This window comes from Heptranchias perlo, chromosome 1 (assembly GCF_035084215.1).
Source record: "Heptranchias perlo isolate sHepPer1 chromosome 1, sHepPer1.hap1, whole genome shotgun sequence".
Classification (NCBI taxonomy): Eukaryota; Metazoa; Chordata; class Chondrichthyes; order Hexanchiformes; family Hexanchidae; genus Heptranchias; species Heptranchias perlo.
The window spans coordinates 20,708,940-20,781,028 of NC_090325.1; the positions used below are offsets into that span (position 1 = coordinate 20,708,940).

At 44.8% G+C, this 72,089-nt stretch overlaps 1 protein-coding gene across 2 annotated transcripts; it reads right to left on the minus strand.

Annotated features, from left to right (window-relative positions):
- Nucleotides 1-16,751: 16,751 nt before the first annotated feature.
- Nucleotides 16,752-53,166, minus strand: smox (spermine oxidase). Of its 2 annotated transcripts, none has more exons than XM_067981968.1 (7): nucleotides 53,007-53,164; nucleotides 49,385-49,619; nucleotides 42,993-43,219; nucleotides 36,184-36,357; nucleotides 29,782-30,490; nucleotides 20,574-20,734; nucleotides 16,752-18,666 (listed from the first exon to the last, which is right to left on the minus strand). In XM_067981968.1, exons 2-7 carry the CDS (start codon nucleotides 49,590-49,592, stop codon nucleotides 18,499-18,501), a joined length of 1,647 nt encoding a protein of 548 aa, XP_067838069.1. In that variant the 5' UTR covers nucleotides 49,593-49,619; nucleotides 53,007-53,164; the 3' UTR covers nucleotides 16,752-18,498. The 2 variants fall into 2 exon arrangements, 1 of the variants encoding a protein (XP_067838069.1); XR_010962414.1 differs by lacking the exon at nucleotides 16,752-18,666 and adding an exon at nucleotides 25,823-26,061 and having other exon boundaries at nucleotides 20,677-20,734; nucleotides 53,007-53,166.
- Nucleotides 53,167-72,089: the final 18,923 nt, after the last annotated feature.

Here is a 72,089-nt window from a genome sequence, read left to right on the forward strand (position 1 = left end):
CCAGAGAGGTTAGCAATGAATAATTGAGATAACTCAAGGATGCAAATAAGATCAAGCCTGAGGATGAACTAAAAATAGTTAACATACTAAATGGTTCATTCCTAAATCACTGGAAAATGGTATCAATCTAGGAGGCGCTAGAACTAAGTTTAATGAGTTCGATATCATTTGTGTAGCGACAATAACAGGCAGAAAGGGCTCAAAACTAGTAACTCCCCAGAAATAGATCCAAAGGTGAGACTAGGGACAAAATTTACCATCACCGCAAGGAAGTCAATGAATACAGGGAAATGGAACCAAGCCAACATGGTGCTTATTTTCATTAAAGGCAACAAAACAAACCAAAGTAACCGCAGTCCAATTAGGCTCAGGTCAGTATCTGACAAAATAATGGAGTTAATCAATAGGAAGTAACTTAAGAATTACTAAATGAAAATAGCCTAGTAAGTAGCAGCCAAGACAGTATCAGAAGGGGCAAACCCTACCTCACTAATCTGATTGAGGTAGTGACAATACCGAATGGAGGTTAAAAAATACTACAATGTGGCTTACTTAAACTTCCAGAAAGCCTTTCATAAAGAATCACACGATAGAGGCTGTTATATAGGCTAGGAAAAGGTTTGAGAGGGTTAAGAGGTTGGCTGAAAGAGTACTGAGTACTAATTAAGGGAGTGATGTTGGGCTGGGGAGATATACTGAGTGGAGCGCTCCAAGGATTAGTGCTGGGACCCTTACTACTTCCGATCTACTCGACAACCTGGAATCAAAAACACAATATAAATTGGTCAGATTCGCAAATGATTTCACATACCCTTTCATGGTTCTCCAATTATGAAGATATTGATGCCTCCATGGATTCTCCATATCTGTCTCACCTCCACCTTTAATGACCTCCTCCCCAATCGATCTCAGATGGTTTCTCACCTTCTTTGTTCTCCTTGATTGAATACCCACCTCTGTGACCTCAAATCTGCAGACTGAAAGCTTGAGCATACCAAACGCAAGAATGGTTGGCAGCTTATTGCCAGATCTGGCTTGAACACCTGAAGATTCACTGTTGCTCTCTGTCTCTCTGACTATGGGCTAGAATTACCTGTTTATTGCCTGGCAGAATGGATCAGGCACCCTTTATAAAACTCACCAGATTTTCATCCAATTAGAATCCTTCTTGCTATTATCCTCTGAAACCATCCCTACTTCCTTCAAATCGGTCCCTCCTCAAAAAACCTGGCAAAAAAAGTGGTGACATGAGGAAACATTTTTTACTCAGTGAGTTGTTATGATCTGGAATGCACTGCCTGAAAGGGTGGTGGAAGCAGATTCAGCAGTAACTTTCAAAAGGGAATCATAGAATCATAAAAAGGTTACAGCACGGAAGGAGTCCATTCGGCCCATCAAGTCCGCGCCAGCTCAATGCAAGAGCAATCCAGCTAGTCCCACTCCTACGCCATATCCCTGTAGCCCTGCAATTTTTTTACTTTCAAGTACTTATCCAGTTCCTTTCTGAAGGCTATGATTGAATCTGCCTCCACCACCCCCTTAGGCAGTGCATTCCAGATCCTAACCACTTGCTGATAAAAAAAGTTTCTCCTCATGTCACCTTTGGTTCTTTTGCCAATCAACTTAAATCCATGCCCTCTGGTTCATCACCATTCCGCCAAAGGGAACAGTTTCTCTCTATCCACTCTGTCTAGACCCTTCCTGATTTTGAATACCTCTATCAAATCTCCTCTCAACCTTCTCTGTTCCAAGGAGAACAACCCCAGCTTCTCCAGTCTATCCACATAACTAAAGTTCCTCATCCCTGGAATCATTCTATTAAATCTCTCCTGCACCCTTTCTAAGGCCTTCACAGCCTTCCTAAAGTGCAGTGCCCAGAACTGGACACAATACTCCAGTTGCTTTAGTTGCCCTACCTCTCTCCCTTGTGGGAATGTATCTTAACTGTACCTCTTTAAAGGCCGTCCACTGTTCAATTACAGTTTTGCCTGCCAATCTTTGATTCCAATTTACCCGGGCCAGGTCTGTTCTCATCCCACTGAAATTGGCCCTCCTTCAATTAAGTTTTTTACTTTAGAGTAGTCCACGTCCTTTTCCATAGCTATTCGAAACCTTATGATACTATGATAGCTGGATAACTCTTTCAAAGAGCCGGCATAGGCACGATGGGCCGAATGGCTTCCTTCTGTCCTGTATCATCCTATGATCGAATTGGATAAATGTTTGAAAAGGAAAATTTTTCAGGGCCATGGGGAAAGAGGGGGGGGGGGGGGGCGGAGTGGGACTAATTGGTAGCTCTTTGAAAGAGCCGCAGAGGCACGATGGGCCGAATGGCCTTCTGTGCTGTACGATTCTATGATTCAATGAGACAATTCGCAAAACACAGTAACATAGCCACAGGCAGATAAAGCAGGTGGCAGCTGCTCTCGCTGCCTGCAGTGTTATGCACTAAGTCTGTGATTATAGAATTAGTTCACTCTATGTATACCACATTTAATCACATAAAATAACCTGGATAGACTGGATTGCATCTAGAATTTTTTTTTATTAACAGATAAACGAAAGGCAAGGCTGTTTACTCAAAATTATAAAAAGCAAAGTCCCTCTTAAAGGAGAATCATAGGGAAAAACATATTCGAAAAGCATTCGGCAGAGCTTTTCTTTTAATTGAGTAAATGAGGTGAAGGGCCATGCCTCACAGTACTGGACACCACCAAGCTTGAAAAGAATAAGAACATGACAAAATAAGACAAGACAAAGTAGGGTTTAGATTGCACCAAGCTTGAGTTTAAAAACTTGCAGGTTGTACGGATAGTTGGATAGCTCTTTCAAAGAGCCGGCACAGGCGCAATGGGCCAAATGGCCTCCTTCTGTGCTGTATGATTCTATGATTCAATGGGACAATTCGCAAAACAGTAACAGCAAAACTATCCAGTTGAGATGAGAACAATGAAGGAAGTAATAGTGTATTACAGTTTGGAGGTCCTGTATAAGAATGAGTTAGTGCATGACATGGTGCGGTGAGTGTGGAATGCACTGCCTGAAAAAGTGGTGGAAGCAGATTCGGTAGGAACTTTCAAAAGGGAACTGGATAAATACTTGCAGAGGAGAAATTTGTAGGGCTATGGGGAAAGAGCATGCTAATTGTACTAGCTCTTTCAAAGAGCCGGCATAGGCACAACGGGTCGAATGTCCTCCTTCTGTGCTGTATCATCCTATGATTCTGTGGGGGTGAAATTGCACATGGACAGGGACGGAAAGAGGCAGAATCACATTTGGCCGTCCGTTATAGGACACGCCCGATATCCAGATCCATTGATGTCAATGGGTACTGAATCTCGGGCAGGGCCTATAACAGGTGACAGACGCAGTACTGCCCATGACCAATTTCACCCGTATGAGTCTTGATTTCATCACAAGGAGAACGGCTGAAAAAGCTTGCAGGATAATGGATTTGAAGTAAAAGAGGACAAAGTGAGGAATGTTTAGAACAGCAATGACAATAATACTTTCAGTAAATTAGAGATAGACGGTAAAGGTTGAGAGAGAAAGAGATTGGGGGCTAGAGGTGAGAGAAAAATCACATGTTGGAAGACAAGTTTTTTCTAGTTACAGGATTAGAAGAGCTTGCACAAAAGATACAATTTGCATTTATGTAACACCTCTCACATCTCTGAACGTCCCAAAGTGATGCACATAAATTAATTATTTTGAAATGCAGTCACTTATGTTACATAGGTGGATGCAACAGTCTTGTTATTCCACAAACAAATGACCATTTACATTGTTATTTGGTAGTGTTGGTTGACAGGTGAATGTTGATCAGGACATCAGCAGAAATCTATGTTCTTCTTCCAATAATGCCATTGGATCTTTAATGTCCAGCCACACTACTGCAACAGGCAGTCAGGTATTTGGGGAGATTGCAAACATCTGATCCCAGGTTATCCTCAGGATGGAGTTCCAGCAGGCCGGCTGGGGTTGGTTATCGATGCACGGTGGGCTCCTGGCAGGGTTCCCACCATCAAGAGGGAGCCCATCACCAGCCCCGAGGGAAATACCAGTGGTGCTACAGCGGGAGCGCAGCTGCAGCATCCGAGGAGGATGGGAACGGATTTAAAGAGGCAGAAGGGACCGAGACCTACACAGGTAAGTTATCGAAGGAGGGGGGGTAGGCAGGAAGGCAAGAGAGGCGACAGTTGCTAGGCCCTCTCCCTCCATGGGGTTGGTTACCTCAGGGCCGTGACCGCTACTTCGCCACTTTTCCCGTAGCAATCTTGGGACGCAGCAGTAACACGGGCGGACAGGAGGGAACTCCACCGGGGACCTAGGCCCCGTGCTCCGCCACCACTTTGCGTATGGCAGGTGGAGAAGGAGGGGCCATTGGCGGTCCCGGGCGGGTTGGGTTGGAGGGGGGGAGAGGGGGGGGAGTGGTGGTGGGTGTTAGGAAATGCCGATCGGGGCAGTGAGGCGAAGGCAGGCCTCACCATTCGAATTTCCTGCCATTCTCCATCGCAATCCCGCACCATTTCAGGTAGGATTGCGAGGGGCAAGTCCCAGCCTCGATGCGACGAAGTAAATCTTGTCCAGCAACATTGTCATATCCCTTTGCGCACGACATCATCCTCAATAAAATGCCACTCGTCTCTTCTGCCTCCTCTGCCCCCCCACTCAAACAACTAAAAGTTCCGAAAAATGTTGGCATGAAGATGATGCACCTTTAAGGAGTGCCGAAGTCTGACCAGAATTCATGTGTTTCCATTGGGTTTAAAAAGCAGGAATCAGCTGCTAATGGACTGAAACAAATTGCAACTTACACTTTCCTGATATCGTTCGAGACCTCAAGTTAAACATCTGTCCAGTTATATGATATAATTTTCATACGTTCCATTCTCTTGCTGCCCTCCTTTTCCATAATGTTTTATTCTGCAGCTGAGAGCTTGAGCCTGCCCACAACCCCACTCTTGCACTGGATGGCAGGAGGTGAATATTCGGGCTGACATTAATTGCTTCTTTTCTCCTCTGGCCTTCCGTACCCTTTGGTCTTTCTGCCCGACCCCTTGGCCAAGATCGAACACTTTGCATGTGTGGGGAAATTTTGACTGTCCATTTTGTAAATTTTAAAAGGAGTAAAGGAGCAGAGCGAGATTCAGGTACTCAAAGTGAGCCCGGATAGCTGATTAAGCTGTTTAAAAAAAAACACAGTAAATAGGGGCATCTAGTACAAAAAGCAAAGAGGTAATACTAAACCTTTACAAATCATTGGTTGGGTCTCAATTAGAATATCATGTCCAGTTTTCAGCATCATATATTAGGAAGTTATGTCAGGTCCATAGGTTGGACGATAACAGGAATAAGAGGCTTTAGCAATGAGGGAAACTGGGACTCATTTCATTAGAACAGAGTAGATTAAGAAAAGGCTGATAAAGATATTCACAATTATGAAGGATTTTGATGATCCGGAATAATTAGTTCTACTGATCACTAACTCTGTAACTAAAGGACATAAATCTAAAGGTCCCTGAAAATCTGCAGCCGTTCTGGCAAAATGCACCGTGAGTTCAGCTGGAGTCTGATGAAACGGCCACCAACTTGACCAGGACTCAGAAAACTGTCCACTGGCTTGTTCACATTTTCTGGGATGTCCTTGCAGATCCTCCTCCGCCTGCCCCAATAGGTAGAGATTGGAAGAATTCTTTTACACAGAGGGTTATTAGGACATGGAAACATTGGTTAGTTCTTTCAGAGAGCCAGCACAGGCACGATGGGCCAATTAGCCTCCTTCTGTGCTGTAAGATTCTAAAGGCTCGATTTTAGCCCTGTCTGCCCAGTGGGAGTGAGGCGGGTAAAATGGCAGTCGGGTGCTTCCCGCTGCATTCCCAAAGCGTTCGCGCCCGCCGCCATTTTAATTCGGGAGAGGCGCCCGCCGCAGAGGGGCCTCATTAAAGCATAAAAGTCGGGAGTCCGATGATGTCATCCCGTTCTCGAGGCCATTTTAACTGAAAATCGCAGCAGCCCCACCAACCCCGAACCTGACAGTAAAACCAAGTGTGATTGGTGCGTGAGAGTTCCTCAAGCTCCGTGTATAGGAGCTCTCAGCTGCAGTTCAGTAGATTGCAGGATCTTTTGACTGTCCGATTGCCAGGACAGTTTCCAGCTTCTTTTGGCCCTGTCACCATCAGTTAACTTTAGCTACTTACTGTTAATTGTATCCGTACGATTTATATCAATTAGTGTTAATTGTATTCAGATGGTGTGTATCAACTGGGGACTCATAGAACAGAATCATAGAATGGTTACAGCACGGAAGGAGGCCATTCAGCCCATTGAGTCAAAACAATAGAACAAAAGTCATGTGAACATAGGAACATAGGAACAGGAGTAGGCCATTCAGCCCATGGAGCCTGTTCCACCATTCAATTAGATCATGGCTGATCTGTGTCTTAACTCCATCCACCTTAGTTCCGTATTCCTTAATACCATCACCTTGCAAAAATCTATCAATCTCAGTTTTGAAATTTTGAATTGACCCCCAGCCTCAACAGCTTTTTGAGGGAGTTCCAGATTTCCACTCCCCTTTGTGTGAAGAAGTGCTTCCTGATGTCACCCCTGAACGGCCTAGCTCTAATTTTAAGATTGTGTCCCCCTTGTTCTGGACTCCCCCCACCAGAGGAAATAGTTTCTCTCTATTTACCCTATCAAATCCTTTAATCATCCTAAACACCTCAATTAGATCACCCTATAATCTTCCATATTCAAGGAAATGCAAGCCTAGTCTATGCCTCGTAATTTAACCCTTTTAGCCCCAGTATCATTCAGGTGAATCTGCGCTGCACCCCCTCCAAGGTCAATATATCATTCCTGAGGTGCGGTTCCCAGAACTGAATTCAGTACTACAGATGGGGTCTAACCAGAGCTCTGTACAGCTGTAACATAACATCCACCCCTTTGTATTCCAGCCCTCTTGAGATAAAGGCCAACATTCCATTCGCCTTTTTAATTATTTTTTGTAAGTGTCTCGTGATTCTGTACTTGGACCCTTAAATCTCTTTGCTCATCAGAGTTCCTAGCTTATCGCCATTTAGAAAATACTCTGATCTATCTTCCTTAGGTCCACAATGGATGAGCTCACATTTCTTCGCATTGAACTCCATCTGCCACAGTTTTGTCAAATCACTTAATCCATCAATGTCCCTTTGCAACTTTTTGCTCCCATCTACACTATTTACTCTGCCACCTAACTTAACAGGCCGGAACTTGCTCCGGCCAGCGTGGCGGGGCTCTCCGCACATCCTGCGGATAAAAAGTACGAACGTACTCACTGCATAGGCCACGACGTTCACTTGCTGAATTTTGAAATCTTCTCCAGTGGTGCACTCCGAGATCAGTGCATGTAAAGACTGTGAGAATGGAAGCCCCGCCCACAAGCAGGCAAGTAATACTCACTCATTTAAAGTGACAGTCCCTATGTTAGTCTAAATAAAAATTTAACATAACATACCTTATAAAAAGGCAAGGAAATGATTGATAATGTACTGAAACATACAGAAATTAAAAGCAAAAAGAAAAGAAACATTTATTTTTTAATACATTTTTTAATGATCAAAAAATATTAAAATAAGAATAATTAGACATTCCACATTTTTTAAATTTAATTTTTTGTTGCTTTGCAGTCATTATAAGTCTCCACGCTTTTAAAAAGTAGTGTAGTGCTGGTATTTTCAAGCGTACCGTCTCGTGGCGTTAAGTATCTTCGTTCCAGCTGGGCAGATGGGGGAGTTTATGGATGTTTGCTGATTGTATTGATTGTAGCGTAGGTGGCCCTTTAATTCTTAACTGTCAAAATATCGGTGAACCAATCGGAGCAAGTTCGCGATTTCGGGGTTTTAATGCACATGTGCGCATTCGCGAACTTGCTCCGATGGATTTGACAGCGGTTGGACAGGATGCCATTGAGGAACAGAGTAGGAGCTGAGTAAGTTCTGCCCCATTGTCATCAGCGAACTCAGATATACAACTCTCTACTCCTTCATCCAAGTCATTTATAAATATAGTGAAAAGCTGCAGCCCCAGTACAGATCCCTGGAGGAGACCACTAGTCACATTCTGCCTATTTAAGTACATACCCATTATCCCTACTCTCTGTCTCCTACCTCCTAACCAATTCCCTATCCAAGCCAATAGGTTGCCTCCAATTCCATGCGCTCTCACTTTTGTTAGCAGTCTCTTATGTGGAACCTTGTCAAATGCCTTCTGGAAGTCGATATAAATAACATCCATAGACACTCCCTTATCTACCACGTTAGGTACCTCCTCAAAAAATTCAACTTGGTTTGTTAGACATGACTTACCATTCACAAATCCATGCTGGATCTCTCTGATCAGTTCATATTTGTCCACTCAGTCACTCTGTCCCTAATAGCAGATTCTAGTAACTTTCCCACAACTGAAGTTAGACTAATAGATCTATAACTTCCTAGTTTATCTCTCTTGCCCTTCTTAAGTAGTGGAGTGACATTGGCAGTTTTCCAATCCAAGGGGACAATTCCTGAATCGAGAGAGTTTTGGAATATCATGACTATCGCATCAACAATTTCCTCATCTACTTCTTTTAATACCCTGGGGTAAACCCATCGGGTCCTGGGGATTTGACTATCTTTAATCTCATTAGTTTCTCCATCACCATGTTTTTACTTATATTGAATCTAGTTAGTTCCTCCCTTGATTTATTTTTAATTTTCTTTGTATCTCTGGTATTTTATCCTCAGCCTCTACTGTGAAGACTGATACAAAGAGGCTATTTAGTAAATCTGCCATTTTCTGATTTCCAATTACAATATCATGTGCGTCTGTCACTAAGGGCCCACATTACTCTTAGCCACCCTCTTTCTCTTAATATATTCGTAAAAACCTTAAAACCCTCGTAAGCTTTTTCTCGTATTACCTTTTTGCGGTTCTTACCACTTTCTTTGTATCCCAGTCAGAGGAAGTCGTGCTCATAGAGTACAATGCTCGAGTCAGACCACAGCTTACGTAATGTATCCAGTTCTGGTCACTGAAACATAAGAGAGACCAATGTCTGGAGCTGAGGCAGAGAAAAGCCATGTGACTGATCCTTGGTGTCAGAGGCTGAGTCATTCGGAAAGACAGGAGATTGTTGGACTTTGCAGCCTAAGAGGAAATGACTCAGGTGTGAGCGAATAAAGGAATGTGAAGTAACAACATAGGAACAGGGATAGGTCAATCAGCCCCTCAAGCCTATTCTGTCATTCTGTTAAATCATGGCTGATCTGTAGCTCCATTTCCCTGCCTTTTCTCCTTGACACCCTTATCTAACAAAAAACTATCACCCTCAGTCTTGAAAATTTCAATTAACCTCACATCTATAGCCTTTTGGGGGAAAGCGTTCCAGATTTCCACGACCCTTTGATTTCACTCCTAAAAAGCCTACCTCTGATTTTAAGATTACCTCCCCTTGTTCTGGATTCCCCCACCAGAGGAAATAGTTTCACTGCATCTACCCTGTCGAATTCCTTTATCATTTTAAACATCTCGATTACATCACTCGTCACCCATCTAAATGCAAGCAAGTACAAACAAAGTTTATGCAACCAGCCCTCACAATTTAACTCTTTAAGGCCCTGATATCATTCTGATGAATCTGCTCTGTACCCCTTCCAAGGCTAATATGTCCTTCCTGAAATGTGGTGCCCAAAATTGAACGCTGTGCTCCAGATGGGGTCTGACCGAGGCTCTGTACAACTGAAACATCACTTCCTAATCTTTTCATTCCAGACCCCTTGAGAAACAGGCCAAATTTAAATTAGCCTTTTTGATTGCTCTTTGTATCTTAGATTGTCAGCCGTGGCTCAGTGATAGCACTCTTGCCTCTGGGTTAGAAAGTTAGCCACTCCAGGGACTTGAGCACATAATTTAGGCTGACGCTCCAGTGTAGTACTGAGGGAGTGCTGCACTGTCGGATGTGCTGTTTTATGGACGAGACATTAAACCAAGGCCCCGTCTGCACTCTCAGGTGCATGTAAAATATCCCATGGCACTATTTCGAAGAAGAGCAGGGGAATTCTCCTGGTGTCTTGGCCAATATTTATCGCTGAACCAATATCACTAAATCAGATGATCGGGTCATTATCACATTTGCTGTTTGTGGGACCTTGCTGTGAGAAAATTGGCTGCTGGGTTTCCTACATTACAACAGTGACTACACTTCAAAAGTACTTCATTGGCTGTAAAGCGCTTTGGGACATCCTGAGATTATGAAAGCTGCTGTATGAATGCAAGTTCTTTCTACCTGTGCACTAGCTTTCAGTGATCTATGTACATGAACAACTAAATCTCTTTGCTCCTCCACAGTTCCTAGTCTCTCACCGTTAAGAAAATATTCTGATTTGTCTTTCTCAGATCCAAAGCGGATGAGCTCGCACGTCCCCACATGGAAGTCTACCTGCCATAGTTTTGCCCATCATTCATCCTCCCTGAAATGGGTTCATACTGAAACTTACTTCGAAAAAGAATGTGGATGAATTACCTGCTGGCACTTCTAGGTTACGATGACACCATGGGGCTCGATTTTCGCACCCACGATCGGGTGCGTTCGTGGCGGGGGGGGCTGCGAAAATCGGGGATTCCCGGGGCGGGTCGGGAGCCCGGCTCCAACCCCACATCCCCGCATGTGGGACTCCCGCCGATAATTAAAGCCGGCGGGGTGCCACTTAAAGTAATTAAACAGGTACTTCAGGTTGTTTACAGACCTGATTGACCTGTTATTTTAGCAGGGATGGGATTTTGCAACTGACAGAAATGGACCTGTTGCAGCCATCAGCCTGTGGCAGCTGCAAAGGTCCATTTGACAGGTGACGGTGGGGGGAGACCCTCACTCATTGCAGGAGGCCACTCTGTCACTTTGGACAAAGTTTGGCCTCCACCACCCTCCTCCTAACAACAAAATTCACCAACTTGCACACTTACCCCAGTGTCCAGACACATTTACCTACCTTGCGGACCCCCTCAGATGTACATCTTCCGGATGGGGGCCGCCGTAGCTGCAGTCATGACCTCCTCGGAGGGCGAACAGCATCACCAGCCTCGCCGGCCAAGCCGTCCACCTCTGACACGTGGAGCTCCACAACACAGCACCTGTGACACATCCACCTGCACAGCAGGAGGGAGGGCAACAGCAGAGAGAGATGCATCGCAGAGGGCACTACCCTCGCCACAGGGTCTACAGACCGAGGCTCAGCTTCCTGGACCTCTCTGAGCAGCAGTGCACATGGAGGCTCAGAGTCACTTGACATGTAGTCGTGGACATCTGCAGCCTCCTTCATGCCGAGCTGCTCCCAGCTGGCCCGAGCACCATCTTCTTACCTGTCGCTGTCAAAGTCACCACTGCCCTCAACAACTTCTCCTCCGCATCCTTCCAGGGTGCCACCGGGGACATCGCCGACGTCTCTCAGTCGTCTGCACAAAAGAGCCCTGAAAATACACCTACACCCACTTTGCAGTGACACAATGAGTGGTATCAGTTGTGGGTCTTCACAGTGATCCTCAGGAAAGGGCATTATTGCACAAACCAGACAAGATTCGCAAAGAGATGGTAGTAGTGGTGCCAATATAATATGTAATGTGAGTTGATCAGAAATGAAATATAAGTAAAAACCATGACAAACCCTCAAACACCCTTGTGCATCCCCTTCATGCTCACGACACGTTTGCCTTACGCTGCCTACTGCACATATGTGATGCATGCCCTGTGGCTGCAGGTTGGGTGAGGCTGACCATGAAAGAGATGCATCAGAGGGTGAGTATTAGATAGAGCCATGAGATTGTATGAGGATTGGGTTGAGTGGTAGTGGGGGGATGAGTACTGGCGAGGTGAGTAAGTACAGGTAAGATGAGGATGAGGTTTGAATGGGTGTGAGGAGTGATGTGACAGAGTAGTGTTGGCAGTGCAGAAGGAGATGTGGGGTGGGGGGGCGGTGATGTTACAGACGGAGTGTAGGGGAATGAGTAAGTGTACTCACTTCGGCTGACCTACTGAGGTCATTGCAGCGCCTCCTGCACTGTATGCAGGTGGGCGATATGTTGGTGGTGCAGGTGACCTCCTCTGCCACCTCGAGCCAGGCCTTCCTGGTGGCAGAGGCAGGCCGCTTCCTCCCGCCCGCCAGGGAGAAGATCTCTGTCCTCCCCCTCCTCCTCACCCCATCCAATAAGAGCTGGAGTGAGGCATCATTAAACCTGGGAGCAGCCTTCCCCCTGGGCTGCTCCATGCTGTAATTTCCTATTTGTTGCAGCATCAGTCAGTGGAGGACTGCCCCTTTAAATAGAGCTCCTCCAGCTGACAGAGCTTACTGCGCATGCGCAGTCCGCCCGCCGTGCAGCTTAGCAGCGTTAATCATGCACCCAATTGACCCCCCGCCGCAAACCCGCCGCCATGGTAATATCGGGCCCCATGTGTAAATTCCTGGCCAATGATTTGTTAAATCTCACAATATGTTAATTCACAAATCTGAGTATTAGGGAAAATCCCAGCATTCATCCACTCTGAAATTCATCTAAAGAAAATGTATCATAGAATCATTGAATGGTTGCAGCACAGAGAAGGCCATTCGGCCCATCGGGTCCACACCAGCTCTATGTAACAGCAATCCAGCTAGTCCCTCTCCCCCACCCTTTCCCCGTAGCCCTGCAATTTTTTTTCTTCAAGTACTTATCCAGTTCCTTTTTGAAAGCCATGATTGAATCTGCCTCCACCACCCTTTCAGGCAGTGCATTCCAGATCATAACCACTTGCTGTGTAAAAAGTTTTTCCTCATGTCACCTTTGGTTCTTTTGCCAATCACCTTAAATCTGTGTTCTCTGGTTCTCGACCCTTCTGCCAATGGAAACAGTTTTTCTCTATCTGCCCTGTCTAGACCCCTCATGATTTTGTACACCTCTATCAAATCTCCTCTCAACCTTCTCTGCTCTAAGGAGAACAACCCCAGCTTCTCCAGCCTATCCACGTAACTGAAGTCCCTCATCCCTGGAACCATTCCAGTAAATTTTTTCTGCACCCTCTCTAAGGCCTTCACATCCATCCTAAAGTGCGCTGCCCAGAATTGGACACAATACTCCAGTTGTGGCCGAACCAGTGTTTTATAAAGGTCCATCATAACCACCTTGCTTTTGTACTCTATGCCTCTATTTATAAAGCCCAGGATCCCGAATGCTTTTTTAACCGCTTTCTCAACCTGCCCTGCCACCTTCAATGACCCGTGCACATATACCCCCAGATCTCTCTATTCCTGCACTCCATTTAGAATTGTACCCTCTCGTTTATATTGCCTCTCCTCGTTCTTCCTACCAAAACGTATTACTTCGCAATTCTCTGCATTAAATTTCATCTGCCACGTGTCTGCCCATGCCACCAGCCTGTCTATATCCTCTTGAAGTCTATCACTATCCTCCTCACTGTTCACCTCACTTCCAAGTTTTGTGTCATCTGCAAATTTTGAAATTGTACCCTGTACACCCACGTCCAAGTCATTAATATATATCAAGAAAAGCAGTGGTCCTAGTACCGACCCCTGGGGAACACCACTGTACACCTCCCTCCAGTCCGAAAAACAACCATTCACCACTACTCTCTGTTTCCTGTCATTTACCCAATTTTGTCTCCATGCTGCCACAGCTGCTTTTATTCTGGAATATTTCGTGACAGTGGGATGCAGGTTCAAACTAGTGAAAGGCAAAGTTGGGACCGATGTCAGAGTTGTCTTCACACAAAGAGTGCTCAATACATAGAATGGGCTTCTGGGTAGAGTAATGGAAGCAAAAACCCTGAAATCATTTGAGAAACAGCTGGGTCCTGTGTTGGATGGACGGTAGGTTCTTACTGGATGAATGACCTAAGATGGGCCGAATGGCCGTCCTCATCCATATCTACCTTGTGATTTTCTGAAGATATGCTCACGCATAACTCTTAAAACAAATGTTGCAGCCAACAGGTCTCAAGATATGCACTAAGCAAATGTTTTCTCTAAGGCATCTTCATCCACCCCAGGCGTCTTATTTTTAAAATTCAAATTCTCCTAGATTAGCGTGACATTTTATACAAACATGCATAAAATATTAAAGGTGCAGGAACATAACAGTCAGGGCAGTGTAACCTCACTTGCATAAAATGACAGTAATCATCTCATGCACTATTCAAACGTGTGCCTGCCAGACAGCAATTAGGAAATCAGCATGTATTTATACTGCTGCTTTTTTTAGCACTGAACACCGATAACTCACAAGCTCCAGTTAGGATGATTCTTGGCACAAGTTAAAACTTCGCTCCAGAAATTATAGTGAGCATTGTTATTGTCAAAATGCTTAACGCATTCATATCAAGCTCCTGTCTTCATTACTTTAATTGTAATCTTCCGGCTCCTATATCTGGGACTCATCATCACCAGGGTAAGATAATTGTTGGAGTAAATTATGGGAGTAAATTCAACTTAATGTGCTGTGTGCAACAGTAGGCAACTGTTGCCTTAAAAATGACTTGTTGTTACATACTCTTATTGCGATAAATGATTACTCCACGAGGCAAACTAGTCTTTCACGCCAAACAAACTTTAGAGAGGGAAAGATTGTTGCGTGTGCAGAGAGAGAGCTAGATTGAAATCAGCAGCAAACATTGTAAAAGGTAGTGGGGGAGGTTAAACAAAACTACTGTGTTATAATTCTTTAAGTAGATTACAAATGGTGCCACACCTCAGAATTGCATAACATTTGAAAATAAGCATAACATAAGCAATATGAGCAGGCCAGTTTTTTTTCTAATTTCTAGACAACAGGATATTGCCATGTACCCATTTCTTGTGACTGTAATATTTTAATATTTGTTGAATTGTAGAGATTATGGGGAAAGAGGAGGGAAATGGGATTAGTGTATACAACGCCGGGTAAAGAGCTAGCATTTGTACAGGTGCGATGGGCCAAATAATCTTTTTGGCATCATTTCTTATTCAATGAACTGAAATTATAGGGGGTAATTTTAAGCTAACCTGCCCGGTGGGGGAACTGACAGGACTGAATCGGTCACCTGTCTTACACCCTGCCTGATTTTATCCTCTATTGAAGCCAATATGTGAACGCCTGATTAACCTTAATCTTGGATGCCCGAATTCAGTACTACATGAAAGAAGACTGATCAATAGCCAGCATAGCCTGATTGATCGTACTAACCAAGATACTAGCAACTGGGTATAAAGACTTGCATTTTTATAGCGCCTTTCACAACCTCAGGACGTCCTAAAGCGCTTTACAGCTAAGGAAGTACTTTTGAAGTTTAGTCACTGTTGTAATACAGGAAATGCGGCAGCCAATTTGTGCACAGCAAGCTCCCACAAACAGCAATGTGATAATGAACAGAAAATCTGCTTTAGTAATGTTGGTTGAGGGATAAGTATTGGCCAGGACACCAGGGAGAACCCCCCTGGTCTTCTTCGAATAGTGCCGTGGGATCTTTTTCATCCACCTGAAAGGGCAAAAGGTGACACCTCCGACAGCACTCCCTCAGTACTGCACTGAAGTGCCAGCCTAAATTATATGTTTAAGTCTTTGGAGTGGGACTTGAACCCACAACCTGCTAACTCCAGAGGCAAGACGTGTTACTACTGAATCACAGCTACCATTATACTAGTGTACTGCTAGTATGTTAGTGTTGGAGTTAGGTTACTGGACTAGTAATCCAGAAGACCTAAACTAATAATCTAGAGTGTGTGAGTTCAAACCCACCATGGCAGTTTGAGAATTTGAACTCAGTTTAAAAAAAATCTGGAAGTAAAAGGCTGGTAACAGTCAAAGTGACCACGAAGCTATCAGATTGTCGTAAAAACCCAACTGGCTCACTAATGTCCTTTAGGGAAGGAAACCCACCACCTTTATCTGGTCTGGCCTATACCACCAACGTGGTTGGCTCTTAACTGCCCTCTGAAGTAGGCTAGCAAGCCACATTAGTTGTATCAAACACAGGGCAACTAGGGATGGCCAATAAATGCTGGCCTTGTCCGCAACGCCCACATCCCAAGAAAGAATGAGAAAAGAAATGTGCAGGTATTGTCGTACATTGGCAATGGCTGTGGGAAAGTGTCTTCACAGGGTTTGGAATGCAAATGCAGAGCGATGCCATCTACTGTAAGGGCACTGACTGCTAACTTGTCAGTGACAGAGCAAGTCTGTATATGGGGCTTTGTTTCACTTCATTTTTGTCTGTCACTTCTTAATCCCTTACTCTTTCAGCCTTGGAAATGGCTACTAATAGGTCAAAATGACTTTTGAATCTTTCAATAGGCTTTTTAACATTTTTATTCCCCTGCTTGTGACACTTCCGTTTAATTGTCCCCATCTCTTTAAATTTCACAACCTCCCACTACAAGCATGCTCCGTACATGTGGCCCAGTCTCCATCTGGTGGATCAGTAAATAATGATGAGAATAAGCTGACTCAGGAAATTTGATCGCTATTAGCAGGATAAGCACCAATTCTTAACCTTTTAGACACGATTTACACCAGTTGGGGATAATCGGCCCTAACATGTCTATTTTTATTGCCCTGCTCCAATTCTTTACTTTTGTACAATTCTGCCATTGAAACAAGGAGGCCAGTTTTAGCAATGTAAACACAAGGAGCTGGTGCATGGATGTTGCTTTCTCCGAATCTGTACTACAGAAGCCTTAAATATAAAAGCAAATTACAAAATGAAACTGTGTTAATTCAGTTCTATTTATTGAATACTTGGACCCCATGTTATTTTGACTGATGTGCAATATTTTACATTTTCCAACTGTTACACTTCATTTGCCATTTGTTTGCCCAATTCCATGACTGATCTGCATCCTTAAGCAAATTATTTGCTGCATTCTCTCCATAAAACAGAAAAATGTAAATAGACATGAAAACTAAACCACAGTATTAGGCAAAGTATAACATTATCAAATTAAAAGTTGCTCTGCAGATCGCAGTAACACAAGGGTTGTAGCTGGTCATTAAATTAACTTTAGATACAAGCTTTAAGAAATTGACATTGTCACCTTTTTCTCTCTAAATTGCATTAACATTTACTTCACCAATTAGAATGGGTAGAGCAGGGGTTGCACAGGCGCGATGGGCTGAATGGCCTCCTTCTGTGCTGTATTGTTCTATGATTCTTGTCATATATAAGATATGCCACGTGCAAGAACCCGGCTGTTAAATGGTTTCTTGGGTTGGGGGAGAAGGAAGAAGAATGCCGAATTTTAACTGTAAAACTAAAGATGCCATTGAGCCTTTGCCCCTGCCATTCATTGGTGGAAAACAGAGGTTCCTTCAGCCACCACCGTCTCCCGAAGAAAATGCAGGGGGTGAAACTGGTCTCCGCCGGCAGCGCAAAACGGTACCGATTGCGAATCAGCTGCCCGTTTTACACCGCACCCGATTTTCCTTCCCAAAGTCAATGGAAACGAAAATCAGATGTGTTGTAAATCGGACTCAGCCCGTTTAGTGTTACTGATGTAGACCAATTTCACCCCTACAGTGTTCATGTACTAGTCTGACATTTTTATATTCAAGCAAAGGTTTAGGGGGAGGTGGTGGTTCGGGGGAAACTCAGGACATCACAAAGCACTTTACAGCCTTTTGAAGTGCAGTCACTGTTGTAATGTAGGAAACGCGGCAGCCAATTTGCGCACAGCAAGGTCCCACAAACAGCAATGAGATAAATGACCAGATAATCTGTTTTGGTTATGGTGGTTGATGGATAAATAATGGTCAGGACACTGGGGAGAAAGCCCCTGCTCCTCTTCGAATGGGATCTTGTACATCCACCTAAGAGGGCAGACGGGGCCTCGATTTAACATCTCATCCAAAAGACACTTCCGACAGTGCCGTACTCCCTCAGTACCGCACTGGCAGTATCAGCCTAGATTACGTGATCAAATCTCTGAAGTGGGACTTGAACCCACGACCTATCTGACTCAGTGGCGAGAGTGCTACCACTGAGCCATAGCTGATACCTACGGGGGGGAGGGGGGGTTTATTTAATGACGATAGCATCTAATGGCAAAACGTAGAGAAACGCACTTCAGTGTTTTGCAGCGTATCTTCAAACAGCTGTAAGGTGGGAGACTTTCTTTCACCCTCAGCTCCACGGACAAGCAATTGAATCATCAGGTTCCAAACAGCCGCCACTTCTTTTATTATGCCCATCATTTTATTAGAACGATAACTTAATACAGGAAGGCACTTACGATGCAGAAAATCAAAAATGAGGTTAGAAGTGCATTAATTTAAAAAATAAAATAGTACAGAATTGTAAACATTTACATGACCAAAGCATTACCAGAATGTGTTAATCTTACATATATCCACTTAAAAATGATCTGAACATACCCTTATTAAACAAGATTATAATATTCTACGTTAAGAAATGGTACATTGAACACACACTTTTAGTCCAGTCCGTGCAAGGTCTCACTAGTAAGTGGTTTGTTGGTTACTGGACTTCATGTCCTTTCCTTGGTAGAGGTCTTGATACATTTCTATGAGACGTGCTGCCTCTCGCTCGCCAGAAAGCAAAGCACCATGGGTAGTTGAGTAGTACTTTCTGTGAGTGGCCTCCCCAGCAAATAAAATCTGCATTGGCTAGTAGGAGCGAAAACACTCGTTACTAAATAATAGTTTAAAACTTCTAATCTCTTTTTCTTTAAAATTAAAAAAAAAGTTTCACCATTTCATAAGACAAATCTGTATCAACTTTTTTTTAATGACTGTTAACCTGCACCTTCTCACCTTCCGGTTGTCAAGCAGCTTAGGTAGACTGGGGCAGGGGGGGAGGGGTGGAGGACAAGGGACCTCCCCTATTTACATGCCTTCTTAGTAAGAAGCAATATTGGAATGCTTAAGTCTGCAATTAGTTTGCCTGTTCTCCAGTTAGGAGGATATAGATCAGGAAAGAGCTAGGGAACGGGAGGTACTACTTTAAGAGAGGATAAACTTATTGTTTTTTCTATATTGAGAAACTTGGATGAAAGGCCACACCTTCAATGTCGAAAAGATCAGTAGAGAGAAGACTAGGTAAGACACTGAAGATAGTGCTTAAATGATAGTGATGTCACCATAGGTTTTAAAAACCTGTAGGAGGAAGGCTGAGGATAGTAGGGACAATGTCCAGGGAAAGGATGCATTAGTGTAGGAGACTTAATTTCAGCAGTGAGGATGCAGTGAGTAGGAACGCCACATATTTTGGAGCCCGCTTGATTGGCACCCCATCCACCACCCTAAACATTCACGCCCTTCATCACCGGCGCACTGTGGCTGCAGTGTGTACCATCCACAGGATGCACTGCAGCAACTCGCCAAGGCTTCTTCAACAGCTCCTCCCAAACCCGCGACCTCTACCACCTAGAGGGACACGGGCATCAGGCACATGGGAACAACACCACCTGCACGTTCCCCTCCAAGTCACACACCATCCCGACTTGGAAATATATCGCCGTTCCTTCATCATCACTGGGTCAAAATCCTGGAACTCCCTACCTAACAGCACTGTGGGAGAACCTTCACCACACGGACTGCAGCGGTTCAAGAAGGTGGCTCACCACCGCCTTCTCAAGGGCAATTAGGAATGGGCAATAAATGCTGGCCTTGCCAGCAACGCCCACATCCCATGAACGAATAAAAAAAAAGTTGTTATGATCTGGAATGCGCTGCCTGAAAGGGTGGTGGAAGCAGATTCAATCATGGCTTTCAAAAGGGTATTGGATAAATACTTGAAAAGGAGAAATTTGCAGGGCCACGGGGAAAGAGCAGGGGAGTGGGGCCAATTGGGTAGCTATTTCAAAGAGCCGGCACAGGCACCATGGGCCGAATGGCCTCCTTCTATGCTGTATGATTCTATGACGAAAAGTTCAGAGGAGCAATAACCATAGTCATTCAGTAAGCTGGTAATGAATCACACGGTAGTAAAAACATTTACAGGACTGCCTTCGGATCTATAGTATCCATGTCAAATAAAAAGACTTTCAGGTTTATATCACAAGGGTTTCTTAATTCACCCATATTAATAGATGTAAAGAGTCATCACACCATCTCTTAGTTTAAGTCATTCTTTCCCATGACTTCCAAACTGTCTTACTCCTTGCTTCCCTCAGCCTTCCATTCTCCTACAATCTACAGGCTTTTAAACTCCAAGGTTGCTGCCACCTAATCAGTACTTCTTTATTTACTTCATCTTTTCTCCTACTATTTTTAGTCTTGTCGCTATCGAGTACTACGGGCCTTGGCCTTTCACTTGCGTTTCTTAATAATAATCTTTTTTAAAATTGCTGCTTTCCAGAAAAGTTCTATGATCAAAGAGACAACACTTTCCAATCTGTGGAATTCTATGTGCAGCTGTGTGTCGGTTGTGTTCGGTCACTATTTGTGATATTCCATGAATATCCTGTTCCCCTAGTGTGGACATCCCACTTGCGGAAGCCCTGACAAATCAGAATCAGGTTGACCCCTAAAGGTCGACAGCTCCCCCTTGTAAATACTAATGTGCTACTTACAGCCGCTTTTGTGCTTTTTGGATAAGGCAGAGGTTTAGCGAGTTTCTCGACGTCCGCTCCACTCGACCCAACTCGAGTGTAGGAGTAAGACCCGCGGATGTAAGGGTTACTGCCCCATCCAGACCTCAGGATCCTCCGGGGTTTCGGAATGTGTGGGTTGCCTGTGGGCAGAATTTCAAAGAGTTCAGCACATAGTATCATAGTAGGTACAGCACAGGAGGAGGCCATTCGGCCCATCGTGCCTGTGCCAGCTCTTTGAAAGACCTATCCAATTAGTCCCATTCCCATGCTCTTTCCCCATACCCATGTAATTTTTTTCCCTTCAAGTATTTATCTAATTCCCTTTTGAAAGTTACTGTTGAATCTGCTTCCACCACCCTTTCAGGCAGTGCATTCCAGATCATAACAACTCTCTGCGTAAAAAAATGTTTCCTCATGTCGCCTCTGGCTCTTTTGCCGATCACCTTAAAACCGTGTCCTCTGGTTACCGACCCTTCTGCCACTGGAAACAGTTTTTCCTTATTTACTCTGTCAAAACCGTTCATGATTTTGAACACCTCTATCAAATCTCCCCTTAATCTTCTCTGTTCTAAGGAGAACAACCCCAGCTTCTCCAATCTCTCCACATAACTGAAGTCCCCCATCCCTGGTAGCATTCTAGTAAATCTCTTCTGCACCCTCTCTAAGGCCTTGACATCCTTCCTAAAGTGTGGTGCCCAGAATTGAACACAATACTCCAGCTGAGGCCTAACCAGTGTTTTATAAAGGTTTAGCATAACTTCCTTGCTTTTGTACTCTATGCCTGTATTAAGAAAGTTAAGGCTGCTATAATGCTTTCTTAACAGCCTTCTCAACTTGTCCTGTCAACTTCAAAGATTTGTGTATGTGCACACCCCCAGGTCTCTCTGTTCCTGCACCCCCTTTAAAATTGTACCATTTAGTTTATATTGCCTCTCCTCATTCTTCCTACCAAGCTGCATCACTTCACATTTCTCTGTGTTAAATTTTATCTGACATGTGTCTGCTATTTCACCAGTCTTTGTGTCCAACTGAAATCTGTCACTATCCTGCACAACATTTCTGAGGTTTGTGTCATCTGCAAACTTTGAAATTATACCCTCTATACCTACGTCCAGGTCATTAATATATATCAAAAAGAGCAGTGGTCCTAATACTGACCCTTGGGGAACACCACTGTATACTTCCATCCAATTTGAAAAACAACCGTTCACCACTACTCTCTGCTTTCTGTCCCTTAGCCAATTTTGTATCCACGCTGCCACTGTCCCTTTACTCCATGGGCTTTAATTTTGCTAACAAGTCTATTATGTGGTACTTTATCAAATGCTTTTTTGAAAGTCCAAATACACAACATCAACTGCACTACCCTCATCAACCTTCTCCATTACTTCATCAAAGAACTCAATCAAGTTAGTCAAACACGATTTTCCTTTAACAAATCCATGCTGACTTTTATTTATTAGCCCATACTTTTCCAAATGCCAATTAATTTTGTCCCAGATTATTGTCTCTAAAGGTTTCCCCACCACCAAAGTTAGGCTGACTGGCCTGTAATTGTTAGGTTTATCCCTCTCCCCTTTTTTGAACAGTGGTGTAACATTTGCAATTCTCCAGTCCTCCAGCATCATCCCCACATCTAAGGAGGATTGTAGCCAGAGCCTCCACAATTTCCACCATTAATTCCCTCAGTAACCTGGGATGCATCCCATTTGGACCGGGTGACTTTTCCACTTTGAGTGCTGCCAATCTTTTAGTACCTACTCTTCATCTATTTTTATCCTATCCAATATCGCAACTACCTCCTCCTTTACTGCTACAGTGGCAGCATCCTCTTCTCTAGTGAAGACGGATGTGAAGTATTCATTTAGTACCTCAGCCATGCCCTCTGCCTCCAGAAGATCTCCTTTTTTGGTCCTAATCGGCCTCACACTTCCTTTGACTACCCTTTTACTATTTATGTGTATAAAAGACTTTTGGTTTCCCTTTTATGTTAGCCATCTATTCTCATACTCTCTCTTTCCCCCTCTTATTCCCTTTTATAGATCTCCTCTGTACTTTCTGTATCCTTCTCTGTACATGTGTACCAAGTGCGGATCGAATGCCATCCAAAGTTATTCGGCAGAGTCTTAAGTGAAAGGAATTTTTTTTTAAAACTCCCACTTTGAAAAGATTTGACAGAGGCGATTTTGAAAATTGGCTCAGGTCCGAGAGGAGTCATGCAAATGTCAGGAATAAAGCACATGTGACTTTTTCCATAATCTGTATTAGCTTTGGGAGTTCTTGAGGTGGTAAGGTACCAATTACAGATGGATGAATAGCCGAACATGGAAACTTTATTTGCAAAATAGAATTTAATGTCAGGTAGGCTGTTAAGATTTTTGGTTTTATGAAGCAGATTTGAACTAAGGGCATAGTATGTACTGTGCACAATGTGAACAGTTTGTGCACGGTTAAAAAGAAACTCATTTATGCAATTTAGTTAATATGAAGCCTTTGTTACTACATTCATGATTAGAAATGATCCACAGTTTAGACAGTGCCAAATGTTACCACACGGATTTCCACTTCCTCTGGTTGTCGCAGATTAAACACATTGGCCTGCAGTTTCCGCATGATTTCCACCCAGATAACAGCGGACGGAATCTGGGCGGAATAAAATGAAATAGCACAAAAGGTCGCGGAATTGTAAGCATATGTGAGTTACACCCATAACCACTTTCCGCTGGACTTTACATTTGAGCTTATGCTATTAAGTTTGAGCGGAAACTTGGGTAACTTCACCTCGGCAAAACTGGCGTGGTGTCCAGCGCATTCTGGGCGTCCCACTAGCAGAAACTTCAGGCAGCAGGGTTACTTGGCTCTTAATTAATACATTTTCTAAAAAGAACTGGATGAATATCTGATCCGGAATAGAGCTGCGGATTACAAATACTGATATTGACAATCAACTATAAGGCGTGGTGTACGGGAGGGGGAGATTTCCACTGTTCACCATTAAAAGTGAAATTGTAAGTGTGTTCATACACGTGCTCACAATCTCACTGTCAATAGCAAGCTGTTGAAATCTTACCCCGTGATGATTCCACGGGTGCTGGGGCCAATGGTAATGTCAAGGATGTAGAAAGTAATGTTATGTCACTGTGCTCTTGATCTGTGTGTGAGCAAGTCCTGTGGTAGCAATGATACGCCAGCAAGCCTGTCCCACTATCATCCGTCATGTGGGCCAGCTCATCCTCTATTCAGCCCAATGAGGTAGTTAGGATTGAAGCCCAAGAAATAGATAGCGGTCATCTTAACTGCCAGGGTGTCAGCTGTGGCTCAGTGGGTAGCACTCTCACCTCTGAGTCAGGAAATTGTGGGTTCATAGTCCCGCTCCAGGGACTTGAACACAAAATCCAGGCTAATACTCCAGTGCAGTACTGAGGGAGTACTGCACTGTTGGAGGTGCCGTCTTTCAGATGAGACATAAGAACATAAGAACATAAGAAATAGGAGCAGGAGTAGGCCAATCGGCCCCTCGAGCCTGCTCCGCCATTCAATAAGATCATGGCTGATCTGATCCTAACCTCAAATCTAAATTCATGTCCAATTTCCTGCCCGCTCCCCGTAACCCCTAATTCCCTTTAAAACGTTAAAACTGAGGCCCTCTCAGGTGGACGTAAAAGATCCTGTGGCACTATTTCGAAGAAGAGCAGGGGAATTCTCCCCAGTGTCCTGACCAACATTTATCCCTCAACCAATGCCACTAAAAAAAACAGATCATCTGGTCATTATCACATTGCTGTTTAAGGGACCTTGTTGTGTGCAATTTGGCTACTGTGTTTCCTACAAGTGGCTACACTGCAGAAAAGTACTGCAAAGTGCTTTGGGACATCCTGAGGTTGTGAAAAGTGCTGTATAAATGCAAGTCTTTCTTTTCTAACAGCCTCTGTGGTGAGGAGCTGAATTGCCCTGAAATATCCACCTCAGCGAGGGGCTTGCTGCTCCTCTTCCTGCACGAGCTGCTGTTCCTGTTAACCCATGCTCTGTGTCTCACCCTCTGTGCTGCCCTCAAGCTGACTTTCTAAATCTCCCGTGAGGTGGATGTCTCTGTGCTGGTAAGTGGATAGGTAAGATGCAGTGACAGGGTGCTGCTTGTTGAAGAGTGCTTGGACAGACTGGGTCCCGATGCTTGAGAGGTACCTGCAAAGGTAGAAACAAGACAGCATTATAAGCAGGATAAAACGGTAATAACGATAGCCCTGAACTGTGCATGACACGTGCTGGCAGCTCTTTGCAAGTTTGTGTGACAGTGTTTCTGATAGGATATTAGAATGCAGTGTGTAAGAAGTATCTTTGGAATACAAACTCCAGGCGGAGGCCGGCGCTCCTGACCCCCATCTCCAGAGTATCATGGACCTGAAGATCCAGCATCAGGCCTCAAAGGATGAGGTCCCTATTGGATTCTTCTCCAGTAACAGGAGCAGTCAGCTCCATTCTATTATGGCTGCTTTCTCCTGTAAGGTATGAAGCAGTGATGAAACAGGAGCTGCATATAGTGACACCAACATTCCCGGCCAGAATGGCGATGATTGGGTAATTACCCCGTCAATCCCGCCTGGAGACCGCTCTGCTGTAAGTGACTGAGGTTGATTTTATGCACAGAATTTGTATGTAACTATCCTCCACTCACCGCATTTTGGAGAAGTCACCCTGCTTTTATCGGGAGTCGTTGCTGCAGTTTCAGTCATGAGTTCTGTTTGCTGTAGTTCGTAGAGACTCTTTTTAAATAGACTCTGTAGACTGTTTGCTGTAGTGCACTGTTTAAACAGAATCTGTTTGTTGTGTAAATCGACTTTGTTTGCTGTAAAGTAGACTGTTTGCTGTGAGTCCTGCCGTAAGTCCCGCCCCTCCAACAGTGCAACTCATTGGCTGACACAATGGTGTCAACAGACACACTGTAAAACAGGTGAAGTGTACAGTGCTAGTTAACAAGTCCTTGCGTGAAGGGCATCTATGAATAGAAGGAGATGAAGCATGCTCGAGGCGCCTTGCTAGCTTGGCAGCGTGTATGAGTGGGCTTGCTTGTGCTGGGGGATGGGCTGGTGTGCAAGGTAGTGAAGAGTGAACCCTTGAGGACATGGAACCGCTCTGGTAAGGAGGAGGGGTTGTGAGGGAAGGCATACAAAGTAGTTCAGAGACCTAGCCATTGGTAAAGAGCATAAGAGTACATCAAGCCAGTGGCCTACCTTTTCCCTTCTGGTGAGAACGTTAAGTTTCTTCCTACACTGCAGCCAGGTGTGCTTTACAGTGGTGGTGACGTTTACAAAGTCCATCACATCCTGCCATGCTTTTCGACCAGTTGATTTGGACATCTACCTCCCTCTGGCAGGAACAGCACTTCTCCTGTACTGCCCGTAACATCATCATCAAAGCAGGGCAATCTGCTTCCTCCAAGAGGTGCACCTGCCAGACCAGCCTGGTTCAGCTGCATGAGCAGAGTCACAGGTGAAGGCACATTAAAAGGGAGCAAAGGACAGGCAAAGAACAGGGACAGCAAACAACGTAGCTATCATAGAATCACAGAATCATAGAACGGTTACAGCACAGAAAGAGGCCATTCAGCCCGTCGAGCTCGAGCCGGCTCTTTGCAAGAGCAATCCAGTTAGTTCCACTCCCCCGCCCTTTCTCTGTAGCCCTGCAAATTTTTCCCTTCAAGTACTTATCCAATTCCCTTTTGAAAGCCACGTGTGAATCTGCCTCCACTATCCTATCACCTGGAATAAAGGCAAAGTAAACAAGCAGCCGTTACTCAGAGAGTCCACACCTGATTCAAGGTTCAGAGAAGTATCCAGAAACGCAACTCGCAACAGCTGCTCTGCTCACTGCTCTCAAAAGCCAGCGGCAGCTTTTTAAGGTCCCCCGTAAGGTGTCAGCCGTAGCTCAGTGGGTAGCACTCTCACCTCTGAGTCAGACGGTCACAGAATCGAGTCCCACTCCGGAGACTTGAGCACATAATCCAGACCGACACTCCAGTGAGGTACTGAGGGAGTGCTGCACTGTCAGAAGTGCCGCCTTTCGGATGAGATGTTAAACCGAGGCCCCATCTGCAGTCAGGTGAATGTAGAAGATCCCATGACACTATTTCGGAAGAAAAGCAAGGGGGTTCTCCCCAGTGTCCTCGACAATATTTATCCCTCAACCAACATTGCTAATACAGATAATCTGGTCATTATCACATTGCTGTTCGTGGGACCTTGCTGTTGGCTGCCATGTTTCTTACATTATAACAGTGACTACACTTCAAAAGTACTTAATGGGCTGTGAAGCACTTTGGGACGGCCTGAGGTTGTGAAAGGCGCTATAGAAATCCACATTCCTTCCTTACTTCCTCCCCAAAGCCTTTCCACCATCTACAAGGCACAAGTCAGGAGTGTGATGGAATACTCTCCACTTGCTTGGATGAGTGCAGCTCCAACAACACTCAAGAAGCTCGACACCATCCAAGATAAAGCAGCCCGCTTGATTCGCACCCCGTCCACCACTTTAAACATTCACTCCCTTCACCACCGGCGCACAGTGGCTGCCGTGTGTACCATCCACAGGATGCACTGCAGCAACTCGCCAAGGCTTCTTCGACAGCACCTCCCAAACCCGCGACCTCTACCACCTAGAAGGACAAGAGCAGCAGGTACATGGGAACAACACCACCTGCGCGTTCCCCTCCAAGTCACACACCATCCCAACTTGGAAATATATCTCCGTTCCTTCATTGTCGCTGGGCCAAAATCCTGGAACTCCCTTCCTAACAGCACTGTGGGAGAACCTTCACCACACGGACTGCAGCAGTTCAAGAAGGCAGCTCACCACCACCTTCTCGAGGGCAATTAGGGATGGGCAATAAATGCCGGCCTCGCCAGCGACGCCCACATCCCATGAACGAATAAAAAAAAAATATGCCTTTTCTCACACTTGTGGGTGTGGTAAATGGTGTGCTCCCACACGCAGCCGGTGCACATCCACCGCGTGCAAGGGGCAAATTAGCCCCCAGAGGAAATTGGGGGCACAAAGCCCATCTCCTCACAGAGTGCATGTCTGGCGCGCCCCATTCAAACTGCACTCATGGAACATCCCAAGAGAAGAATTGGTCGTCTGGTCCACTACACCATGGTGATGGGACTTGGGCAGACACTATGGTCTACCTTTCTTCTGAGTTACTGGAGGTGTGAAGATCAGGCCAGATAGTTTCCATGGGTGCGGGGAGAATTATTACCAGGACCCAGTGCGCAAACACCTCATTGTCAGCTCAAAAGTGGTCCTGACTGAGGCCCAAGAGTAGCTGCTTCACCTGTCCACCTAGCGGCAGTTGGCGGGTGGCTTTGGAAGAACTGAATAAGTAGTGAGTGAGAATTTGTGAAGGAGTTGGGGTGAGTGGCCTTATTTGACAAGTAACTACATTAGAACACAGCAGTTAACACCAGAAAAAGCAGAAAATCCCATCAAGATCAAAAAGCATTGGTACAGATAGTTTTGGAGTGCATCCAAAAAGCAGGATAAAGGGGCTGGAGAACAGAACACCCAAAGTGTACAACTCCCACGCAGATGCCACAATACCTCCACTGATCGTTTATCAAGCCACGGCTCCTACATCAGAACAGAATGCTTTCATTTTTAATCTAATGATGAACTAACTGCACTGCATCACATGGCTAAGTTTAATCAAGCCAAGTTTTATTTCCTCTAAGGAACTTAAAAGCATACCAAAGGGGCCTCAAAAAAATTCCCTTCTTATTAATACCCAAATCGCATCTATTAAAGTAACTTTCTCCAGAATAAACTTCACCAATATTTTTTTTTTGGGAGGGAGGGGGAGAAGAATGTTGCAATGCAGAAAATGCGGGAAACACACCAAGGATGAAGAGTCTCTCCCCAAAACGTTAACCTGCCTTTTCTCTCTTAAGGCCTGCTGTGTATTTTAATAAATTTTAATCACTCCACCATCGGCAGCCGTGCCTCAGCAGTCTAGGCCCTAAGCTCTGGAGTTCCTTCCCTAAACTTCTCCGCCTCTCTACCCCTCTCTTCTCCTTTAAGACGCTCTTTGACCAAGCTTTCGGTCACCTGTCCTAATATCTCCTTATGTGGCTCGGTGTCAGATTTTGTCTGATAACGCTCCTGTGAGGCGCCTTGGGACGTTTTACTACATTAAACGCGCTGCATAAATGCAAGTTGTTGTTGCTGCTGCGTATTGCCAGCATTTTCCCGTTTTGTTGAGCTCTTGTTTTCAGTTACAGTGTAGATCCTTTTATTACACCCCCACTCTTTGAAGCGCCTCGGGAGCTTTCTCTTCGTACGTTCAAGGCACTCTGCAAATTGTTTGTTGCTGTTCACCCAATGGTACTCATTGACGAGATGAACATGAGCACACCTGTTTTAAAAGGGAACTAAAATCTGCTCAAAGTCTCATCGACTTTTCTGAATATTTCAGAAGGTCCTTGAGACGACAAGCCATATTTACAGTGCAGACACTGACATGCTTAACATGCCCATTTCCGCTATAAGTTACCCCAGTGACAAATACATGGAAGAACCTCAAAACCGATCTTTTCGATCCAAGAGGGTCTTCTCCCTTATCTCTCCTACTATAGCTTGGCATATTTTTTTCCTCTGTGAAGCACCTTTAACTACATTAAAGGTGCTTTTAAAAAGCAAGCACGTCTTTATTGTTGAACCGATTCAGGGGACCCTCTTGGTAACGTGTTGGGCCATGAAGATATTTGGTGAGAAATGGCGCTCGTTTCCATTACTGAAGTGACTGTCCACAGGCACAACCCTCGATGACGTGCGGCCTGCCTGTTTTCCTAGAGGTCCTGGTCTGATGAGGGAGCCATTGACCAAGGCTGCTGAGTCACACTGAAAAACCCTGATCCAGAAGTTGCTAACATACCTAAGAACAGGAGTAGGCCATTCGGCCCCTCGAGCCTGTTCCGCCTGAACTTGAAGGGTTTCTTTTACTACAGAGAGAGAGACGCCCTTCGCCCTAATTCCATCTCAGAACATTCAGTTGGTTGCGCACGGATTGAGGAAAAAGCAAGAATTCCTGTATAGGATGGTATAAAACGGGAAGCAGCTTGCGATTCTATACGAGGATCCTAAGCGACACTCGCATCGTCGAGGTGCCGAGAACAGACTGGAAAAGAAAGTTAATAACCTGTAAATTTTCGCAGCAGTTCCGTGCAAGTTTCCGCCACCGTCTCATCGTCATATCTTTCCATGATAATGGCTTCTTCTCCACAGATCCAACCGCTCAGCACGTGCCCGTACCGTTCAGGTGGGTAGAGCACGTCAAAACTGCAGATCTTTTTGTACCACAAGTCTTCTGGGTAGGCGAGGCTCTCGTTCTCCGCGTCGTCCTCCCAAACAAACTGGATGCTGTTGCACTCGGGGCTCCAGAAGGGTTCCTCGAATTCCAGGAAGATCTTGTCCGTGGTGCCGATTCCCAGCATCTGGATGGCCGAGACCTTCTCTTCGGGGAGGTGCGGGTAGAACATCGTTTCATGGTATTTCTTCAGCACGCCGAGGGACATGGTCACGATTACGTGATCGGCTGGGATGAACTCACAATCCTCGCACTCCACGTAGACCTGGTAGCCCTCCTCCTCCTGGTTGTCAACGTTGTGGTTCGGGAAAGAGCTGTTGATAAAGTGGATTTCTTTGCTGACCGAGTGGTTCCAGTGGATGTGCTTGACTGGCTTGTTCAGCTGGATCACCGATTTAGGGATATCGCGCGCCAGGATCTCCACTATGTTAATGAAGCCGCTTGGAATGACATGATGGGCACCAGGGATTTCCGTCCACTCGCCAAACTCACTAAGAGAAACTTCATCCATGCTGTGGCAACTGCTCTCACAGCTTTCAACCTGCCAACAGGAATGAGAAACTATTAAAAAAGGCAAAAATCCTGTCCACACCAACCCCAAACCCACAGTCGATACAGAGTCAGATTACTATGATTCAAACCAATGGAAGAAAGTGCGGAGTGAGAGACGCCCATCAAGCCTACTCCCGTCATTGACCATATAGAATCTACCCTGTCGTGGACTAGCCCACCCCTGTCCCTCGCCAACCTTTTCAATCTCTTGAGTGACAGTTCTACATCAATACTCCTTGATCCCCAATGTTAGTCAAACAAAACTCCAAAATAATCAGCTGTCTTCACCTCTCCATTATTCAACCAGTGGAGTATTTGATCATCTCTGTCCATACCTCTCCATGTAAAGCATCAGAAAAGTAAAAACCCATGGGATCCAAGGGAAAGTAGCAAGTTGGATCCAAAATTGGATGAGTGGCAGGAAGCAAAAGGTAATCGTAGACAGGTGTTTTTGTGACTGGAAGGCTGTTTTCACTGGGGTTCCACAGGGCTCAGTACTAGCTGCCTTGCTTTTGGTGGTATATATCAGTGATTTTGATTTAAATGTAGTGGGCATGATTAAGAAGTGTGCAGATGATACAAAAATTGGCCGTGTGGTTGATCGTGAGGAGGAAAGCTGTATACTGCAGGAAGATATCAATGGACTGGTCAGGTGGGCAGAAAAGCTTCTTCGACAGCACCTCCCAAGCTCGCGACCTCTACCACCTAGAAGGACAAGGGCAGCAGGCACATGGGAACACCACCACCTGCACGTTCCCCTCCAAGTCACACACCATCCCGACTTGGAAATATATCGCCGTTCCTTCATCGTCGCTGGGTCAAAATCCTGGAACTCCCTACCTAACAGCACTGTGGGAGTACCTTCACCACACGGACTGCAGCGGTTCAAGAAGGCGGCTCACCACCACCTTCTCAAGGGCAATTAGGGATGGGCAATAAATGCTGGCCTTGCCAGCGATGCCCACATCCCATGAATGAATTTTTAAAAAGTGGTAAATGGAATTCAATCCAGAGAAGTGTGAGGTAATGCATTTGGGGAGGGCAAACAAGGCAAGGGAATACACAATAAATGGGAGGATACTGAGAGGTGTAGAGGAACAGAAGGACGTTGGAGTGCATGCCAACAGCAAGTTGGTACAGCAACAGGGTAGGTAGATAAGGTGGTTAAGAAGGCATACGGGATAATTGCCTTTAATAGCCAAGGTATAGAATATAAGAGCAGGGAGGTTATGCTTGAAATGTATAAAATGCTAGTTAGGTCACAGCTTGAGTAGTGCGTACAGTTCTGGTCACCACGTTACAGGAAAGATGTGATTGCACTAGAGAGGATACAGAGGAGGTTTACAAGGATGTTGCCAGGACTGGAGAATTTTAGCTATGAGGAAAGATTGGATAGGCTGGGGTTGTTTTCTTTGGAACAGAGGAGGCTGAGGGGAGATTTAATTGAGGAGTATAAAATTATGAGGGGCCTAGATAGAGTGGGTAAGAAGGACCTATTTCGCTTAGTAGAGGGGTCAATAACCAGGGGGCATAGATTTAAAGTAATTGTTAGAAAGATTAGAGGGGAGCTGAGCATAATTTTGTTCACCCAGAGGGTGGTGGGAGTCTGGAACTCACTGCCTAAAAGGGTGGTAGAGGCAGAAACCATCATTGCGTTTAAAAGGGGCTAGGATGTGCACTTGAAGTGCTATAACCTACAAGACCACGGACCAAGAGCTGGAAAGTGGGATTACGCTGGATAGCTCCTTTTCAGCCGGCACAGACACAATGGGCCAAATGGCCTCCTCCTGTGCCGTAAATTTCTATGATTCTATGATCAGTCCTATTCCCAACCGCATGTTTATCCTGGTTGGTTTTAAAGCAGTGAATTATCTTGGCCTTAACTGTTTATGCTGGCAGTCTATTCCACATAATCATTACTTGGGGCTGTTTTCATTAGAACAGAGGAGATTACAGCATGGTTTGATAGATGTATTTAAAATTAAGAAGGGATGGATAAGAGTAAATAGAAACGGACTGTATCCAGTGGTTGAGAGGTCCAGAACATGGGGACATAGATATAAGATTCATAGTATCATAGTAGGTATAGCACAGGAGGAGGCCATTTGGCCCGTCATGCCTGTGCTGGCTCTTTGAAAGAGCTATCCAATTAGTCCCAGTTCTCTGCTCTTTCCCCATAGCCCTGTAAATTTATTCCCTTCAAGAATTTGTCCAATTCCCTTTTGAAAGTTAGTATTGAATCTGCTTCCACCATCCTCTCAGGCAGTGCATTCCAGATCATAACAACTCGCTGCTTAAAAAATGTTTCCTCCTGTTGTCTCTGACTCTTTTGGCGATCACCTTAAATCTGTGTCCTCTGGTTACCGACTCTTCTGGCACTGGAAACAATTTCTCCTTATTTACTAGGGATGGGCAATCAATGCTGGCCTTGCCTTCTCATCTTGTCCTGCCACCTTCAAAGATTTGTGTATGTGCATCCCCAGGTGTCTCTGTTCCTGCACCTCCTTTAAAATTGTACCATTTAGTTTATATTGCCTCTCCTCATTCTTCCTACCAAGCTGCATCACTTCACATTTCTCTGCATTAAGTTTCATCTGCCATGCGTCTGCCCTTTTCAGCAGTCTGTTTGTGTCTCCTGAAATCTGTCACTATCCTCCACATTGTTTACTATATTTCCGAGGTTTGTGTCACCTGCAAACTTTGAAATTATACCCACTATACCCAAGTCCAGGTTCTTAATATATATCAAAAAGAGCAGTGGTCCAAATACTGACCCCTGGGGAACACCACTGTGTACTTCCATCTAGTCTGAAAAAGAACTGTTCACCACTACTCAATGCTTTCTGTCCCCTAGCCAATTTTGTATCCACGCTGCCACTGTCCCTTTAATCCATGGGCTTTAATTTTGCTAACAAGTCTATTATATGGTACTTTATCAAATGCCTTTTGAAAGTCCATAAACACATCAACTGCATTACCCTCATCAATCCTCTCCGTTACTTCATCAAAGAACTCAATCGAGTTAGTCAAACACAATTTTCCTTTAACAAATTCATGCTTTTCCAAGTGCCAATTTATTTTGTCCCGGATTACTGTCTCCAAGTTTCCCCACCACCGATGTTCAGCTGACTGGCCTGTAATTGTCGGGTTTATCCCTCTCACCATTTTTGAACAGGGATGTAACATTTGCAATCCTCCAGTCCTCCGGCACCATCCCCTTATCTAAGGAGGATTGGAAGATTGTGGCCCAAGCCTCCATAATTTCCACCCATACTTCCCTCAGTAACCTAGGATGCATTTCACCTGGACCAGGTGACTTTTCTACTTTGAGTACTGCCAATCTTTTAAGTATCTCCTCTTTATCTCTTTATCCAATATCACTCCTACCTCCTCCTTTACTGCTACAGTGGCAGCGTCCTCTTCTCTAGTGAGGACAGATGCGAAGTATTCATTTAGTACCTCAGCCATGCCCTCTGCCTCCACAATATGTTCTCCTTTTTGGTCCCTTGTTGGTCTCACCATTTCTTTGACTATCTTTTTACTATTTATATGTTTATAATAGACTTTTGGGTTCCCTTTTATATTAGCCGCTAATCTATTCTCATGCTCTCTCTCTTTGCCCCACTTATTCCCTTTTTTAGATCTCCTCTGTACTTTCTGTATTCAGCCTGGTTCTCTACTGTATTATGAACCTTACATTCGTCATAAGCCTTTCTCTGTTTCATTGTAATCTCTATATCATTAGTCATCCTGGGAGCTCTAGCTTTTGATGCCCTTCCTTTCCCCTTCGTAAGGATGTGTCTACTCTATACCCGAATCAACCCCTCCTTGAAGGCCTGCAATTACTGTTATGCCAAACAATTTTTGATTCCAAATTGCAAACTTTGAAATTATACCTTCTGTACCCAAGTCCAGGTCATTAATATATATATCAAAAAGAGCAGTGGTCCTAATACTGACCCCTGGGGAACACCACTGTATACTTCCCTCCAGTCTGAAAATCAACCTTTCACCACTACTCTCTGCTTCCTGTCTCTTAGCCAATTTTGGATCCACGCTGCCACTGTCCCTTTAATCCATGGGCTTTAATTTTGCTAACAAGTCTATTATGTGGTAATTTATCAAATGTCTTTTGAAAGTCACAACATCAACAGCACGACCCTTACCAACCCTCTGCATTACTTCATCAAATAACTCAATCAAGTTAAATGTAAGAGATTTAGAAAATAGAGCAGGAGTTTTTTATTAACAAAGAGGGTTGTAAGGCTGTGGACTTCACCAGCAGAGTTAGTCGTTGAAGCAGAGACCATGTCAACATTTAAAAATAGGTTAGATAGGTGTTTGAAGGGGAGGGAGATAAAGAGATGTGGGAACAGGATGGACACATGGGACTACTGCCCGTGTGGAGGACAGAATGGTTGGGCTGAATGGCCTGTATACTAAAGAGGGAAGAGGGGTCTGCCATTAGCTGCACTCTTGTGATATAAAAGCCTCTCTAAATAGGCTGCTAGTATAGACAGGAGACAGCTGGAGACTTTTTCACAGCTCAGGGTTAAAGAATTTGTTTCCAGGTTTAGCTTAAGCCAGATGGTAGAATTTAAGATTATACATTGCTTTGTGAAATACATTCCCCAGGGAATAGGAATGGAGATTATATACATAGTTTGTTCCATAGTTTGAGCTTGCAAGATTACCATAGAATATGGCGAAATGTGTTTCTGTTCCTGATGTTTATTAAAATGTTATCATTGCCTTAAAAATATTTTTTCCATCTTCCACCTTTGTTGCTCTTTGGAAGGTTCTATATATTAAATTGCTATCATTCAGGGAAAAGTCAAATATTTCACAGCTAAAATTCAAAATACCACCAAAGCAATTTTCCTATTAAGAGTCTTTGCCTCCCCATCACCACAGGCCAAAGATCAACTTTCCTTGATGCAAAGAGGATCAGTTGACTTTTCGAGGCTAATCTGCCCTCATCCCTAAATCATATTAGATTCCTTTAATAATGTTCCGTCACAAGCAAGCGGACTAACCTCAGCTGATAGATGTATGTTGAGACTTGGGTTCATACCCAAAATACAAGCAAGGAAGTGATGCTAAACCTTTATCAATCACTGGTTAGACCTCAGCTGGAGTATTGTGTCCAATTTTGGGCACCACATTTTAGAAAGAATGTCAAGGCCTTGGAGAGGGTGCAGAGGAGATTTACTGGAATGGTACCAGGGGTGAGGGAATTCAGTTATGTAGAGAGACTGGAGAAGCTGCGGTTGTTCTTTTTAGAGAAAAGAAGGTTGAGGAGAGATTTAATAGACATGTTCAAAATTATGAGGGGTTTTGATGGGGTAGATACTTTTTCCACTGGCAGGGGAGTTGGTAACCAAAGCACACAGATTTAAGATAATTGGCAAAAAAAGACAGGGGGGAGATGAGGAGAAACTTTTTTTCTCAGCGAGTTGTTAGGATCTGGAATGCACTGCCTGAAAGGGTGGTGGAAGCAGATTCAATAGTAACTTTCAAATGGAATTGGATAAATACTTAAAAAGTAAAACTTTGCCAGGCTGTGGGTAAAGAGCAGGGGAGTGGGACTAATTGGATGGCTCTTTCAAAGAGCCAGCACAGGCACGGTGGGCTGAATGCCTCCTTCTCTGCTGTATGATTCTATTTCGAGACAGCTCGTACCTTCAAGAACTGCTGAAGCATTGCCAGCTTCAGCTTCTTGGTGCTTCCCGAGTCCTCAGGATCAGCTTTGAGGCGTTTACGCACCACGTTCCTTGTGAAAACGCCAACACTGTTTTGGCTTTCTGCACCAACTGGCCTTCCCCTTTGGAAGAATTCCTGAGTCAGGTTGTAGACCTATGGAAAGAAGTTAGGAAACATTAAAAACTTGTGCACAATTTTGCCAACAACCTGGTGGACAAAAGCACCATCTTGTGTAACCCTACAGTACAAAACGTCCTACATAAAAAGGCTGACTGCACAAGATTAACCAACCTCAGCCAGAGCAGCGTTTCTTACAGTTAGGGCATGATTTTCACTTGGAGCTGCAAATCAGAGAGGGGTCGGGAGAAGGAGAGAGATCATTGGCACATCAAAAAATCGGAGGTGGGGGGGAAGTGGGGGGATGTGGATGACATCATCGGAGATCGGGGTGGGGGGAGGGTCAGCCAGCATCGGAGATCGGGGTGGGGTGGGGGGGGGTGGCTCAGCCAGCATTGGAGATCGGGGGGGGGGGGGCGTCAGCCAGCATCGGAGATCTGGTGGTGGGGGGAGGTCCAGCATTGAAGTTGGGGGGGTTTCCAGCATCGTAGGGGAGGGCCAATCACGGGGGTCCTGTCGGCCAGGTGAGCTTGTTGGGCCTGGATGAAGCACTCCTGCTCCTCCGGGCCCACAAGCAGTGCAATAAAGACACTCACCTCATGAATCCGGCCCTTCCCGCCTGCTTTCATCTGACATGAATCGGAAGCGATGGGAATCCCAAACAGGTAATTCATTTAAGTTTTCCAATACACAAAATATTAAGTACCTCAAGTATTTCAATGGGGTACATTGCCCCTTTAAGTACTCCAAAAAGTTATTGTTAACCTCCCACCCACCCCCAACCCAACCGTTCTTGGGAGTTAAAATTACCCCCTTGGTCTCAGTTGTTTTTTTTTGTTCTCGGGACGTGGACAACACTGCAAGGCAGTATTTATAGCCCAGCCCTTGATGCCCATGAGGTCAGCATATAGTGTGAGACAGAAGTCACATGTAGGCCAGAGGGCTACATGTATGGAACGGCAGGTCCTCTTCCCTGAAGGACATTAGTGGACCGGCAACAATCTTGACCATGATGCGATGTATGTTTGAATATTCTTCTCATAATCGCTGGCTATGCTCACACATGCAGGGTGATCCTGACATCCGATCTCCCAAGAGTTGCAAGGGAGTGCATCTCAGGAAATGGCAGGCATGCAGCCCACAATTTTCCATCCAATAAAAAATGCCGAGCGTCCTCAATTTGCCGGGTTGCACTGCCAGCGAGTGGTGCTCCCTGCTGAGAGTGCTGGACTGCAGAATCACCCCTGTGAAGTATGGCCATTTGGGTGAGGTACCCAGGGGAGCAGTCCATTGAACCATATCCCAGCATAAGTCAGCACATCCAGGAACAGTGGGGCGAAAATTTGGAGTGGGGGGTGGAGTTTAAAAAAAAAGGGAGGGGAAAAAAAGTCAGAAAATCTCCTCAAACAATTATTCATTTAGTCCATTGCACACATTCATAGTGTTTTGAGATAAATTATAGAAATGACCATGGCTGAAGAAATCTTCCATCCTCAATGGAGATGAAAGATATAATATAAGATAGTCATTAGTAACTCCAATAAGGAATTCAGGAGAAACTTCTTTACTCAAGAGAGTGGTGAGAACGTGGAACTCGCTACCACATGGAATAGATGAGGCAAATAGCCTCGATGCATTTAAGGAGATGCTAGATAAGTATATGAGGGAGAAAGGAATAGAAGGATATGCTGTTAGAGTGAGATGACGTAAATAAAGTGGGAGGAGACTCACGGGGAGCATAAACACCAGCATAGACCAGTTGGGCCGAATGGCCTGTTTCTGTGCTGTACATTCGCTGTAATTCTATGTAATTAATGTGTTACACTGATGTTTTCCCACTTTGAGGTCCTCAATCCTAACTTCCTGCTTTAGCTGGGAGATTGAACATTGTGATTCATGAACTCAGGTGTTGTTTTTACCTGTATGATTCCATAATTAGCTGACAGCTAAGTCCCGACTACCCCTATTAACTGCAATATCAATTCAGCATCTAAAAGGCGATTAGGGAAGAAAGCAGCCTCCTCTTTTTAAGCATGTCAATTTATATAAACGTATATACAAGTGCACATCGTATTTAAATCTTAGAATCATAGAATGGTAACAGCACAGAAGGAGGCCATTCCCAGCCCATCGAGCCCGTGACGGCTCTTTGTAAGAGCAATCCAGCTAGTCCCATTCCCCCGCTCTTTCCCCGTAGCCCTGCAAATATTTTCCCTTCAAGTACTTATCAAATTCCTTTTTGAAAGCCACAATTGAATCTGCTTCCACCACCCTTTCAGGCAGCACATTCCAGATCATAACCACTTACTGCGTAAAAAAGTTTTTCCTCATGTCGCCTTTGGTTCTTTTGCCAATCACCCTAAATCTGTGTCCTCTGGTTCTCGACCCTTCTGCCAATGGGAATAGTTTCTCTTTATTTACTTTATCTAAACCCTTCATGATTTTGAACACTTCAATCAAATCTCCTCTCAACCTTCTCTGCTCTAAGGAGAACAACCCCAGCTTCTCCAGTCTATCCACGTAACTGAAGTCCCTCATCCCTGGAACCATACTAGTAAATCTTTTCTGCACCCTCTCTAAGGCCTTCACATCCTTCCTAAAGTGCAGTGCCCAGAATTGGACACAATACTCCAGTTGTGGCCGAACCAGTGTTTTATAAAGGTTCAACATAACTTCCTTGCTTTTGTACTCTATGCCTCTATTTATAAAGCCCAGGATCCTGTATGCTTTTTTAACCGCTTTCTCAACCTGTCCTGCCACCTTCAAAGATTTGTACACATGTACCCCCAGGTCTCTCTGTTCCTGCACTCCCTTTAAAATTGTACCATTTAATTTATATTGCTTCTCCTCATTCTTCCTGTCAAAATGTATCACTTCGCACTTCTCTGCATTAAATTTCATCTGCCATGTGTCTGCCCATTCCGCCAGCCTGTCTGACCTCTTGAAGTCTATCACTATCCTCCTCACTGTTTTCCAAGTTTTGTGTCATCTGCAAATTTTGAAATTGTGCCCTGTACACCCAAGTGTAAGTCATTAATATATATCAAGAAAAGCAGTGGTCTTAATACCGACCCCTGGGGAACACCACTGTCCAAAAAATAACTGTTCACCTCTACTCTCTATTTCCTGTCACTTAGTCAATTTCGTATCAATGCTGCCACTGACCCTTTTATTCCATGGGCTTCAATTTTGCTGACAAGTCTATTATGTGGCACTTTATCAAACGCCATTTGAATGTCCATATATACACATCAACCGCATTGCCCTCATCAATTTTCTCTGTTACCTCATCAAAAAACTCTATCAATTTAGTTAAACACGATTTTCCTTTAACAAATCCATGCTGGCTTTCCTTTATTAATTCACAGTTGTCCAAGTGACTATTAATTTTGTCCAAGGTTATCATTTCTAAAAGCTTCCCCGTCACCAAGATTAAACTGACTGGCCTGTAGTTGCCGGGTTTATCCTTACACACTTTTTTGAACAAGGGTGTAACATTTGCAATTCTCCAGTCCTCTGGCACCACCCCCATATCTAAGGAGGATTGGAAGATTATGGCCAGCATCTCTGCAATTTCCACCCTTACTTCCCTCAGCAAACTAAAATGCATCCCATCCAGTCCGGGCGACTTATCTACTTTAAGTACAACTAGCCTTTCTAGTACCTCCTCTTTATCAATTTTTACCCCATCCAGTATCTCAACTACCTCCTCTTTTACTGTGACTTTGGCAGCATCTTCTTCCTTGGTAAAGACAGATGCAAAGTACTCATTTAGTACCTCAGCCATGCCCTCTGCCTCCATGAGTAGATCTCCTTTTTGGTCCCTAAACGGCCCCACCCCTCCTCTTATAACCCATTTACTATTTATATGCCTATAAATGGATTCCCTTTTATATTAGTCGCCAGTCTATTCTCATACTCTCTCTTTGCCCCTCTTATTTCCTTTTTCACTTCTCCTCTGTAGTTTCTATATTCAGCCTGGTTCTCACTTGTATTATCAACCTGACATCTGTCATATGCACCCTTTTTCTGCTTCCTCTTACTCTTTATCTCTTTCATCATCCAGGGAACTCTGGCTTTGGTTGCCCTACCATCCCCCTTTGTGGGAATGTACCTAGACTGTACCCGAACCATCTCCCCTTTAAAGGCCGCCCATTGTTCAATTACAGTTTTGCCTGCCAATCTTTGATTCCAATTTATCCCGGCCAGATCCGTTGTCAACCCACTGAAATTGGCCCTCCTCCAATTAAGTATTTTACTCTAGATTGCTCCGTGTCCGTTTCCATAACGAATCTAGACCTTATGATATTATGATCACTGTTCCCTAAATGTTCCCCCACTGACACTTGCTCTACTTGACCCACCTCATTCTGCAGAACCAGATCCAGCAATGCCTCCTTCCTTGTTGGGCCAGAAATATACTGATCAAAAAAGTTCTCCTGAACACAATTCAGAAATTACTCCTCCTATTTGCCCTTTACACTATTATTGTCCCAATCTATATTCGGATAGTTGAAGTCCACCATTATCACCCAGTGAAGCAGACTTCATTTGCTTTTCCTGTTCATAGACTCTTGGAGGTTCCTCTAATTGAACTGGCAAAATTATTTATGCGACATCAGCAAAGGATTAAAGCCCACCAAAGTTATTCCTCAAAATCAAGGTTTTCATTGAGGAAAATATGGTTAGAAGTTTGGAATCAAATGGGAGGAAGTTACCTAAACACGGTAAATCCTCTTAAATTATCCAACTTTTGCTGGATTTTTCAGAATAGTTCTGAGAATTGTGCAATAGGGGAAAGTACTAGTTAGCCGATACTCTTTGGCATAAAAGGACAAGGGACTTCAGTTATGTGGAGAGACTGGAGGAGCTGGGGTTGTTCTCCTTAGAGCAGAGAAGGTTAAGGGGAGATTTAATAGAGGTGCTCAAAATTATATGGCTATTTGATAGAGTAGATAGGGAAAAACTGATTACAGGAGGGTCGGTAATGAGAGGACACAGATTTAAGGTAATTGGCAAAAAAAAGAGGTGAGATGAGGAGAATTTTTTTAAGCAGTGAGTTGTAATGATCTGGAATGCACTGCCTGAAAGGGTGGTGGAAGCAGATTCAATAGTAACTTTCAAAAGGGAATTGAAAAGAAAAAAATTTGCAGTGCTATAGGAAAAGAGCAGGGGAGTGGGGCTAATTGGATCGCTCTTTCAAAGAGACGGTACAGGCACGATGTGCCGAATGGTCTCTTTCTGTGCTGTATGATTCTGTGATTCGGTGCAAGTCAAGAAGATCCAGTTGAAATGCTGGCTCAACTTTGTCAGGACTGGTAGTCATGTCACCAAAGAAATGATACCAACACAACTGATCAATACAATTTTCTATTGAAGAAATGGGCATTAAAACTTGAAGGCAGTGTGTTGCTGCTGGCTAAGACTTTCATACTGATGCTGGCAATGGTGAGTTGGACAGCCCAACACTGATTGGTAGACAGCACTACCATTGATAACTAGTTTATTTCCATGCACTGTCTTCTGTTGCAGCCACATCCTTAATCAAATTGGTTGTGTTAATATTGCCCATTCAGTTAGAGGAACCTCTAAGAGTCATTGAACAGGAAAGCAAATCCCTACTCAGGTCTGTTGAAACAGATTTCTGTCCATTGGTTTACAGTAGGCATGAATTGCTCCAAGTCTAAGTCAGCATCACGCACCAGAGGATCCTGTTTTTTTTGCAGAGTTGGCATTTTTTCTTTGTAGAAGGCATAACTTTTTTTTTGTTAGGAAATGGTCCATTTGGGAAGCCGCTATTTGAACATTTAGTCCCAGTCAAAAGGTCCGGGTTCCACAGCCTGCTGACGCATGTCGCTCTGAGGTTGTTCAGCCTACGTTGGCAGCTTGTGTTCAGATCACCTATTGAAATGTCAGACAGAAGCAAGGAGATTCATGGATGGAAAATGGAAGAGGGAAGATTTCTGTATGATTACGCCTCTGTGAAGCACCTTGGAATGTTTTTCTATGTTAGCGGTGCTACATAAATGTAAGTTGTTGTTGTTGCCAACTGAACTGTGCTCTCCCTCCAATTGATGAAGGAACACGGAGGTTGTGATGAAGTCTCCTCCAGAATGGCCTCTTCCGACATCTGGAAGAATCCTGGTGCTAAGCAACCCATAAGAGTATTAAAAAGGGACAGCTTCTTTAAAACAGAGCTGGACTAATATCTGGTCAAGATTAGCATTGAGGATTATGAGGATAAATGCAGCCATTGATGAACTGCCGTGGAATACACTGGTCAGGGCTGAACAATGTAGACTGTAACATTACATTAATGTGGAGTTTTTCAATCGTGTTATCTTTGGGGATCAGGGAGAAATTTCAAAGAGCAGCAGCTTCTTCGACGTTTTAATCTGCAGTTATCCATCTCCCTCGGTAGATTAAACACATTGGAGAAATTCCACAACAGTGCAAATTGTACATGGTCTGCTGGAAGAAAGCGGGCTCGATGGGTCAAAGTCACCTGTTTTCATTCCACACATTACACGCTAAAAGGAATTTTTAAAAATAAACTTTAAGTAGTTTTTAATTTTTGATCCTCTGAATGGGAAGCTCCGCTGTTAGAAGTCCTGAAGAAATGTACAGTGTTGCACACTGCATATTTATGAAGTGCAGAGATATGATCTCACCTCGTTGTATACATCGCTGAATTCCTCAACGACATCCTTAGGTATTCTCTGACCACTGCTGGTGCAGTAGTGTGCCACCCCATTCTTGGAGTAGAGACTGATGCGGCCAATGCTTCGCTCCCCATCTGTAGTTTCTTCAAGGAGACCATGGTCTTCTGCTAGCTGATAAATCGGGTTCCCATGAGCACCGTGAATCCAAGTTGCCCCAAGATCAAATGTAGCACAGCCTGAGAGAAAAGAATATATATATATATTTTAAATAATATAAAATGAGGCATTTATACACTGGCTGTTTAACTAAAATAAACCTATCTTTGTTAGGGGACAGAAGAGAATTCCCTGTGCCTTTATGTACAGTTTCAAAAAGATGTTACTCAGAAAAGTTCACCCTCTTGTCCCAGAAGCTCTGATTTAGGAACTGGTAGTCAGGTGATAAATCATTCTGTGAGGTTTCACCAAAAACAATTCTTGTGTGGTTAGCTTTTTCTAATCTTTAAAAAAAATATTTATTTGAAGAAATGATCTTCCCCAAAGGTTGGAACTTTGGAGGGATGAGATCAGTTGGGCCCAAGGCTTTGCTCATCCAAACTTATCTCAAGATCTTGTGAAAAAGTGTTGCTAACCATCACTTTTAAAGTGATCTGTCAATCAACTTGTGTCAGCCTTGGCTCAGTGGTGGCACTCTCGCTTCTGAATCAATAGGTTGAGGGTTTAAGGCCCACCCCAGAGACTTGAGCACTTAATCCAGGCAGACACTTCAGTGCAGTACTGAGGGAGTGCTGCCCTGTAGGTGGTGCCGTCTTTTGGATGAGACGTTAACCGAGGCCCCATCTGCCCTATCAAGTGGATGTAAAAGATCCCACGGCACTATTTTGAAGAAGAGCAGGGGAGTTGTCCCAATGTCCTGGCCAATATTTATCCCTCAATCAACATCACTTAAAAAATATAGATGATCTGGTCATTATCACATTGCTGTTTGTGGGACCTTGCTTTGTGTAAATTGGCTGCCATGTTTCCTACATTACAACAGTGACTACACTTGGAAAAAAAAGTATTTCATTGGCTGTAAAGCACTTTGGGATGGCCTGAGATCGTGAAAGGCGCTATATAAATGCAAGTCATTCAAGTTATTCATTCAATGTTCCTTTCCATTCTGGTTCAGTAAGGAGCAGAAACCAATGCATGATCTCAGGTCATGCCTTACACCATTGGATACACAGCTACACCAAGTCGTAGATGAAAAAAAACTGCATGTGTGACGAAGGCAGATCAGTAACTTGTAATACTGGTTGTGGACAGCGTGCAGGTAAGTTTTTTTTTCTAGTTTCTTCCATTTGGCCTTAAAACTAAAGAAGAACTTTAGTGTAAGCGTAAGTACATAAAATGTAAATAACTCACTGCCACTTTTATAATGGTCATCAATAATCCTATTTACATAGCCCCATGAAAAATACCGGGGCTAAAATTTGTGCCCCGGGTCTCCACCATTTCCAGGAGTTTCCTCTGTCCGCCCTTTAAGGTGAATTGAGCGAGGGGTCAGAGCTAGGGCCTGGCATTCCCTACCCTGGGCATTCCCACTCCTTTGGCTCAGCTGGAGCCTGACATTTCAGTGAAAGACAGTAAAGCCAATATGGTGAGACAAATGTTAAGTGAGGGAAGTGGCCAGGACACCCAATCAACACTTCAGCCAACTGTGGGGAACAAAATGTCAAGGTCAGGGATACGAGGATACCATGACCAGGGTCAAGGGTTTGGGCAACTTCCCCACACCACCCCCACTTCCTAAGGATAGGAGTTTATAGCAGTCATGGGTAGGCAGGTGTCGGAGCTGTCCCATGTAAATGAGGTGCTCGTCCACTGGTTCCGCAAACCCCATGGGGGGGGCGGGGGAGGCAGCGCCAGGATCACAACCTGAGGAATTTTGGGGCCACCTTGTGTTTTCCCAGTTTACTAGAGTGAAGTAGAGCAAGTGGGTTCCCATTCAGGGCGAGCACACCACAGCAGTGGGTGCAACAGGACTGTTGACGTCACTATTTACACAGTGATTCCTTTTTTCCCCCTCCTCAACAATTTCCTCACATCATCTTCTGAGGGCACTGACTTCTTGTTGGGTTTGGTTGCCACATGGGTCCCCTCTGACATTTTGCTCAAGTGGCCATTATTGACTCACAAACAGTGCTACTTACCATTGGGGGAATCACAGTCAAGCCCAATCCTGCACTTCCAACATGGGTTGCTGGGAGTCCATCAGGAGCAGGCATCTGCCCAATTTTAACCCTAAACCAGGGGCAATGAGGCACACCAGCCTGGTTGAGACCACAGTCAAACCTATGACACTCCTGGTTTGTACAGTCTGCTAATGACTGAATTAACTTGCTGAGCCATTTTTACAAGAGGACTGGAGCAAATAAAAAAGACTGATTGGTCTGTTAAGAGATCTCAAAGTTACCAATCTGACCACCTCCAATGATGTGTAGTGGACAGTCTCAGAGAAAGACATATTCTATTCTAGTCACCCCAGCACATTTGCTATGATTATTCAAACACTAAGGTTTTCCTTTAAAAGGCAATTTTAAAAGGACATGACATCATTAACACTACATAAAATCCACAAATCTTTATGAAGTGCTTGAGGTAACTCTCCCAAAATTATTCCTTTTGTCTGATCTAAACATGCTAGCCTGCTTCAGATGGTAGCACTCTTGTCATTGAATCAGAAGGTTGCAGGTTCAAGTCCCACTCTGGAACTTAGGGACACGTTCTGGGGTGACAGTTCACAACAATGCTGCATAATCAGAGGTGCTGCCATTCTACTGGTTCAGGTGGAGGTTAAAGTTCCCATGACACTATTCAAAGAAGAATAGATAGCCTCACCAACATTTCTTCCTTCAAAAACAGGTTAACTGCTTACTCATCTCATTTGACACCTTGCTGTGCGCAAAAATGGGTCCAACTGAGTGAACTATGATGAGAGATTCTGTAAACTTGGGCTATATTCCATGGAGATAATAAGGTTGAGGAGGTCTGATCAAGGTGTTTAAAAAAATGAAGGGGGTAGATAGGGAATGAATCTTCCCTCGAGTAGGGGAGTCCAGAACAGGGTCATAATCTTAGAATTTGAGCTAAACCTATTAAACTATCCAGGATAAAGGATGTGCGAATGTGGAATACACGGCCCCAGATGTAGAATCAACAGAGATGTTACATAGAATTTACAGTACAGAAACAGGCCATTTGGCCCAATTGGTCTATGCCGGTGTTTATGCTCCACATGAGTCTCCTCCCTCCCTACTTCATCTAACCTTATCAGCATATCCTTCTATTCCTTTCTCTCTCATGTATTTATCTAGATTCCCCTTAAATACATTCATGCTTTTCACCTCAACTACTCCCTGCGGTAGCAAGTTCCACATTCTAACCACTCTCTGGATAAAGAAGTTTCTCCTGAATTCCATATTGGAATTATTACTGACTATCTTATATTTATGAACCCTATGTTTAGAAGGGAGACAGCTATTTACTTGGGATATTTACTGGCGATAAAAAGGGTAATTCCATGTCATGTGCTCCCAGTGGGAAGCTGTGCTCACAGGGAGTGCGGATCAGAGGATTAAAGTTGCAGTGTTGTAGCCCTATCTCCAACCAGCACTACTTGCCAGTGCAAGTCCCACTGGGAATGTGGGATTCTAGAATTGCCCCATGGCGAAAAACAGGGAATTGGGATTAAGTTAGAACTGCTACAGCTAACAAAATAACGGAGCTGGCTCGATAGGGCGAATAGGCTACTCCTGTTACTAGGTTACTAAAATGGCTGTCCCCACAACAACAGTGACTGTACTGTAGTAAAGCACTTTTTTTAATACAGTCTCGGGATAGAGGCATCGCTGGCAAAGCTGGCATATATTACCCATCCCAAGTTGCCCTTGAGAAGGTGGTGGTGAGCCGCCTCCTTGATCCGCTGCAATCCGTGTGATGAAGGTGCTCCCAAGGTGCTGTTAGGTACGGAGTTCCAGGATTTTGACCCAGCGACTTTGGAAGGATATTTGTAGGGTGCTATATAAGTGAAAGTTCTTTCTTCAAATGGCAACCAAAAGAGAAAGAGGATTCTCAGCTACTTAATGCAACACTTAAAGCAAAATATTCAAGGCAATAACTTATTGTAAAATATATATATGCACGCCTCCCCAAGAAGGGAAAAAAATTAAATTCGATTTTACTGCTTTTACCCAGTACCACAACTACAGCCCCACTTCTATAAGCCAAAACGTATTTACCAACACTGCGCCTATTAACAGCCATGCTCACCAACTGCAAGTTCCACAGGCATCCAAAGGGGCAGATCAGCAGACCTCGACTACCGAATAATGGGCTCCTGCACGGCTCAGTCTTGACACCGTCACTTTGTAATATTTACATGTGATATCCCACTAACCCAATCAAGGAATTTTGTACCTTGCGAGAGCCATCCTAGCGAGGACTCTTGCCCAAGCCGAATGCATGCTTACAGAAGACTTGAAAATACTCAAGGACAATGGCGGCTTCGTCTGACTCCTCAGAAAACACTTGTCTCCGCATTTCACTGCAAAGAAGTGCCGGAGTGCTCCCTTCCGTGGTACTGAAGTCAGGCACTGGGACTTCCCAAATTACCTAGGAGTGGTTCTGGATCATAATCTCATATATCGCCGACATCTAACAAAAACTGCAGCCAAGATAAAGGTTAGGATCAACTGAATTCACAAATTTGCAGGGGCCAGCTGGGGAGCAGATGCTCACACCCTGTGGACAGTCACCGTGGACATTGTTTTCACAGTAGCTGAATGTTGCACACCAGCATGGGAAGGAAGCACAGGTACAAATCTTGTGGACGTAGAACTGAACAACGCTATGAGAATCATCACAGGAGCTCAAAACCAATGCCGACAGTCTGGTTCTCTGTCCTCACAAAAGATACCATGGCACTATTTCAAAAAGTAGGAGATTTCTCCCCGGTGTCCTGGCCAATATTTATTTCCCAAACAACATCACTAAAAAAGATTATCTGGTCATTATCACGTTGCCATTTGTGGGAGCTTGCTGTGTGCAAATTGGCTGCTGCGTTTCCCATGTTACAACAGTGACTACACTTCAACAAAAAAAGAACTTCATTGGTTGTAAAGTGATTTGGGACATCCCAAGGTCATGAAAGGCGCTATATAAATGCAAGTCTTTCTTTCTTTCACATGTACGCTGAAGACACTCAGCTCTAACTCACCACCACCTCTCTCGACCCCTTCACGGCCTCTGATTTGTCACACTGCATGTGAAAATTGGGGATGCGAAAGAGGCCTGAATTGGAGGAGCGCAGAGATCTGAGTGTTCGTAGGGCTTGAGGGGGTCACAGAAATAGGGAAGGGCGAAGTCATGGAGGGATTTGAACAATAAGGATGAGAATGTTAAAATCGAGGCATTCCTGGACCAGGAGCCAATGTAGGTCAGTATTGCATGAGTAGAAATGTCCTCCAACTAAATACTGGGAAGCCTGAAGCCGTTGTCCTTTGGTCCCCGTCACAAACTCCGTTCCCTAGCCACTGACTCGATCCCTCTCCCTTGCCACTGTCTAAGACTGAACCAGACCGTTCGCAACCTTGGCGTCCTATCTGACCCCGCTCCATCACCAGGACCGCCGACTTCCACATCTGTAACATCGCCCATATCCCCTCCTGCCTCAATTCATCTGCTGCTGAAACCCCCATCCATGCCTTTGTTATCTTTAGACTCAACTATTCCAATGCTCCCCTGGCTGGACTCCCTCCTTGCACTCTCCGTAAACTTGAGCTCATACAAAACTCTGCTGCCCGTATCCTAACTCACAACAAGTCCTGTTCACCCATTATCCCCTGTGCTCGCTGACCTACATTGCCTCCTGGTCCGGGAACATCTCGATTTTAAAATTCTCATCCTTGTGTTCAAATCCCTCCATGGCCTCACCCTTCCCCATCTCTGTGACCCCCTCAAGCCCTACAACACTGCGCTCCTCCAATTCAGGCCTCTTGCGCATCCACGATTTTCATCACTCCTCCATTGGTAGCTGTGCCTCCAGCTGCCTAGACCCTAAGCTCTTGAATTCCCTCCCTAAACCTCTCCACCTCTCTCTCCTCCTTTAAGACGCTCCTTAAAACCTATCTCCACCTGTCCTAATACCTCCTTATGTGGCTCAGTGTCAAATTTTGTTTGATAACGCTCCTATGAAGCGCCTTGGGACGTTTTACTACATTAAAGGCGCTATATAAATGAACGCTGTTGTTGTGAACTGCTGCTCACTAAGCTCCTTCTCTGGACGAATAGTTTCTATTCGCTCCGTATCAGCAGATGTTGCTTTTCAAGCTGCCATACAAAAGGAGAAGAAGACTTACCGAGTTTAATGCTTTGCACTCTGCCTCCAATTCGCTCAGATGCTTCTAGAATGGTAACGTCTGTGAATCCATTCACTAGGAGTTGTTTTGTAGCAGATAGGCCAGCGAGCCCAGCACCGATAACAACTATTCGAGGTTGTCGCTTTCTCTGTGAGCCACTACTGAGAGGATCATCTGCACTGTCTGAAGATATTTCACAACTTTGCATACCGCCCAAGCTCTTCTTCTAAGGAAACTAGGAAGGAGAACGATACACAGATCGGTCAGGATCAATCACACTACAATAACAGATATCCATAGACCGTGCTCAGCTACAACAGGTGCAACAGAAGCTCACACAGCAGAACCGGTGGCATCACTGGTTAGACACTGTGATGGTAGGACTTTGGCATGGGTTAATTAGATAGCTCTTTTATAGAGCCGGCACAGGCACGATGGGCCAAATGGCCTTCTTCTGTGCTGTAACATACTATGATACTGTGACTCCCAGTGAAGTCCATGTGCGCCCTTACAGTATTGCCCCCAATATGGGGTGACTCCCATTGGAGGCCAGTGATGCACTCAATGGAGCAGCACCTACAGGAAGCACTGCAGCAACTCGCCAAGGCTTCTTCAGCAGCACCTCCCAAACCCGCAACCTCTACCACCTAGAAGGACAAGGCAGCAGGCACATGGGAACACCATCGCCTCCAAGTTCCTCTCAAGTCACACACCATCCTGACTTGAACATGCATCACCGTTCCTTCGTTGTCACTGGTTCATAATCCTGGAACTCCCTACCTATCAGCACTGTGGGAGTACCTCACCACACGGACTGCAGCGGTTCAAGAAGAAGGCCCACCACCACCTTCTCAAGGGCAATTAGGGATGGGTAATAAATGCCGGCCTCGCCAGCGACACCCACATCCCGAGAATGAATATACAAAAAAAAGCAGAAAATCGAAGTCTAGTATGTACGTACAGAACAGTAATAACACTTACTGGGCCAGGATGGGCAAACGGGTATCTTAGCAAATGTTACAGTAGCCTGGAAATTAATGTGTGCAATAAGAGTGTGCAAAAGCATGACATTACTTTGCTATTTTAAAACAGACACTAATCTATCTATTTTAAATGTCTCCATTAAAATAGTAAAATAATATCATGCAATCATGTAAAGCATTTATGCACTAATATCTAGTCTAGTGAGTCTTAAAATCATCATTCCCATTGCAAACTATTGTAAGATTGCAACGTTACCAATTGCTCATTAAGTATAACTATAAAATGGTATCATAAACCATAGAACAAGTCTTCAGGTGTTCAGTTTTCATGAGGTTGAGATGATTTACTGCGGTTAGCCCCAGTGGAATACAGTCAGGTAGGAAGAATTTGATGTGTCCAGTTGTGACATGCCACAAATAGTTGGTGTTGTAAGATCATGTTACTATTTTCAGAAAAAACAATGCACAAGTTGACATTTATAGTGCCGTGTATATAGAAAATTACAGAGTCTACAGCACAGATACAGGTCATTGGGCAAAACTGGTCTATGTCGGAGTTTATCTCCACACCAGCATCTTCCTACCCCTCTTCATCTAACCCCATCAGCATATCCTTCTATTGCTTTATCCCCCGTGTGCTTATCTAGCTTCTCCTTAAATGCATCCGTGCGATTCGCCTCGAAATGTAGGATACCGATTTCACAAGAGGGCGAGGAGTCTTAGGAAGTCCCCGGTGACCAGGCCATGAAAGGTCCCAGCACTGAAGCACTCAATGGTTGGAAACGTCTTGGGGAGTGTGCAGGAATTGCGTTTTTTTGACCACAGTCACACGTCCCAGGTCAGAAGATGTTGCAAACGTGTAATCACGTGACCCGAGGCAGCAAGTCGAACGGGTTCCTGTCAATGACAGAGCTGTCAAGTCCCGGTCCTTCGCTCAGACTCGCTCACTTTGGTTTTAAAACGCAACCTTGTTTTTGATGTCGCTCCTCTTAAAAAAAAAACAATTCAGTGTGTGGCCCTGAAATTGCATTGTGGGATATAAAAGCTCAACACATTCGTCTGAATATTCTTCCATTTTAATGGGGAGCGTTAATCAAATTTAAAAGTAAATGGAATAAGGTTTCCGCTACAACCGCGAAGAAAGGAATTTCAGGTCGGACTCATTGAGCTCGTGGACGTCAATATCTCGAGGTGTCATTTCAGTTTGTTTCTATCTCCATTTTTTAAAATCATAAATCTCACTTATGACATTTCCCTCACGGTGACAGTTGTGCAGATATGAAATAATGAGCCAGGGCACTGTTGAAATTAACCAGTTTCATGCACATCTGGAGACGCAGGGCTGTGGAAGTGTCCTTTGTATGTGGAGAATGGTCACAGGGTGACAAAGTGATGCGGTGCAAATGTCATCTCCGGGCTTTGAAAAAGTTGCTCCAACAAAAGCCACCTCTCGACATTTAAACAGTGCAATGAAACTGACGTGAAGAGTTAGCCAGTCTGCACAACAGCCTATCTCAATATACAGATCGAACAGGTAACGGGGTAACAGATTCCCCCTAACAGAAGCCGCGCGATCGAATCATTCGCCACATTAATGGTTTACCACAAACAATTTCAGTTGAAAACTAGTAATGAAATGGACAGTCTAAAGTTAGATGAAGAGGGGTGGGAGGAAGTTCGTGCAGAGCATAAACACCGGCATGTTGGGCCGAATGGCCTGTTTCTGTGCTGTCAATTCTGTGTAAAGGGACCTCGAAGACATTCCGAACGTCAGCTTAGATACTGAAATTTGAGTCTCCCTTTTTAAAACAAAACTTTTTTTTTCCAAGACAGGTGCACAAACCACAACTCCGAAAATGAACGGTCCTTTTACAACCGTTCCGTTGCCTTGAGAAAAAAAATCTCACGGTTAAACGATCCGAAAGGGAAGGATGAAATAGACTTAAAATAGTGCAGCCGATGTGTGCCAACAAAAAAGGGGAATCTTGTTTGCACGTAACAGTTCTGTTCCCAAACAGGATATCAAAGAGACCCAGTGGAAGATAGTTTTTTTTTAAAGTGCTGGTAAATAAGAGCAATTGAAACTGATCCAAAAGGTATGCAGAGGATATCAGTGAACCTAATCGTCAATTTTTGTTTATTATTATTTTTTTTAATTCCCTGATATTCTCCCTTAAAATCCATGTAATGTAGCCCCCAGTGTGAACAGCTGAGACAGTCTCTGGCAATGTAGCAGTCTGTTGCCACGTACCAAAGGTGGACAAAGCATTACTCTGTATCTGTGTGGAACAAAAGCACTTGGTTCCTCTGGAGACAACACAGTCCCTTACAAACGGCAGAAGAAGCACTTCGTAATATTAAAACACTACTTCAGAAAGAGATTATGGCGAGCAGACTGACATATATATATATACATATAGACACATCATCAAAAGATCATTTTCGTATGTCTATCCACCCCTCGGCATGCAATTAATGAATCATCAGCCTTGTATTGACAATGATTTTTTTTCCACCACCCCCCCCCCCAAGGACAAAAGGAAAAAAAAAATTATACATTGCCGATCCTCCATTAAGCAGAGAAATTGTCAAGAGGACGGATTTTTTTTTTTGGGGGGGAAAAAAAAAGGGTTTCTAACCTCGCCCCCGATCGTCCTTCCGCAACACTGAATCGCCAGCTGAGCCCCCCTGTGTGTGCGGCCGTGCGTCTCCGCTTGCCCAGCGCTCCCTCTCCGCTCCCTCTCCTCTCCGCTCCTCTCTCTCTCTCTCTCTCGCTCCCCCTCCGTCTGTTTTTTTTGCTGCGATCCGGAGGAACCCAGAAGTAACCAGTCAGCCAGCGAATCCCCTGCCGAGCCTCTGCGCAGGCGCAGCTCGCCGCCAATGTGTCAATTTCACCCAGAAATTGATCGAGAGAGAGAGAAAAAAACACACACACACCGGGCGGGTGCGCACCATGTGCCCGCCAGCCAAACCCTGACCGCGGCTCCTTGAGGGAACCGGCTCCTTTTTTATTTTGTTTTTGGTTGCTATATCTGGGGCGGGCGGGCGGGGTGGGGGGAAGGGGAGGTGACGTGACACCGAGTTGCCCCACTGTCTCCGAACGGAACCAAAAAAAAATCCCATTAAGGGAAGTGCCTCGGGGCACCACAATTACAAATAACAATAATTAGCACTTTTGTCACTGAGTTGAACTGGTTCCAGTCTCTGCAACCAAACTTTCAGGTTGTCGAGAGTGTATGTTTATTCTCTCATTAGTAAGGGCTGCCCCATTATCAGACACCTAGCATTGGATTTGATTTTATGTATATTTTTAAATGTGCCCTTGTATTTGGTGTTGATGGTAAAGTTGTTAATATTGCGGTTTGCCATATCTAAATTTTGTGTGGAAATGTTTTGACACCTCACTCCAGCAGAGCAAATGCCAATCCCAATGATATTTCCCCCATCAAAACAGTGGGGAGCAGGTGCTGACGCAAAGGTGTGGCTGCCAGCTGGATTCATTTGAAGCATATTCAGAGGTGTCAACCTCTTTTTCCAGTACATTGATGACTGTATCGGAGCCGTTTCCTGCTCTCGCCCCAAACTGGAAAATTTCACCAACTTTGCTTCCAATTTCCACCCTTCCCTCGCCTTCACATGGTCCATCTCTGACTCTTCCCTTCCCTTCCTCGACTTCTCTATCTCCATTTCTGGGGATAGGCTGTCAACCAATATCTATTATAAGCCCACTGACTCCCACAGCTACCTTGATTACACTTCCTCCCACCCCACTTCCTGTAAGGACTCTATTCCCTTCTCCAGTTTCTCCGTCTCCATCGCATCTGTTCTGACGATGCCGCTTTCCACACCATTGCTTCCAATATGTCTTCCTTTTTCCTCAGCAGAGGTATCCCCTCCACAGTAGTTGACAGGGCCCTTGACCGTGTCCATCCTATTTCCCACACTTCTGCCCTCACCCCTTCCCTTCCCTCCCAGAATCACGATAGGGTCCCTCTTGTCCTCACCTTCCACCCCACCAACTTCCACATTCAACGTATCATCCTCTGCCATTTCCGCCATCTCCAGTGTGATCCCACCACCAAACACATCTTCCCCTCCCCTCCCCTTTTTTTTATTCGTTCATGGGATGTGGGCGTCGCTGGCGAGGCCGGCATTTATTGCCCATCCCTAATTGCCCTTTCAGCATTCCAAAGGGACCGCTCCCTCCGCGACAGCCTAGCCCACTCTTCCATCACTCCCAACACCCCCTCTCCTCTCCATGGCACCATCCCGTGCGAGCACAGGAGATGCAACACCTGCCCCTTCACCTCCGCCCTTCCCATCATCCAGGGCCCCAAACACTCCTTCCAGGTGAAACAGTGGTTTACTTGTACTTCTTTCAATTTAGTTCTACTGTGTCCGCTGCACACAATGCGGTCTCCCCAATGTAGAGGAGACCGAACGCAGACTGGGTGATCGCTTTGCTGAACACCTCCACTCTGTCCGCAAGTGTGACCCTGAGCTGCCGGTCACTTGCCATTTCAATTCTCCATCCCACTCCCACTCTGACCTCTCTGTCCTCGGCCTCTTACACTGTTCCAGTGAAGCTCAATGTAAACTTGAGGAACAGCACCTCATCTTTCGTTTAGGCACTTTACAATCTTCCGGACTCAACACTGATTTTAATAACTTTAATAACTGGAGCTGCGGATGGATTCATTATGGAGCATTCGCGATGCTGAAAACGTCGTGGACAGCACGTTTAGTGAGATGGTCACACCGCAGGTAAAGGTTGTACAGGCAGGAAGTAAGTGGGTGACCTCCAGGCAGAGTAAGAGGAGCAGGCAGGCAGTGCAGGGGTCCTCTGTGGCCGTCCCCCTCTCAAACAAATATACCGCTTTGGATATTGTTGAGGGGGATGACTTATCAGGGGAAGGCAGCAGCAGCCAACTTCCTGGCACCAGGGGTAGCTCTGCTGCACAGGCTGGGAGGAAAAAGAGTGGAAGAGCTATAGTGGTAGGGGATTCTATCGTAAGGGGAACAGACAGGCGTTTCTGTGGCCGTAAACGTGACTCCAGGATGGTTTGTTGCCTCCCTGGTGCCAGGGTCATGGATGTCACTGAGCGGCTTCAGGGCATTCTCAAGGGGGAGGATGAGCAGGCAGAGGTCGTGGTCCACATTGGGACCAACGACATAGGTAGGAAGGGAGATGAGGTCCTGCATCAAGAATTTAGGGAGCTAGGTAGCAGATTAAAGAGCAGGACCTCAAAGGTTGTAATCTCTGGATTACTCCCAGTGCCACGGGCTAGTGAGTATAGAAATAGGAGGATAGAACAGATGAATGCGTGGCTAAAGAGTTGGTGCAGGAGGGAGGGTTTCAGTTTCCTGGATCATTGGGCCTGCTTCTGGGGAAGGTGGGACTTGTACAAGTCGGACGGGTTGCATCTGAACCAGAGCGGGACAAATATCCTTGTGGGGAGGTTTGCTAGCACTGTTGGGGGGGGTTTAAACTAACTTGGCAGGGGGATGGGATACAGAGTGGAGCTACAATAGGGGGTGATGTGCAGCCAAATATTGAGAAAAAAACAAGTCAGCTTGGAAGACAGGGCAAATATGTAAGAGCAAGGCTGGATGGCATCTATTTTAATGCAAGGAGTCTTGCAAATAAGGTGGATGAACTGAAGGTGTTGATAAACACATGGGAGTATGATATTGTTGCTGTCACAGAGACATGGCTGAGGGAGGGGCAAGACTGGCAGCTCAATATTCCGGGGTACAGAATCTTCAGGCGAGACAGAGGGGGAGGTATAAGAGGAGGGGGGGTCGCAATATTAATTAAAGAATCAATTACTGCCATAAGGAGGGATGATATATTAGCAGGTTCCTCAAATGAGGCCATATGGGTGGAGCTTAAAAACAAAAAGGGGGCAAGCACTTTGATGGGAGTGTACTATAGGCCCCCAAACAGTCAGGGGGAGATAGAGGAACAGATATGCAGGCAAATCTCAGAAAATTGTGCAAATAATAGGGTAATAATAGTGGGGGATTTCAACTTCCCCAATATTAACTGGGATACTCAGAGTGTAAAAGGCTTAGAGGGTACAAAATTCTTAACGTGCATCCAGGAGAGCGTTTTGAGCCAGCATGTAGAAAGTCCTACAAGAGAGGGGGCGGTACTGGACCTAATTCTAGGGAATGTGGCCGGCCAAGTGGAAGAAGTGCTAGTCGGTGAGCACTTTGGTGACAGTGACCATAATTCGGTGAGATTTAAGGTGGTCATGGAAAAGGACAGGGAGGGGCCGGAAATGAAGGTTCTAAATTGGGGGAAGGCCGATTTTAATAGGATAAGGCAGGATCTGGCCAAAATGGACTGGGATCAGCTGCTTGTAGGAAAATCCGCATCGGAGCAATGGGAGTCTTTCAGAAGGGAGATTGAGACCATACAATGGCAACATGTTCCCGTAAAGGTCAAGGGTGGTTCCAAGAACTCCAGGGAACCTTGGATGTCAGGGGATATACGAGAATGGATTAGGGAGAAAAGGAGGGCTTTTGGCAGAAACAAAAGGCTAAGGACGGAGGAAGCCCTAGAGGAGTACAAAAAGTGCAGGGGGATACTTAAAAAGGAAATTAGGAGATCAAGGAGGGGCCATGAAAAAACACTGGCGAGCAAAATAAAGGAAAATCCTAAGATGTTTTATAAGTATATTAAGGGTAAGAGGATAACTCGGGAAAAAATAGGGCCCATTAGGGACAAAAATGGCAATCTGTGTGTGGAGCCGGAAGATGTAGGAGGGGTTCTAAATGAATTTTTTGCATCTGTTTTCACTATGGAGAAGGACGACGTAGACATAGAAATACGGCAGGGGGACTGTGATATACTCGAACATATTAACATCGAGCGGGAGGAGGTATTGGCGGTTTTAGCAGGCCTAAAAATGGATAATTCCTCAGGCCCGGACGAAATGTATCCCAGGCTACTGTGTGAGGCAAAGGAGGAGATTGCGGGGGCTCGAACACATATATTCAGAACCTCTCTGGCCACAGGGGATGTGCCAGAGGACTGGAGAACCGCTAATGTAGTACCATTATTCAAGAAGGGGAGTAGGGAAAAACCGGGGAACTACAGGCCAGTGAGCCTAACATCAGTGGTAGGAAAATTATTGGAAAAAATTCTGAAGGACAAAATTAGTCTCCACTTGGAGAAGCAAGGATTAATCAGGGATAGTCAACATGGCTTTGTCAAGGGAAGATCATGTCTGACTAATTTGATTGAATTTTTTGAGGGGGTGACGAGGCATGTGGATGAGGGTAACGCAGTGGATGTGGTATACATGGATTTCAGTAAGGCCTTCGATAAAGTCCCGCACAGGAGACTGGTCAAGAAGGTACGAGCCCATGGAGTCCAGGGTGCCTTGGCACTTTGGATACAAAACTGGCTTAGTGGCAGAAGGCAGAGGGTGATGGTCGAAGGTTGTTTTTGTGACTGGAAGCCTGTGGCCAGTGGGGTACCACAGGGATCTGTGCTGGGGCCCTTGCTGTTTGTGGTCTACATTAACGATTTGGATATGAATGTAAAAGGTATGATCAGTAAGTTCGCTGATGATACAAAAATTGGTAGGGTGGTAAATAGCAAGGAGGATAGCCTCAGTCTGCAGGACGATATAGATGGGTTGGTCAGATGGGCGGAACAGTAGCAAATGGAATTTAACCCGGAAAAGTGCGAGGTGATGCACTTTGGAGGGACTAACAAGGCAAGGGAATACACAATGAATGGGAAGACCCTAGGCAAGACAGAGGGTCAGAGGGATCTTGGTGTGCAAGTTCACAGATCCCTGAAGGTGGCGGAACAGGTAGATAAGGTGGTAAAGAAGGCATATGGGATACTTGCCTTTATTAGCCGAGGCATAGAATATAAGAGCAAGGAGGTTATGATGGAGCTAATAAAACACTGGTTAGGCCACAGCTGGAGAACTGTGTGCAGTTCTGGTCGCCACACTACAGGAAGGATGTGATTGCTTTGGAGAGGGTGCAGAGGAGATTCACCAGGATGTTACCAGGGCTGGAGCGCTTCAGCTATGAAGAGAGACTGGGAAGATTGGGTTTGTTTTTCCTTGGAGCAGAGGAGGCTGAGGGGGGACATGATTGAGGTGTACAAAATTATGAGGGGCATAGATAGGATGGATACTAAGGAGCTTTTTCCCTTCGTTGAGGGTTCTATAACAAGGGGGCATAGATTCAAGGTAAAAGGCGGGAGGTTTAGAGGGGATTTGAGAAAGAACTTTTTCACCCAGAGGGTGGTTGGAGTCTGGAACTCACTGCCTGAGAGGGTTGTGGAGGCAGGAACCCTCACAACATTCAAGAAGCATTTGGATGAGCACTTGAAATGCCATAGCATACAAGGCTACGGACCAAATGCTGGAATATGGGATTAGATTAGACTGGGCTTGATGGCCGGCGCGGACACGATGGGCCGAAGGGCCTCTATCCGTGCTGTATAACTCTATGACTCTATGACTATGACTCCAACCGCTGCTCCCATTTTTTCGGTCAGCAGCTGCTGGTAATGGTTCTGCTGTTGCTATTTACAGCTCCTCTGGACCCATCTTTTGTTTCTTAACCTGTCCCATTACCACCCTCCTTGCTTTGCACCATCATCCCTTTTGTCATTTAATCACTCGTGCCCTCTGCCCTATCACAGACCTTCCCTTTCGTTCCTTCCTCCCTTCCCCTTTCCCTGGCTCTGTACTTGCTTAAAAACTTTGAGTCTTCCAGTTCTAACGAAAGGTCTTCGACCTGAAACGTTCGCTCTGTTTCTCCACAGATGCTGCCCGACTTGCTGAGACTTACTTCTCCAGCATTTTCTGTTTTTATTTCAATATCTTTGACAGTTGTCCGGTGTGAGATTTTCAGGGGTGAGCTGTATAAGGGAGGTGTCACTTCACTTTGCACTGTGGCGGAGCTAGGGTTGGCCGATTGGTGCCGGGGATTGCGGGGGGGGGGTCAAACCCAAGGTTTGGCCAATTTGGCAGGAAGTTGAGCGAGATTGGGAATTGGGGAATGCCGACTTACCGAGTATAAAAGGCCAAGCTGGGAACCGCACTGACTGGCAGGCTGAACCTGGAGGCCGAAGGCAGGTGACAGAGGTTCCTGGGAGTGAAATGGAGGCGTTCATCCAAAGCCGCTTTGGACGACCTCAAAATGATTGGGGAGGTCATAACTCCCCTGGCCCCCAACTGGTTCCACCGCTGACTTTGCACCAAACAAATGCAGATAAATGCAGCGCGTTGTAGCCATCATGGGCACAGGGACTGGCAAAGTGGCATTATTTCTCCTTTGCCATTGACAGCTGAGCTAACTTTGCAAGTGCTCTCTATTGTCACAGAGTTATTTCAGTATCCATAGTGACAGTGAAAGCCCTCTTAAGACAACAGGAACTATATCCTAAAAATTACTGTGTGCGGACATCTAATGTGTTTATATGACATTATTTTAAATGCTATTTATCTTGAACGATTAGTGCCACCATTAAAGTATTGGACAAAATAATCTCACACAGCTTGCATTCTGCGTTTGTACGCTAACATCATTTACTGTAACTTCTCACTTTAAAGTTTTAGAGTGCTTCCACTACTGATGTTAATGCCAAGATAGACCCATCCCAATAGCATTCTCTTGCTTTCTCTCTCTCTCCAGGGAGATTAGAGGACCAGTTTAAAAAATAAACTCAGTATGCAGTGTGACATTCCTAGCCAAATGGTATAAATCCAACTATAGAACTTGTGATAAAAATGTACCTTTTGTCCATATTCAATTTTTGACTTGTATATATTTTGTATTGCTAGAAACAGCATGTAAGGGATTAACACCCAAGATCACGTAACGCATCATTTCAGCAAAAAGCCAGCAGCTCAGAATAGATGAGTTGTCTGGAAAATACTCCACAAGGTACAAGTTTTTTTTAGCTGCATATAGTGACACCACTATTCCCAGCCAGAATGGAGATGATTGGGTAATTCCCCCGTCAATCATGCCTAAAGACCTCACTGCTGACCAGGATTGATTTTACGCACATAATTTGTATTACGTAACTATCTTCCATTCACTGCATTGTGCTGGAGAAATCACCCTGCTTTTATCGGGAGACTTCGCTATAGTGTCAGTAATGAGTTCTATTTGCTGTAGTTTGTAGAGACTCTTTAAATAGATTCTGTAGACTGTTTGCTGCAGTGTGCTGTTTAACTGGACTCTGCTGAGTAAATAGACTTTGCTGTAAAATAGACTGTTTGATGTGAGTGTGGCTCTAAGTCCTGCCCCGCTTCCAACTTATTGGCTGACACAGTGGTGTCAATAGACACTCTGGCCAGGATTTTAGCCCGGAGCCAAGTGGGGTGGGGGTGGGGGGAGGGGGGCGGAGAGTGGAGGCGCGGACGGGATGCCCGGAAGTGCGGGTTTCCCAGATGTCCTTATGATTTTGACGTAATGACAATTTTTTTTGTCGGTTTGCTGTCCAATAGGCCGGCCTAATTGACAGGTTGGTCTCAGTCGAACAGGAGCAGAGGAAGGAAGAGATGTGTTCAGTTGAGTCTTAGATTGGATGGATGGGGGGGCATAGGGGGGACATGTGTGGGCATGGGGGCATCGGTGGGCATGGGGGCATTGGCAGGCATGGGGATCAATGGGTGCATGGGGCATTGGCAGGCATGGGGGTCACCGGAGGCATGGGGGCAACAGTGGGCATATGGACATTGGCGGGCATGGGGGTTACCGGGGGGGGGAATGTCAGTCATCGTGGAGGGATCAGTCATCAGAGGTCAGTCATTGGGGGTCAGTCATGGGGGGGAGTCAGTCATTGGGGGTGGGTCAGTCACCGGGGGATGATCAGGGTCCATCGGGGGGGGGGGGGGGTGATCATTGGGGGGAGGTCCACGATTGTTGGGGGATCCGCGATCGTTGGTGGAGGGGGTGTGTCAGCAATTGTTGGGGGGGTCCCTACGGGTAGGTATGTTGGGTCTGGGGGAAGCGCTCCTGCTCCTCCGGGCCCACCAGCCGTGCTATAAAGGCACTCAAGTGCAGTTTCAGGCCTTCTCACCTCCTCTCACGCAGCGGGAAGAAGGCGGCCCGGGAATCCCGGCCCCAGAGGTTGAAATCAAGAATCCTTTCAAAATGGAGTCCTGCATCCTCCTTGAAAGGTTTTAGTTACCAACCCACCTCCTGAGAGCGGCTTGGTCGCCCGCCCCTCATCCCACCCCGGTGAAAATCGGCAATGGGAGGGCTGGAAGCGGGTTGGGCGGGGGGGGTCTGAATTCTTGCAATTTTCAATGTCCTCCCACCCCCAACCCGTCCATTTTTCCCTTTTAAAATCCTGCCCTCTGTTTTTTTTTTCAATATCCATACAATGGTCGTTTAAAGTGCTAGCTGAATAATCAACTCAGGGCCAGTAGATTAAATCTCAAACATCTTTGCCGTTGTTAAAGCTTCCCAATATTCAATATTGATGAGTGGTGATTTGTTCTAATGTAATTATTAAAGCTGGAGCTATCTGCTGCTTTTGTTTCAGGATGGCTGTTGGGACGGTCCCAAAACATCCAGACACAGATAGAAGCATAGATTCATAGAAATTTACGACACAGAAGGAGGCCATTCGGCCCATCGTGGCTGTTGACAGTTCTTTCCCAGACCCTTGAAAAGGGGCCAGGGTCACTGATAGGTTGGGGCCCTCATTGACAACTTGGGGTCCAATTTCTTATATTAGGAGCTAGCCTGCAGCCAATGTCAGTCTGTGAATCTCAACCAACAGCTGGACGCCTGTGTATCCTTAAACATTTCAGTGTCAGCAAAGCAAGGCAAGATAAACTAGATTGAGGTTAACTTCTGTTTAAAGTTAGAGGGGTCTTTATTATTTTTCGGTATCGAGGACCAATATATGGACCAATATATTCCACTGTGTGGAAAATACATATTTTTCCTTTCAAATCTGCCGTCATATCCTCCCTTCTCAAAATAAAACCCTTGAAGGGAATAAGAAGAGCAAAGTTGAACCTTTATAAAACACTGGTTCGGCCACAACTGGAGTATTGTGTCCAATTCTGGGCATCGCACTTCAGGAAGGATGCGAAGGCCTTAGAGAGGGTGCAGAAAAGATTTACTAGAACAGTTCCAGGGATGAGGGACTTCAGTTACGTGGATAGACTGGAGAAGCTGGAGTTGTTCTCCCTAAAGCAAAGAACATTGGGAGATTTGATAGAAGTGTTCAAAATCATGAAGGGTTTAGATAAACTAAATAAAGATAAACTGTTCCGATTGGCAGAAGGGTGTGTAACCAGAGGACATAGTTTTAAGGTGATTGGCAAGAGAGCCAGAAGTGCCATGAGGAAACATTTTTTTATGCAGCGAGTTGTAATGATCTGGAATGCACTGCCTGAAAGGGTGGTGGAACGAAATTGGATAAATACCTGAATCGAAAATATTTACAGGTCTATGAGGAAAGATCAGGGGAACGAGACAGATACTGCCTGACAGGAACATAAACCTGGGGCAACTGGAGGTTGTACCTTGAGCATCACACAAGAAGTGGGTCTATTCGCTGATGATTGCACAGTGTTCAGTTCCATTCGCAACCCCTCAGATAATGAAGCAGTCCGTGCCTGCATGCAGCAAGACCTGGACAACATCCAGGCTTGGGCAGATAAGTGGCAAGTAATATTTGCGCCAGACCAGTGCCAGGCAATGACCATCTCCAACAAGAGAGAGTCTAACCACCTCCCCTTGACATTCAACGGCATTACCATCGCTGAATCCCCCACCATCAACATCCTGGGGGGTCACCATTGACCAGAAACTCAACTGGACCAGCCATATAAATACTGTGGCTACAAGAGCAGGTCAGAGGCTGGGTATTCTATGATGAGTGACTCACTTCCTGACCACCCCCCCTGCCAAAGCCTTTCCACCATCTACAAGGCATAAGTCAGGAGTGTGATGGAATACTCTCCACTTGCCTGGATGAGTGCAGCTCCAACAACACTCAAGAAACTCGACACAATCCAGGACAAAGCAGCCCGCTTGATTGGCACCCTATCCACCATCTTAAACATTCACACCCTCCACCACCAGTGCACCATGGCTGCAGTCTGTACCATCTACAAGATGCACTGCAGCAACTCACCAAGGCTTCTTCAACAGCACCTCCCAAACCTCTACCACCTAGAAGGACAAGAGCAGCAAGCGCATGGGAACAACACCACCTGCAAGTTCCCCTCCAAGTCACGCACCATTCTGAATTGGAAATATATCGCCGTTCCTTCATCGTCGCTGGGTCAAAATCCTGGAACTCCTTATCTAACAGCACTGTGGGAGAACCTTCACCACATGGACTACAGTGGTTCAAGAAGGCGGCTCACCACCACGTTCTCAAAGGCAATTAGGATGGGCAATAAATGCTGGCCTTGCCAGCAACACCCACATCCCATGAATGAACAAAAAAATTCAAAATCTTCAAATCCGCCCATTAAAAGGGTTCCAACAATCCGGCAGAACGCCAACACCTTATTGACTAATCAGACACCAACCCTGGTGTTCATGTCTTAGTCTGATCACAGCTTAGAGTAACAGAGACAGTTGTCAAACTATTGAACAGGGCAACATCATTAGAGAAACATAAGAACATAAGAATTTGGAGCAGGAGTAGGCCATATGGCCCCTCGAGCCTGCTCCGCCATTCAATCAGATCATGGCTGATCTTCAACCTCAACTCCACTTTCCCGTCCAAACCCCGTATCCCTTGATTCCCCTTGAGTCCAAAAATCTATCCATCTCAGCCTTGAATATATTCAATATCTCAGCATCCACAGCCCCCTGGGTTAGAGAATTCCAAGGATTCACAACCCTCTGCGTGAGGAAATTCCTCCTCATCTCAGTCTTGAATGGCCGACCCCGTATCCTGCGATTATGCCGCCTAGTTCTAGACTCTCTAGCCAGAGGAAACAATCTCTCAGCATCTACCCTGTCAAATCTTATATGTTTCAATGAGATTACCTCTCATTCCTCTAACTCAAAAGTGTATAGGCCCATTCTACTCAATCCCTCCTCATAGGACAATCCTCTCATCCCAGGAATTAATCTAGTGAACCTTCGTTGCACCACCACTAAGGCAAGTATATCCTTCCTTAGATAAGGAGACCAAAACTGTACGCAGTTTCTCCAGGTGAGGTCTCACCAAAGCCCTGTACAATTGTAGTAAGACTTCCTTACTCTTGTACTCCAACTCCCTTGCAATAAAGGCCAACATTCCATTTGCCTTCCTGATTGCTTGCTGTACCTGCATACTAACTTTTTGTGTTTCTTGTACAAGGACACCCAAATCTCTCTGAACACCAACATTTAATAGTTTATCACCATTTAAAAAATATTCTGTTTTTCGAGGGGTCATAGATTTAAGGTGAGAGGGGAGAGATACAAAAGGGTCCAGAGGGGCAATTTTTTCACTCAAAGGGTGGTGAGTGTTTGGAATGAGCTGCCAGAGGCAGTAGTAGAGGCGGATACAATTTTGTCTTTTAAAAAGCATTTGGACAGTTACATGGGTAAGATGGGTATAGAGGGATATGGGCCAAGTGCAGGCAATTGGGACTAGCTTAGTGGTATAAACTGGGTGACATGGACATGTTGGGCCGAAGGGCCTGTTTCCATGTTGTTAACTTCTATGATTCTATGATTCTATTCTTCCTACCAAAGTGAATAACCTCACATTTCATCACATTATACTCCATCTGCCATCTTCCTGCCCACTCACTAAACCTGTCTATATCCCTTTGCAGACTCTTTGTGTCCTCCTCAGAGTTTACTTTCCCACCTAGCTTTGTATTGTCAGCAAACTTGGATACATTACACTCAGTCCCTTCATCTAAGTCATTAATATAGATTGTAAATAGCTGAGGCCCAAGCACTGATCCTTGTGGTACCTCACTAGTTACAGCCTGCCAACCTGAGAATGACCCGTTTATCCCTACTCTCTGTTCTGTCCTTTAACCAATCCTCTATCCATGCTAATATATTACCCCCAACCCCATGAGCCCTTACCTTGTGTAACAACCTTTTATGTGGCACCTTATCAAATGCCTTTTGAAAATCCAAATATACTACATCCACTTTATCTACCCTGCTAGTTACATCCTCAAAAAACTCTAATAAATTTGTCAAACATGATTTCCCTTTCATAAAACCATGTTGACTCTGCCTAATCATGTTATGATTTTCCAAGTGCCTTGTTACCACTTCCTTAATAATGGATTCCAGCATTTTCCCGACGACCGATGTCAGGCTAACTGGCCTGTAGTTCCCTGTTTTCTCTCTCCCTCCATTCTTGAATAGCGGGGTAATATTTGCCACCTTCCAAACCACTGGGACCGTTAAAGAATCTAGAGAATTTTGGAAAATCAAAACCAATGCATCCACTATCTCTGCAGCCACCTCTTTTAGAACCCTCGGATGTAGGCCATCAGGTTCAGGGGATTTGTGGGCTTTTAGTCCCATTAGTTTGTCCAGTTCTGTTTCTCTAGTGATATTAATTGTTTTAAGTTCCTCACTCTCAAGTACCCCCTTGGCTCCCCAATATTTTTGGTATGCTTTTAGTGTCTTCTACTGTGAAGACAGATACAAAATATTTGTTTAACCCATCTGCCATTTCCTGATTCCCCATTATAATTTCTCCTGTCTCAGCCTCTAAGGGACCCACGTTTACTTTTGCTACTCTCTTCCTTTTTACATACTTGTAGAAGCTCTTACAGCCCGTTTTTATATTTTTTGCTAGTTTACTTACATATTCTATTTTCACCCTTTTTATTGATTTTTTGGTCATCCTTTGTTGGTTTCTAAAACTCTCACAATCCCCGAGCTTATTACTCTTCTTGGCAAAAAGAAAATGAAGCAGATGAAAGTAGGCCGAAAGTAGATCGAATCGGGCCAGGACCTACTCCGTTAATGGTAGGGCGTTGGGGAGAGTTATAGAACAAAGAGATCTAGGAGCACAGGTTCACAGCTCCTTGAAAGTGGAGTCACAGGTGGATAGGGTGGTGAAGAAGGCATTCAGCATGCTTGGTTTCATTGGTCAGAACATTGAATACAGGAGTTGGGATGTCTTGTTGAAGTTGTACAAGACATTAGTAAGGCCACACTTGGAATACTGTGTACAGTTCTGGTCACCCTATTATAGAAAGGATATTATTAAACTAGAAAGAGTGCAGAAAAGATTTACTAGGATGCTACCGGGACTTGATGGTTTGACTTATAGGGAGAGATTGGATAGACTGAGACTTTTTTCCCTGGAGAGTAGGAGGTTAAGGGGTGATCTTATAGAAGTCTATAAAATAATGAGGGGCATAGATAAGGTCGATAGTCAAAATCTTTTCCCAAAGGTAGGGGAGTCTGTAACGAGGGGGCATAGATTTAAGGTGAGGGGGGAGAGATACAAAAGGGTCCAGAGGGGCAATTTTTTCACTCAAAGGGTGGTGAGTGTCTGGAACGAGCTGCTAGAGGCAGGTACAATTTTGTCTTTTAAAAAGCATTTGGACAGTTACATGGGTAAGATGGGTATAGAGGGATATGGGCCAAGTGCAGGCAATTGGGACTAGCTTAGTGGTATAAACTGGGCGACATGGACATGTTGGGCCGAAGGGCCTGTTTCCATGTTGTAAACTTCTATGATTCTATGATTCTAAAGTAGATAATTACTTTACAATTCTTCACTGAATCAACCTACAATTACAAGGCATTAACAGAATGCTCCTATCATTTGTTTTATCCTGATTGAAGCATTAAACAAGGTGAACTTGCACCAGGCAGGAGTGAGCTTCCTTGCTATGGCTTCCATTCTGTCACTTTCTTGAGGTACGTTTATGTTACAGCTGACAGGAGCCACAAATGTCTCCCTTCAGGGGTTGCATTCTAATGCTCACAGAGTCAATGAAAATGTAGGTCTACACTTGTGCTGCTGTGTTCAGGGAGCTGGTTTTAGTAAAGTGAAGGTGGGGAGTCGGTCCCTGCAATTACGCTGTTTTAAGCCATTTTGTCTCCACCCTACAAAGCAAACCCAGAACTACCAGCGGCCAATTGCAAGTTGAAAGAGAAGAGTGGGGCACTGATCTCGCTGTGGGCCGGGGCTCGGGGAAATCCACAATATAAAGGCACTGTTACAAATTTCATGGGGGGTGAAATTGGACTTGGGCAAGTCGCAAAAATGGGCGGAATCGCTTTTACCGCCCGTTATACCAGACATTTGTTTTAAATGGGTGGATTTGAATATTCAGCTCTATTGAAGTTAATGGAATGGAATATCGGCGAGGCATATAATGGGAAACCGCCTGTTTGGCGTCCCCGCCCATGTTCAACTTTACCCCCCATGAGTCCGCAGTACGATTTTAGACTTCTGCCCAAAATGGGTGCAAAGTTGGCGGAGTGGCCAGGCTGTCCACCCCAAGCCGGTGTAGGGAGGACCAAACTATTTTCAAGTTCGGGCCCCGTTTAAATATCACCAGCAAGCTGCGGGCGCCAAATGGGCTCCCTGCTGCAGCTCGCCAGGTGTGGGAAGGAGGGAAATCAGCCCGCTCCGACATTGAGCCAGCCGGCAGTGCGGGCATGGGGGGGAAGCAATCTCAGGGGTGGGAGAGGGGGGGGGGGCAGGGGGAGGCCTCACACAGGCTGGCACGCTCCGCCCATTAAAACCTGAAAATTGTAATCATAGAATTACATAGAATGTACAGCACGGAAACAGGCCATTTGGTTCAACTGATCTATGTCGGTGTTTATGCCTCACACGAGCCTCCTCCCTCCCTACTTCATCTCACCCTATCAGCATATCCTTCTATTCCTTTCTCCCTCATGTGTTTATCTAGCTTCCCCTTAAATGCATCTATGCTAGTCGCCTTAACTACTCCTAATGGTAGCGAGTTCCACATTCTAACCACTCTCTGGGTAAAGAAGTTTCTCCTGAATTCCCTATTGGATTTATTATTCAGCCTTTCCTGATAAATATATCCTCTCAGTTCTGGTATCATCCTTGTGAATCTTTTTTGCACCTTCTCCAGTGCCTCTATATCCTTTTTATAATATGGAAACCAGAACCTGTGCACAGTACTCCAAGTGTGTTCTAACCAAGGTTCGATACAAGTTTAACATAACTTCTCTGCTTTTCAATTCTATCCCTCTAGAAATGAACCCCAGTGCATGGTTTGCTTTCTTTATGGCCTTATTAACCTGCGTTGCTACTTCTAGTGATTTGTGTATCTGTACCCCCCACCCCAGATCTCTCTACTCCTTTATTCCATTTAGACTCTTATTGTCCAAGAAGTATGTGGCCTCTTTATTCTTCCTACCAAAATGTAATGATGGAAGTGTGCATAGGATTAAAAAAATAATAATAAACCAGATCTGTGACTATTATCCATCATTTTGTTTTTTGGGTTTTACTCTAGAATAAATTCCAATGATCACAGATATTTCAAGCTGGGGGAGAAACATCAGATGTAATTAACAAAGAATGACAAGTGGCGGTTTGTTAGTGTATTTTGTTCTACTACGTCTTCACAGGTCATGTTCAGCATCACCAACCACTCCTGTAAGCGAACCTCACATCCCATACAATATGGAACGTGTCTTTACCTGCCCAATATAGGTTGTGAGACTCAAGCATCAAATAGAGAGCCCTTACCACTGTATGCCAGGTTACTATAATGTATTACATGCCAACACGTGATTCCCCTCACCTCCGGTAGGTGCATTCTATCAGACTGAGGCTCAGGCTATAAACCAACAAACAATTTATTTAACATAGAACAGATAAAGCAACAGTATTCAGTGCAAAACAATATATTTACAGTAATTTACAAACCTTGCTTTCCTTCACGATATATTAAACAAAAGTCACTTTCCCTGAGGTATTTGTACAACAGAACTAAATCAAGTAGAAAACAACTGCCCATTTCTTATGTGATGAAACACTGCCACAAAATCAAACACTCGCAGAGCATGTGCTAGCTGTAGACTGTAGGCTGAAGCAGCTAGTCCAATGTAACCCTGTAATCGGAAATCACTGGCTACAGAGTTAGTCCATCAAAGAACAACAGACAATCATTGGATCCACCTCTACGTTCAGTCCTCACCCATGTCTTCACCCCAGACGCCGCTGTTAATAAAAGAATCACTGCCTCGTGATGTCCTGATTCTTGAATTGCACCAGGTTCAAGAACCTGTGAAGACATATTGGAACAAAATACACTAACAAACCACCACGTGTCATTCATTGTTAATTACATCGGATGTTTCTCCCCCAGCTTGAAATATCTGTGATCATTGGAATTTATTCTTGTTATGATCTGGAATGCACTGCCTGAAAGGATGGTGGAAGCAGGTCTAAGGCCTTTGAGGCCTGCGATGGGCGTACTGGGTGGAATTTCCAGTGTAGCTCGGAAAATCAACCAAACACGCTTCTTAAAGTAGGGAGCAGGTAGAAGAATTGCCTTCCCACCCTCTTCCTTCCACCATAACACACTGGAAAATCTCCTAGGAGTGCAAATGAGGTGCAATCTTTGCGGAACCAGGTTCTGTCCATTTTCCACTCCCCCGACTGGTAATCTGCTACATTTCCACCCAGGACCGATCAGAATTTCGGGCCCAAGATATATGAAATTGACTGCACTGCTCTTATCAACTTACTCTGCAATGTACTCAAAGAACTCGAGTAGATTTGCCAAGCAAGATCTACCAGGGGGAAAGCAGTTCTCAGGTTCAATTTGAAACACTGACGCAAAGATGTAATTTAGGACATAGAATCATAGAATCTTGCAGCTCAGAAGGAGGCCATTCGGCCCATCGTGCCTGTGCTGGCTCTTTCAAAGAGCTATCCAATTAGATTCAAATCAATTTAGGTGGAGGTAAGAAATAGCAAGGGAAAGAAATCACTGGTGGGAGTAGTGTTTAGGCCCCCTAACAGTAGCTACACTGTAGGGCAAAATATAAATCAGGAAATAAGGGCGGCTTGTAAAAAAGGTAATGCAATAATCATGGGCGATTTTAACTTTCACATGGATTAGACAAATCAAATTGGCAAAAATAGCCCTGAGGAGGAGTTCAGAGTGTATTAGGGGCAGTTCCTTAGACCAATACGTCAGGGAAGCAAACAGGGAACAGGCCATTTTGGATCTGGTAATGGGTAACGAAACAGGATTAATTAATGATCTCAAAGTAAAGGATCCCCTGGAAAGTAGTGATCATAACATGATAGAATTTCACATCCAGTTTGAGAGCGAGGATCTTGGGTCTGAAACTACTGTATTAGACTTAAATAAGGGCAATTGTAAAAGAATGAGGGCGGAATTGGCAAAAGTAGACTGGGTAAAAAGATTAGATGGTGTGATGGTGGATAAGCAGTGGCAAACATTTAAAAATATATTTTATGACTTGCAACAAAAATATATCCCTGTGAGGAGGAAAGACTCCACAAAAAGGGTGAACCGACCATGGCTAACTAAGGAAGTCAAGGATGGTATCAGGTTAAAAGAAAAAGCATGCAACATGGCAAAGAATCCTGGTAAGCCCGAAGATTGGGAAAACTTTAAAAACTAGCAAAGGATGACTAAAAGAATAATAAAGAGGGAGAAAATAAATTACGAGAGTAAACTAGCAAAAAATATAAAAACTGACAGTAAAAGCTTCTACAAGTATATAAAAAGGAAGAGGGTAGCTAAAGTAAACATTGGTCCCTTAGAGAATGAGACTGGGGAAATAATAATGGAAAACAAGGAAATGGCAGAGGAATTGAACAGATATTTTGCATCTGTCTTCACAGTGGAAGACACTAATAACATTCCAATAATAGTAGAAAATCAAAGGGCAAAGGGGAGGGAGGAACTAAAAACAATCACTATCACTAGTAAAAAGGTATTAGGTAAACTAATGGGTCTAAAGGCTGATAAGTTCCCTGGACCTGATGGCTTGCACCCGAGGGTCTTAAAACAAGTGGCTACAGAGATAGTGGATGCATTGGTTGTAATCTTCCAGAATTCACTAGATTCTGGAAAGGTCTCAGCGGATTGGAAAACCGCAAATGTAACACCCCTATTCAAGAAAGGAGTGAGACAGAAAGCAGGTAACTATAAACCAGTTAGCCTAACATCTGTCATTGGGAAAATGCTAGAATCCATTATTAAGGAAGTAGTAGCAGGACATTTGGAGACTCATAATACAATCAAGGAGAGTCAACATGGTTTTATGAAGGGGAAATCATGTCTGACAAATTTATTAGAGATGTTTGAGGAAGTAACAGGCAGGGTGGATAAAGGGGAACCAATGGATGCAGTATATTTGGATTTCCAAAAGGCATTCGATAAGGTGCCACATAAAAGATTACTGCACAAGATAAGAGCTCATGGTGTTGGAGGTAATGTACTGGCATGGATAGAGGATTGGCTAACGAACAGAAAACAAAGAGTCGGGATAAAAGGGTCATTTTCAAAATGGCAATCTGTAACTAGTGGGGTGCCGCAGGGATCAGTGCTGGGGTCTCAACTATTTACAATATATTTCAATGACTTGGATGAAGGAACAGAGTGTCTTGTGGCCAAATTTGCTGATGATACAAAGATAGGTGGAAAAGCAAGTTGCGATGAGGTCACAAAGTGTCTGCAAAGGAATATTGATAGGTTAAGCGAATGGGCAAAAATTTGGCAGATGGAATATAATGTGGGAAAATGTGA

Coding starts and splice junctions, on each gene's coding strand:
- smox (XM_067981968.1), bottom strand. CDS start 49,592: ATGCAAAGTTGTGAAATATCTTCAGACAGTGCAGATGATCCTCTCAGT. Junction 43,220..49,384: donor AGTGCAAAGCATTAAACTCG/GTAAGTCTTCTT, acceptor CTTTTCTCTCAG/GCTGTGCTACATTTGATCTT. Junction 18,667..20,573: donor CAAAAAGCACAAAAGCGGCT/GTAAGTAGCACA, acceptor CGCTCCTACTAG/CCAATGCAGATTTTATTTGC.